The sequence below is a fragment of the Myxocyprinus asiaticus genome, chromosome 28 (genome assembly GCF_019703515.2).
Source record: "Myxocyprinus asiaticus isolate MX2 ecotype Aquarium Trade chromosome 28, UBuf_Myxa_2, whole genome shotgun sequence".
NCBI classification, from domain to species: Eukaryota; Metazoa; Chordata; class Actinopteri; order Cypriniformes; family Catostomidae; genus Myxocyprinus; species Myxocyprinus asiaticus.
In genome coordinates, this window is record NC_059371.1 from 15,210,189 (window position 1) to 15,282,277 (window position 72,089).

The window sequence follows — 72,089 nt, forward strand, 5'->3', positions numbered from 1 at the left end:
TGACTAATATAGGCCTAAATTAAATAAAAATGTAAATATAAAACAATAAATAAATGAGGCTCAAACATCTGTTTCGTAACAAACGTGCATGTTTATTTTAGCACTTCTGTTAGTGAAACAACACAATACAGCCTAAAAAACATTTAAATACATATCAGTAAATAATGGTAACCTAAATAATATAACAAAGAGTTAAATATTAAATAAAAAAAAAAACATTACATTGCAGTCACAACTTCAGTCACAAGCTGGAAAAAAACAGCACACTAAAGTTTAACTTTGTCAACTTTTAAAGATGATAATAATAAAATGGTTCAAGCCTACCTTTTCTACCAAGCTTTTCTGTTCATATTTTGCATATTTTCAACTACATTTTATTTATTTACCTTATATAGTATCTTTATAGTTTATATATTTTATTCTATTTTGTATTATTATATGGGTGTATGTCCTTAGTTCGTTGTTGGTTCTGTTTGTTGTTGCACTGTGGGACGAGGAACTAAGGAAAAACATTTCACTACATTACATCACATATATGTAGTATGTATGTGACGGTGGCGATTTCTCAGGGCCAGCAAAGCCTTCTCTGCTGGCATAACATCCCTAATAAATAAATAATTTTTCATCCTTTCATTCTCATTGACCTTTTTGCCTATGTATTTTCAATTGCTTTCCACTCCTAACTCATCTACAAACGAATAGCAAAAAACACAAAAATGTATCCAATCAGAATTTATTCCTCGATGCTTAAAAGCAAAGTGTGACAACTGTTTCACAAATTGCATGCCCAAAGCCATGCTCCTTTGCCAAAGCAGCGCGTGAGTCTGAGCTCCACCCCTTTAGGCCTTCAGAATTTCCACAGAATCCCTCAACAGTGTAAGTGAACAGGCAGATTGTCTGATTCATCAGCCAATCCGATTGATTTATTTGTTCTTGTGGGTATGGTCTTTAGGATATGTCCCAGTCCAGGCCTTCTAGTTGGCCTTGAGTGACGCAATCACGATTTAAGTGATGTACGTAATTTGAAAGCGAAGAGCGCAAGATCTTGCTGATGAGTCGGCTGTCATCACTGCTGTTATTGCCGTTGAGAAAGAGATCCTTATGGATTTAAAAACCTAAGATGTTCTGCATGATCGTGCGATTGATTAATTAAACAGGAAAGGAGGACCGATTTTCATTTCAAGCAAATTGGTAAGTGCTTTTTGCATTATAGCAATATCAGGATTAAGTGTAAATTAGGCTGCTTGAGCATTCAGTGTTGGATCAAGTTTAGAAAAGTAACCATGTACCCTGACGAAACAACATTTATTGCAAGCAAAATTTAAATCACAAATATTATTAGAGAGCTTTTTCGTGGTATTAGACCTCCTTGATTCTGGCTTTCGTGCATGGACGTGTTTTTAAAATTTCAATTGGTATTATTAGTTGACTGCCACGTAATGTATGATGGGCATATGGTGTCTTATTCATTGTGAAACTGTGTTTTCTTAATGGCATGAATCACACTGAAGGCCTAGACTTAAAATGCACGGGCCGCGGCTGGTATGTGACAAATAATAAACCTTGAATCTTGAGATTTAAAATTCTTTGACAGAAAAACTAACATGTTGACATTGTCCAGTTTAAGAAAGGACCTCATTGGGGTTACGATGTTTCCAGCTGCACTGAATACTTATTCAGACGGTGTGCTTGTAGTGCAAATGGACAGATACTTTTTTGCAACCATGGCCTAGAGAGGGTATCTTGCTTCATTGTTCCGCCACCAAGCAAGCGGGTCATTACTGGTATCAATTGCCTCCTCTTGCAAATAGCACGTTAAGTCCTCGACTGCACGCGCTCTCTTTGGAATGGGAATCGTGGCCTTCACTTTTCTTTTCCTGAGTAGCTGTCTGAGATTCATTGTCTTGACAGCAGGTGCCACGCTTGTTCCTTCGCCTGCATCCAATGACTCCTCGGTTTCAGTGTTTTCTGGCAGATCTTCTGTAATCTGCATGATCTCCTCGATGAGTTCGTCTTTGACATCTTCATCAAAATTATTCCTGTATCTAGGATCCAAAGTAGTTGCTTTCTATTGCATTTTTGTCCTTCTAAAGCTTTGTATTTATTCTCCAAGACAGCGATCATCTTTGCTTTGAGGTTTTTTGTTAAGTCACTGTCTCCTGGCAAAGGGTCCAAGAGATCATTAGTCAGCAGTCTCAGCACAGGTCTAACCGATGACGCAGTGACTCGATTCGATAAAACATCGGTAAATTCTGCAACTGGCTCAAGTACTGTATTTATCGACTCAAGCACTGCAAAGTCCTGCCATGTCAGGTTAAGGTGTTGATGGCGTCAGTCATCCAGCGCTCTTTTAATTGCGTGGGCTTGCTCCAAAATCTCTGTATAATTTTTTTGTTTTCTTCCCCATCATGTGGGACGATCCTGTTGGCAAAGTGAAGGAATAAGAGAATACAAAATTACAAACCATATTTTTGTTGTTGTTGTTGTTGTTGTTGTTGTTGTTGTTGTTGTTGTTGTTGTTTTACATGCTTGTATGGAGCTTAGTCGGTTTGGCTATACAAATATACAAATATTTGCCATGCCATAAAACAAATGAAAAATGACATTTTTTCAAGCATCATAAATGAATTTCTTTCTTTCTTAAATAAATTTCTTTTCCCCTTTTCCTTTCTTTTCTTTTTCTGTCAAAATGTCTGTCAGCATTTAGAATTCCATCACTGTTTTCATAAAAAGCGGGTTTGCTTTAGAATCAAAACAAACGCTTATAATGTAAAAACTATAAATAAGCCTTTTCTTTTAGAAAGCAAAGAGGTAAAATTGATAAAATATTATGAAACAAATGTGTGTGTGTGTGTGTGTATATATGTATGTATGTATGTATGTGTGTGTGTGTATATATATATATATATATTTTTTTTTTTGTTTTTGTTTTTTTATTTTTTATTTTTTTTTTTTTGTTCTTTACTGATAAAGTTGTTTAATTGGAATGTAAACAAGTGTTTAAATAAATTTAAAGGTTTTCAAATATATGAAGGTCTACTTTGGACATATTTTAAATATAGCCTAAAAGTAAATAAAATACTGTATAAAATAATATATAAATATAAAATATAAACTTTCGTTATTTTTCAGGCATTTTCAATCACTTTTTGAAAAAAAACAAAACAAAAAAAAAAAACTACGCTATAATGGGGTCAGTGTCAAATTCAAGATTATCACTCGGCCGATGTATACATTTTTGCCTATTTAGCCCACCTCTAACTGGAATTGACAATAGAAACAAGCTTCCCATAATTTTTTCAACTCACCTGTATCAAACTGTGCATTAGTGGGATTAAGGACAACTGTTGGTCAATGCAGTCACCAGATTTTGGCACAACCCCATGGCCCTGGCTGTGCTCTACTTTTCGGCTGACATTGCATTTGTGATGGCCAGGTTAAGATTGTGGCCGAAACAGTTCAGCCATGGCCAGCCTTACTTCTTAACAGCGGCCACAATATTAGACCCGTTATCTGTGGTGATGCAGGCAAGCTTTTTCATTTAATCCCACTCCTTGAATGCACAGCGGAGAGATTCCAATAAATTATCAGCAGTGTGGCTTTCTGGTGTGAAAACAGGCTCCAGGCACCTGCTCTTAAGCTTCCAGTCTTTATTTATGAAATGCACAGTCAGACTCATATATGGAGTCATGTTAATGCTGGGCCACATGTCAGTTGTGGCAGAAAATAAATCAATTTCTTGCAGTTCTGCGATGATGTTCTGCTGAACTATTTTTTGCTTGGCAATTCATACTGTTTATCATACTATTCATTCATACTATTTCTCTGAAGGCAGGTTTCTCCAAAGTGGGGAGTGGCGCGTTCTCAACCACCAAAAATGTGTGTCACTTTTTTTGTTAGCATCTTCCATTTATCGCTGTCATTTTTGTATTTGGCCAGTTTGGTGAAGGCCTCTGCAACACCAACCTGACCAGCTGGGCGTTTACATGCACAGGCACTTAAAGACATCAGTTGAGCAAACGGAGCTGGGTGACATGCCTGGAGATGGCTCTTGAGATTTGAAGTGTTTGCCCATTTAATACTTTTTTCCCACAATGCCGAAATATGGCTTCATCCAAATGTATTGGTTCACCTCTCTCATTCAGCACAATTCCAAAATGTTCCCAGATCGGTGATGTAACATTTGGTTTCCCTCCAACGCTGAACCCAAAATTAATTTGCTGAATGCAGAATGAACTGTATTTTGCTGCGCTCAACCCACCAAGGTAACGGACAACACCATGTACGTCATTTGATTATGATTATGTAATTTGTGTATTAACATAAAACCTTATAAATAAAAAAAATTCCCGCTATATGGTAGGCTACAAATACAAATGACTATTGCAACTGTTATTATTATTATTACACTTATATACAAAATGCTGTACTTTTATACATGTCATAGTTTCCACTCAAGCAGAAACATTCACGTGGCATGTGACATGCACACTACCGCCGGTGGCACTCCACCACTGCAGTGGAGCGGTTGTCATGGCGACCGTCACAGCCCTAATCTCTTCTATACAACAGGAGTGGATCCATAACAAAATTAGTCCATACAACATATTCACTGAAAATCATGCCTCAACTCCATTTGTGTACCACAGAAGAATGAAAGTTAAAATGGTTTCAATTTTAAATTTTTGTGAATTTGTATTCTTTCAAGAGACTCTCCTCAAAAGTCATGTTTAGAGCTTAATTGTCTCTTTTTTTACACTTCTGGGTTTTGAAACTTTTTTTTTATTTTTTTTACTAACTCTAGGGTAATATATTGCAAAGTATAATGCTAAACATACACTTAATAATAAGAAAAAAAGAAAAAAAAAGAAAAAAAAGTTTGCATTATTTACGCTGCTGAATAAGGTCTGTGAAGAGGGTCCATGGCCGGTGAGGGATTGCATACTTCAAAACCCTCATCGGTTGGTTTTGTTATTGTACAGTATATACTATAGCCATTATTAGCATATATGTAGCATTATTGTGAACAACGCTGTTTCGATCCACAAAACTGAACCTACAGTATGCTCCAACAGAAGAGGCAGCAGCTGACGTTGTTGAGCAAGAAGAGTTCAGGAGAGGATATATTAATATTGGATGTTACCTTTTGGTGAGCTCTGACAGCTTCTTATTTGTTCATCGTAGATAGACACACATCCCCCCTAGACAGGACGTGTCTCCCCAACAGCAAGTCGATGTGATTGATTTGTGAGGGTACAGAGGATGGGGAATAATCGAATTTGCTGACCGGGTTCCCCTGTACGCATCTTTGAGTGTTTGACGTGTGGAGACAGGATGCAGCAGGAGCTGAAAAGCAGGTGACGGGTAAAATCAAAGGCCAGCAACCCCAGTGTTTGGAACAGAACTTGACAGAGTGTCACAAAATCCATTGCAGCAATGTGACCCAATCACAGACACTACATGTGACATGACAGTCAACAGCAGAACTTCTCCTTTGAAGCCTTGTAACATAAAAATGAAAAAGATACAGATACTGTACAGCTCCTGGTCATAACGCTAGTCAGTCTGCTCAACCATACAATTACAGTGACAATTTAAATTTGTTTGGTAGTTTGTAGATGACTGGCAACCAACGCACCTAAGACTAAATCTCCTCGTGTCAAATGGCGCACACAGGACATATCATAGTGATAAATGTGTGGTTATTTACTATTATCCTTAATACATTTTAAATGTGCAGCTCTTTTCATTATAGCCTACTAAACTTTACAATTATAGCCTAATTTATAGCCTAACTTTAAGAATAATAATTAAAAAAGAAAGAAAGAAAGAAAGAAAGAAAAAAAAAAAAAAGAAAATAAGAAATTAGAATGGGCTGTGTTTGCGGGAAATGTGATCGTATATTGCCCTCTTCTGCCTGTTGGACGCAGTTACCGAAGCAAGTGTCCGGTGTCTCTTGTGTCATGTGTTTAGCTGTGAAGGTGATTTTACGTCGACTGCAGAAGCATTACAAAGTTCCCTTACAAAACATGTACCATGCTAATCATGGTTCAAAATAGCCTAGTTGCAATTAGGCCTTTTAGGTAATGTGCTAGTACACAATTACAATGGGCTCTCATTTTGAAAGCCTTTCAAAACATTTCTCATTGGCTTTTCAAGCAACATTTAATTTTTGACGTTAGTGCCTATAATGCCAAGGTTTTAAAAGTTGTATTGAGGTAATAATAATATTTGTGGGCTTGAGTCTCAGAATTCAGCTTTTTGTCGTAACACGGTTGAAATAAGTTATTTAAATATATATATATAATAATCGACTGATGGCATATTCTTGGTGTTTTTTTATCTACAGTATCTATGTGGACGACTAAAACTGGATGCCTATTCGAATGCATCCAGAGTCTAATATAACCTGAGCTCTTGAATTCGCTTGTGGGCGCGCACTCACCCATGAAGTTTAAGCCACGCATGAACGCGCATAGAGCCACCAGTAACTTTTCCATACCGCCAGGTGGCATGCGGTAAGACACTCCAGCGTTGAAACTTGGACTTTTAAGCAAAAAGCAATACTAAATCTGTCTGTCTGCACGTCTGTCTTTACGTCTTTTAACATTTTTGTTACACCAATGTCTCGTATGTAACGGTGTAGAATAGGCCTACATGTTTGTTATATGCAAATATAAAATGTGTTCCCTCAGCCTTTTTCTGTTGCTTCTGTTCTCTGGTAATCTGACAAAGAACATTAGGCATAGTTTATTTATTTATTTATTTGTGTGGTTTTGACAAATACATGTAAAAAAGCCTCATCTGTGTGCAATCAAGGTTGAGATTTCCACTTCCATTCATTTTTATTCAATTAAATGTTTATACAATTAACATTGTGGAGCTGCAGAAATGCTATAGGTATTTTATTGTGAACTGAAATATGTGAGGATTCCCAGGAGACTTTATTTAGATTTAAGTAGTATTGTTTGTTTGTTTAAAAAACAAACAAAAAAAAAAAACATTGTATTTAACATTCATTGTAACATTGCATATGTAAGGTACAATGGGGCTAAAGGCTCCGTGGGGTAAAAGGCTCCTTTAATTTTATTTCCTCCCATCAAAAACTAAATAGCATCAAAAACTACAACAGTACTTTCTTGAACACCTGTTTGACACTATGAACTGCAATTGTTTCCTGTTCCATGAGATCATTGCATGTAATGTCTAATGGTTGATTTTGAGGCATGATCTAATTTTTTAATATCTTTTAAAATGTTGTACATTTATGTTGCTGAAGAATATCCTGAACATTATCATATTAATTTTGAAACAAAATACTTGTCATTTTCAATTTTGTTCAAGGTGATATACACTATATGGCCAAAATATGTGGACACCCCCTTCTAATTAAATAATTTGGTTACTCTGTTAATACCAGTGAAGATAAATCATAATTCTACTCCAAACAATGGCATTCTAGGGCATTCGGTGCTTCCAACTTTATGGCAACAGTTTGGGGAGAGCCCTTTTCTATTCCAGCATGAAATTGCCCCTGTGCACAAAGCAAAGTCCATAAAGAAATGGTTTACTGTGTCTGATGTGGAAAAAATTGACTGGCCTGCACAAAGCCCAGACCTGAACCCCACTGAACACCTTTGGGGTGAATTGGAACGCCAACTGAAAGCCAGGCCCCGTCGTCCAACATCAGTGCCGGACCTCAGTGATGCACTTATGTCTGAATGGGAGCAAATCCCTGCAGCCATGTCACTACATACAGTATAGTGGAAAGCCTTCCCAGAAGAGTGGAACTTGTTATTGCATCATAGGGGGAAATTGCTGCCTATGGTTTTGAAATTGAAGGTTCATCAAGCACATATGGTGTCCACAAACTTTTGACCACATAGTGTGTGTGTGTGTGTGTGTGTGTGTGTGTGTGTGTGTGTGTGTGTGTATATATACACACAAAACTGTCCAATAAGTGAAAGGATAGTATTTGGGGTAGATAGATTTGTTATGAACATTTTTGAAAGTGGACATTGACTGATCCAATCACAATGGAGATTCATTTGTTTATTAAATACTTAAGATGTAATGAAATGTCAAATGTGATTGAAATGAACAAGAAATAATGCATCCTTTTCAGAAGTGGTTATTTTGTGTTCCAGTATGTGTTCCAGTAAGTGTGCAAGAGCTAAACAAATGAAACATTTTCACAAGGTACTCTATGTTGTTTTCAGAACACTGAAAACAGCATTAAAAGATAGAAGGGCAATATGTCATGCCTAATAACTTGATCAGGATTCAGGATTATCTATGGTAACAGGCCATATCTTTACTTTTACTTATCAAGATAAATGATATAATGTACAGAGAGAGCAGTATTTATTAATTTCAAATCATATAATATATGTGCAAGACACTTTAAAATCTAAAGTGTGCTCTCTAACCACATGTCATAAACTTGAACTTCTCTGTGATGTAGCCTAGCTACATATTTATTTATTTATTTATTTTATGTGTAGACAAGTGTAAAACCTAAACATTTACATAAACCTTAAAACCTTCTGCCTCCCATCTGAAATTCTACACTGGGGGAAAATGTCCTATATGATGCTTACAGTAAAAAAAAAAAAAAAAGGGCATGATGTAATCCAATGACCCTACCACAACCTGCAATATGTTAAATGAAAGACAACTGATTTATTCCATTTTATTTACAACATTTACAACAATTTAAAAAGCCATGGAACATAGCACGTTTCACTCAGTTATCTGCATAAATGGATGCACAAATTTGCATCCTAGCAAGTAAAGCTTTTTTTTTTTTTTTTTTTTTTTTTCACAGCAGTGTTTCAAAGTATTTTAGACCAACATATCTTGCAAAACACAATTTTTTTTATTTATTTTTAATTTTTTCTATTTTTAAACATTGTATTTATTCATTTAAAGGAAAGGGAGCGCACGTTTAAACCACTGTCTCAACTTTGCTATCAACATTATGCATGACTTAAGTGATGACGTTTCATGTGACAAAAGCAGGCCTATACAAATATAAACACAAGAATCCCTGCTGTTTGAGAAACACATGAGAAACGCACTTTTTGTAATTCGCTCACTTCTAGGGACCTGTCGCCAGACATAGTGTCACAACACATATTTCAGAGAGAACACGCGTGTGCGCTCGAGTAGCACAAGAGGGAGACAAATGCCCACATTGAAATTTAGAAACAGCAGAAAACTTTCTCATACTGTGAATACGTGCCGAAACAGGTGCATCTGAAGTACTATAGTAGCGGACACAAAGGATGTCACAAAAACTAGTGAGCTGGCTTGGTGTCTAATGCCTATATGGGGTGCTCACTAGTTTGTGAGACCCTCCCAGTATTACGTTTGGATCAAAACTGCACCCTTTGCATTTTATTCATCCCATAAAAGTTTATTACATTCACGCAGGTCTACATTCTAACATCTTCTTGAAAGCTTTTCTGAAGCTGTCGTCCAGGAAGGCGTAAAGAAACGGGTTTAAACAGGAGTTGGCGTAACTCAGACTGGTGATAAAATACGAGATCCCGATGAGAAGCGGCGTGGTCCGCAGGTCTGTGGTCAGAGCTACAATGGTGCTAAGGTGGAAAGGTGTCCAACAGAACAGGCACACGGCCAGCACGATAAACACCATGATAGTCACTTTCTTCTTTGCTTTGTCCAGTGCTTTGGCGTTGGTGTTCAGACGCATATTTCTTAGTTTGTACAGCATCATGCTGTAAAGGATGCAAATAGTAGAAACTGGAATGGCAAAGCCCAGTATGAGGGTATAAATCCGGCTCGCTTTGAACCACACACTTTCAGGACTGGGGAAACTCAGAACGCAGCTTTTCCTCTCGGAGTCGTCGGGACTGATGTATACTCCTGCGAACACTGTGAAGGGCATGACGATAAGGATAACAAGCAGCCACACGCACAAACTGACTATCTTCGCTGCCCTGTACGTTCGGTACGGCATGCGCTTGGAGTGCACCGTCGATACAACCACCAGGTACCGGTCCACGCTCATAACCGTCAGAAAGTAGATGCTTGAGAAGATGTTGTAGTGGTCGATGCTTAAAATAATTTTGCAAAGTACTTCACCGAACGGCCAGTAGTGCAAAAGATGCTCCGCTATGTTGATGGGCAACACTAAAGTGAAGAGGTCATCTGCGATTGCCAAGTTGAGAATGAACATGTTGGTCACCGTCTTCATTTTGGGCGCTTTGAGGATCACATAGATGACCGCTGTGTTGCCCGTCAGACCTACTGCACATATCACGGAGTAAATCACTGGGAGAACCACATACAAGTCTGCGTAAAAGAAGTAGTCAGCCGGCGGCGTACAGTTCAGATCGCTCCGATTGGGAGAGTTGTTATAATATAAGTCCATACTGTAGTTGCATGTCGGATTTGGGTTGAGGGGGTTCGAGATGTTCTCCATATTGTGACAGCTGAGCCTCCGGGGATGAGTGTTTTACTTTATAAATCTGCGCTCTCACAATCGCAGATCTCTCCACGAATCTAAGGTGGTCGATGTTTCTCATCTGTGTCTTTGCGCATCCCGAGATCTGAGGATGATACAAAAGATTCTCCAGCAAACAAACTAAAAGCTAAATGCACGATGTCATAAAACCCACAGAATATATTATACGCAGAAATGATCTCCAAAGCTTAGAGCAACAGTTTGATTCATTTTAACTCTTTATTATTATTATTATTATTATTATTATTAATTCCAATTAATTTAAAACACGTTGCAGAATATGTAATCTAATTATAAAGACCAAAAACAATATAATCTTCCCAATATAACTGCGCACACGCCAGAACAAATGTGTAGGTTTAAAAAATGCAAACGTTTTTGTTGTTGTTGTTGTTGTTTTTAAAGCAATGCCATATGTTTCAAATCATTTGAAATTGTTGCTCATTGGCTTGTAGTGAAAAGGTGCGAGTTCCTACCGTGTATTATCTCTCCGTGCGCGCTCTATACCCGCTCTGCGCCAAGAAGCGCAGCTCGCGCTTTTCCCAGCAAATTAAAAGAACCAAGTACGACCGGTGACGTCACAGCGCTCTACACATCTGCCTCCTCGCGTGTTAGGGTTTCTGAAAGTCACTTATCCTTAATGTTTTTTTTTTTTTTTTTTTTTTTTTATAGAATAAGCAAATATTAAAAGGATGATAGGCTTATATGATCAATGAGCCATGCATACAGTAACACAGAGAAAAGCTTAATACACAGACTAGTGTGTGCTATAATATAGTAGCCAATGTATCATATAATTGTGCATGGAAAGTAAATGCATTAGATCCTAATTCTGCATCACCCATTGTTATTCTCCATTCATGCATGCTTTTATACTTTATTGGACTATTGAAAATCAATAGACTGGGCTAATTTAAATCAACAAGACAATGTAATAATGTACATTATCTCCTTTACTGTATATTGTAATTCATCACCATTCTTACAAACATGCTCCAAACTCCTTTAATATTATACTACAGTTGTCAGTGTTGCATTTTGATGGCACTTTGTGATTTAGATGGCTGCTACTTATCTCGACTTATTTGGTGTGTTGCTATTGGTATTTGAGGATTTGTCTTATTAATTCTTTGTTAACCGATTAGTTATTGGCACAACGTATTAATTTTCATCAAAATCAATTTGGTAAAAAGGCATTTGCCCAAAAATAAGTCTCATCTTCTTTTGTCACATCCCCTCCCCTCTTATCTTCCATTAAGATACTAGTCAGATGAGCAGTAGGCAGAATACTTATCCCACCAGGTGTCAGCACTCTGGTCATGTGCAATAGTTAGATGTCCTTATAAAAAGACTTGTGCTCTCTTAGTGTAGTTATTCATGAAACAAAGTGCATATCATAAGTAGCAAAATATGGGGTCCAGTGATTGGCTGATTTTCTAATATGACTAGGTATCATAAGGGTGAATGATTGGCCTATTGTTCAGCATCAGAGAAAGTGATTGGCTGATTGTGCAGTAATTATAAGAGTGAGTAATTATTCAGCATGAAACAATCGGGCTTATGATTGAGTCACAGCCTGTAAATTTTGACTGGCAATCTGAAATTGTGTCAGAAGTTGGTTAAAATTTAAAGAAACTGCACACCTTTGAAACACACTTCAATAAATGCTACCTGTAGCTTCCTATCCATGACCATATTTTAAGAAAGGCAATGTGAGTGAACAAATTTGTTTAGGCATTCCATATTCAATAGAAACAATGTAAAAGGTGAATGTAAAAAACCTGAAGGTAATACAGTCCCTAATAAAAGACCATGTTTGCCATGTGCTCTATTTCAAGTCCTCTATCTTAAGCCACATGATATCTGTTAAATCTCCCACATGCCACATCCAAATTTACCACTTTGACCATACACACGAAACCAAGAAAGTTTTAGCTCAATTTCTTCTCCATTGAGCAGATCTTTTGGTGTACTGTATGTTTATGAAAACCGAAGTTGTTCTCATGTGTACCATAAGCTTGCTGCGGCAGATTTAAATACACCAAATCTGAGAGCTGTCATATGGCATCGCAGGACTTGGAATATTGTGCACAAACTGTATTGATTAATTTTCTGGTAGTTTTTTGTTTTGGAGCATGACAGCACCAGTTCCTATTTATTTCATTTACTTGAACGGAAAACCACAAAAATTATGAATTATTATCAGTTCAACATGAGATCAGGTGTACACCCTTAAAATGTTAATTAAATTAAAATTATACGTTAAAGCAAAATAAGAAAACACATTTGTCTGTTCTTGATGCTTATCTTTTAGACTTTCTTTAGAAATAAAATATATTGTATGCTGGAATTCATTATTGTGGAGCAAAATAATGGAAAGGGAAACTTTGACCTATTGATCCATTGTTTTCCTTTACATCACAATGCCAATTCAAGCTGCTGCAGAACTTAAGGCTGACTAATTGTATTAAGTGTACTAAAAATAACTAGTCACTTACTCTATGTATACAGAGTATCTTCTGTCTATCTCTCTCTGTTTTTTTCTCATCCTTTGATTTCCCATTATGGGAAGAATGGGATCAAATCCTGCCAGTCACAATGACAGCATAAGGCATTTTCCACAGATATGGTACACTGCATTAGAGGAACAAGTAAGTAACATATTTTGTTGTGTGGATTATTACATATGTTAGATAAATGTTTATCTAACGTAAAAATAAACTAGCTTAGAAAGCATCTAGCTTTAAACACATCAAATATCAGTTTGCATGCTATTCTGTTACAAAATGATTTTCAACCATTACACAAATTGTAAATGTGGAAGGGGGGCATGGTTGAGCGCTGATTTGTGGATGGAGAGCGAGACCGGAAAATGAGAGCAGTAAGGAGTAACACCTGTGGGCAATTTGACTAACAGCTGTTCTGTGTTGCAATGAGAGGGAACAGAGAGATAAATGGGAGTTGAGAGCCACAGTGGAGGAGAGGAGTGACACACGCTTGCTGTGTATGTGTGTGTATAACGTTTATGCTGACACTGAAAAGTGACTTGTACAATAAAGATGAGAGAAGGTGGAAATTTGTCTGGCTTCCGCTTCCTCATTTCAGAGAAAGTCAAAGAACCTGTTACAGTGGTGCCTAAACCCAGGACATTTGAGGAAGAAGCTCCATCATGGAGTCCTCACCATTCGCCGAAGTCATCAAGACTTTTGCCGGCATCCACCAGAACCAACATCAAGCCCTCCTGGACTTACATGCGGAGCAGGAGCAGCGTTTCCAGGTCCTGCTCCAAGCCCAGGTGGAGGACCGACAGGTATTGTGGAGCTTGATGTCCCAGGGAAGTACTCCAGCCCCGCCTCACATCACACTTGCAAAGATGGAGCCACAAGTTGATCCAGAGGCTTTCATCGTGCTCTTCGAGCAGGCGGCTGAAGCCTGGGGCTGTCCTAACACCCAGTGGGCAGCCAGATTGCTGCCCTTGCTGTCTGGGGAAGCCCAGCTCGTGGCCCAACAAAATCCAGTTGCTAACGTTATGGAGTACGTGGACCTAAAGCGGGCCATCTTGCAACGGGTCGGCCGTAACCCTGAACAACACCGGCAGCGCTTATGTACGCTGCCGTACAGTGAATGCGGCCGCCGGTTTTCCAATGCCAGGCGATGGAGGTAGGGGCATTTATCCAGGTCCCTGATGTGCCACAGGCTGCCCCCGATAGAGCAGGGACGTACAGGATACCAGTAAGTATTCAAGGGGGTACAGACCAAGCCTTGGTGGATTCAGAATGTAATCAAACCCGATACACCAATGCTTGGTTCAAGGTGAGGTTTTGGATGCAGCATGGAGGATGAGGTGTGTGCACGGGGATGTTCAAAATTACCCTGTTGTGATGGTCATTATTTAATTTTGGGGACAAAAGCATATTGTCAAGGCTGAGGTTAGTCCCCGCCTCTCCCATACACTAATTTTGGGTATGAATTGGCTGGCATTCACAACTTTACTGAGGGGAATATGTGTGGATGGGTCCTGCAACAAATTGTGTTGGTGTGTGGTGTGTGATTCGCTGGCTGGGGAGGCGGTGCCAGGGCCATCTACTTCAGCTCTATGTCAGGAGGACGTAAGGGAGGGGGAAGCCTCAGCTTCCCCAGCCCTTAGAGGATTCACTGCAGGGGATGTCCCTCTGAAGCAGATGTGAGAAGAGACACTTAGTCATGCCTTCAACCAAGTGAGAGTGATCGATGGTCAACACCTCCAGCCAGACATTGCACACTCATACCCGTATTTTCCGATTTTCAATGGCTCATTATAATCCGATGGCAGGACACTTAGGGCAGGAAAAAACACTGAACTGTCTAATGGCCCGATTCTATTGGCCGGCATTCACGGGGATGTTCACATGTGGTGTACGGCATGCCGTGAACGTCAGCTGGTGAATCCACCAGCCACCCACTTCCATTGATCAAGGTTCCATTCGAAAGAATTGATATGGACCTTGTCGGGCCATTAGAGTGGACGGCAAGCGGGCAGTGCTTTGTGTTGGTTCTGGTGGACTATGCAACACGATATCAAGAAGCAGTGCATCTGTGCAAAATTTCAGCACAAAGTGTTGCGGAGGCACTCTTCAGAATTATCTCCCGAGTGGGGATACTGAAAGAAATCTTCACTGATCAGGGCACTACATTCATGTCATGCACACTATGCAAGCTGTACAAATCATTGGAGATTAAATCTATTCAGACCAGCGTTTACCACTCCCAAACAGTTGGCTTGGTCAAACTATTTAATCACACCCTAAAGAATATGGTTCGTAAGTTCATGCATGAAGACGCTCGAAATTGGTACAAGTGGCTCTAGCCCCTATTAGTTGCAGAGCGAGAGGTCCTGCAAGCCTTCACGGAGTTCTCCCCATTTGAATTATTGGATGGGCATCCACCATGTGGTGTGCTCGACGTCCTATGGGAAAATTGGGAGTTGGTACCTTCAAACAGCAAAAACGAAATTCAATACGTTCTTAACCTGAGAGCAAAACTCCACACACTGGGGCATTTAACACAGGAGAATTTGATCCAGGTTCAAGAACATCAAAACCAGCTGTATAATAAGGGTACTCGACTACAGGAATTTACATCGGGAGATAAAGTCCTTGTATTGCTCCCTATAACGAGCTCTAAATTACTGGCCAAGTGGCAAGGACCCTTTGAGTTCACATGGTGAGTTGGGGAAATGAATTATGAGGTGAAACTAATGGATAGAGGTGGAGCACATCATATTAACCACTTCAACCTCTTAAAACCTTGGAGCGAGGCAGTGCCCGTGACTTTGGCAACAGTGGTTCCAGAGAGGGAGGAGCTCGGACTGGAGGTAAACTTAAAAGCCACCGATCGAGTCACCCCAGTCACTTGTGGAGACCACCTCTCACCATCCCAATTCACGGAGGTTGCCAGGTTGCAAGGAGAATTCTCTGACGTGTTCTTGTCTCTTCCCGGTCGTATGAATCTCATAGGGCTCCATATCAAAATGACCTCAGGGATAATGGTACGTAGTCGTCCATACCGATTACCCGAGCACAAAAAGAAGTGGTTCAGGAAGAATTAAAGGCCATGCTGGATATTGGGGTAATAGAAGAATCCCACAGTGACAGGGCCAGCCCGGTGGTTCTAGGTTGTAAGAGTTATGGCTCGGTCTGGTTCTGTGTGGATTATAGAAAAGTCAGTGCGGTGTCTAAATTTGACATGTATCCAATGCCTCGTATTGATGAACTGCTAGATCAGTTAGGCACGGCTCGCTTTTATTCAACACTGGATTGACAAAGGGATATTGGCAGATCCCCTTGACTCACATGTCCCGTGAAAAAACATCATTTTCCACTCCATTCAGCTTACACCAATTTGTGACCCTTCCGTTTGGTTTGTTTGGGGCCCCAGCTATGTTTCAGTGGCTCATGGACAGAATCCTCCGCCCACACGCTGCGTATGCCACTGCCTATCTGGATGACAGCATCATTTACAGTAATGATTGGCAGAGACACATGCAGCCACCCGTAGGACTGTCCTGAGATCACTGCATCAGGCGGAGCTCATGGCAAACCCGAAGAAGTGTGCAACTGGGAGGGTGGAAGTATGGTATCTGGGCTTCCACTTGGGACATGGGCAGGTACATCCCCAAATTGATAAGACCACAGTGATTACGACTTGCCCAAGGTCTAAGACCAAAAAGGATGTGAGATGGTTCCTGGGACTGGCTGGCTATTACCATAGGTTTGTGTCTAACTATTCAACTGTCACCAGCACGCTGACTGATCTTACTAAAAAGGGAGTGCCAGATCTGGTCCAGTTGATGGAGCTGTGCCAACAGGCTTTTACTCAGGTGAAAGCTGCACTTTGTGATGGACCACTTCTACACTCTCCTGACTTCTCTCTCCCTTTTGTTTTACAGACCAACGCATCGGACAGGGGGTTGGGAGCCGTGTTGTCCCAGGTAGTCAAGGGGGAGGAGCATCCGGTGCTGTACATCAGCCGGAAGCTCTCGGTGAGAGAGTCGAGGTACAGTCTGGCCATCAACTTGGCAGTCCTTACCATTCGGAATTACCATATTACCAGTGGCTCCATCGCATGAAGGATACCAATGCGTGGATCACCCGTTGGTATCTGGCTCTTCAGCCATTTAAGTTCGAGGTGGTCCACAGACCAAGGGCAAAGATGGCTGTCACGGATTTTCTCTCTTGAAATGGGGGGGAGCGGGCAGGCCAGATGGCTATGTGGAAGTGGGGGCGTGGTCGAGCACCGATTTGCAAATGGAGATTGAGACCGGGAATGAAAGCGGTAAGGAGTTACACCTGTGGGCAATTTGACTAACAGCTGTTCTGTGTTGCACTGAGAGGCGACAGAGAGATAAAGGGGAGCTGAAAGCCACAGAGAAGGAGAGGAGTGACATACGCTTGCTGTGTATGTGTGTGCTGTGTATGTATTACGTTTATGGTGACACTGAAAAGTGACTTGTACAATAAAGACGAGAGAAGGTGAAAATTAATCTGGCTTCCACTTCCTCATTTCAGAGAGAGCCAAAGAACCTGTTACAGTAAAATTCATTACATTTGTGACACCTAGGAAGTAACATCATTCTGACCCTTTTCTATAGTATGACCAACACAGATACATGACAACTCATCTGAGACAGCACTAATAATTTGTATGAGATATTAAAAATTGTAAGATATCAGACGACTTGACTAATATGAAAAGTTATAAGTTATTTTCCTATTAAAGTCATGGTGAAGTTTAGGGTTTGGGTAAGGTGTTACACTTTATAGTTAGGTTTACAGTAGGTTTGGGGTTCAATTGAGGAAAAATCATAATGATATTGTTTTTTCTCTGTGGGAGTAAAAGTTGTAAGTTTTTGTATAAGCCAACTCAATACACAATTTCACCATTTCATATTATTATTATGATTTTTCATGAGACTGGGTTGACATGACAAGAAGAAAAGTAGTGGGGGGGGGGGGGGTGGCAACCAATAATCCTCAGCAGTCCGAACTGTCCTTTGTAGTCTTCTGATGTCTGATTTTGTAGCTGAACCAAACCAGACAGTTATTGAAGTGCAGAGGACAGAATCAATGACTGCTGAGTAGAGCTGTATCAGCAGCACTTGTGGTAGGTTGAACTTCCTCAACTGGCGAAGCAAGTACAACCTCTGCTGGGCCTTTTTCACAATGGAGTCAGTGTGGGTCTCCCACTTCAGGTCCTGTGAGATGGTAGTGCCCAGGAACCTGAATGACTCAACTGCTGCTACAGTGCTGTTTAGAATGGTGAGGGGGGTCAGTGTTGGGGTGTTCCTCTTAAAGTCCACAATCATCTCCACCATTTTGAGCATGTTCAGCTCAAGGTTGTTTTGACTGCACCGGACAGCCAGCTGTTCAACCTCCCTTCTGTATGCAGACTCATTGTCATCTCGGATGAGGCCGATGACAGTGGTGTCATCTGCAAACGTCAGGAGCTTGACAGAGAGGTCCTTGGTGATGCAGTCATTGGTGTAGAGGCAGAAGAGTAGTGGGGAGAGCACACATCCCTGGGGGGCACAGTGCTGATTGTACAGGTGCTGGAAGTGAGTTTCCCTTGTCTCACAAGCTACTGCCTGTCCGTCAGAAAACTGGTAATCCACTGACAGACAGACATGGGAACAGAGAGTTGGTGTAATTTATTCTGGAGTATAGCTGGGATGATGGTGTTGAAAGCTGAACTGAAGTCCACAAAAAGGGTCCTTGCATATGTCCCTGGTCTGTCCAGATGTTACAGGATATGATGCTGTTGACTGCATCATCCACAGACCTGTTTGCTCGATAAGCAAATTGAAGGGGATCTAGAAAGAGTCCAGTGATGTTCTTCAGGTGGGCCAACACCAGTCTCTCAAATGACTTCATGACCACAGATGTCAGGGCGACAGGTCTGTAGTCATTAAGTCCTGTGATTTTTGGTTTCTTTGGGACCGGAATAATGATTGAGCATTTGAAGCAGCATGGAACTTCACACTGCTCCAGTGATCTATTGAAGATCTGTGTGAAGATGGGGGCCAGCTGGTTAGCACAGGATCGAAGACACACTGGTGAGACACCATCTGGGCCTTTAGCTTTCCTCATCTTTTGTTTCCGAAATACGCGACTCACATCATCTTCACAGATCTTAAGTGCAGGTTGAGTAGCAGGAGGGGGGAGGAGTGGGGTTGCAGGAGGTGTTGGTGTTTGTGTGAAGTGAAGGTCAGAGTGGGTGTGGGGTGTGAGAATGGGCCTTTAAAATCTGCAGTAGAACACATTCAGATCATCAGCCAGTTATTGGTCCACCACAGGTGTTGGGCCTCATGTATTCAGATAGAAAACAAAGGCAGGCCTAACACAGTCATAAAACCTGACTGAGGCCCACACACTCCGTCATAAATCTTACTGATAAAAACCGTGCCAAAATCAAACAAAGGGAGTCCAAAACAGACTACAAATCCCATGAAGCCTTGCTCACGAAAGGATCGAACTCTCAACTCCTATTGGCTGAGGCACAAAACAGAACGGCCCTCAACCATGACATCATCGGTAGTAGAAATAACTCTGAGACCCTTCCGGGCATTGCTTCCAGCAACTTTGCTTGCCATGTGTAGATGCAGCTTATTGCTGCTCTCAGGTGTAGCCTCGTGGCACAAGGAAGTAACGTACGACTTGAAACTGTGGCCCTACAATCTCCATTTCACTGGAAAAGTTGAGATTACTCTGTGTTCCACCGAAAACTCTAACGGATCCAAAGCAGATCGCCGAGCAATCCGCATCTTTATCAGTTTGCCTGCAGAAGTGAAGAGAAAAAAAAGATTTCTCTTCCCTCTTCAATCAAGTCGACGTCGCTGATTTCTCCGCCAGACCACTGAGAATCAGCAGCCGTACCACCTGCCAACAGAGTGAGGAAACGGCCTCCCATCATCACCCGAGCCTCGAGGAAATGAGTCGGAGTCAAACGGTGGATGAACACACATTCTACCTGCATCCTCATGCTAAGTAAGAGGTTTACGTCTGGGCAGAGATAGAATATTATAGTGTGTTATTCTTGTGTATCAAGGTTATTGCTTGTACAGTTTACGGACCACCGAGTCCACTCATTGCTGCTAATAATACTCAAGGTATTATTGTAATGTGCTGTTATCACAAATTAGATCTGCTGTGTTGTAGTCCAACCATATTGGACTGTTGTGTATTTCCGCCATCGCGGGTGAGACCGGCACACTGAGTTTATCCATTAAAGAACCAAAGACCGCGGGACGGTTTATGAGCCGTCAACCGCGTCTCTGAGTGATAAACTAACAGTTACTTTGTCTCCCATGATCGCGAAACCAGCTTTGGTGCCACCACTTTATTCTCTCTCTCTCTCTCGTACTAACCACGCACACACACGCGACCCCTCACAAACATTCTCGCACACACTTTTGGCTAGTAGATATCTTCGTGATAAAGCTAAGCTTTGTCCCAAAGTTATCGTACAAGTGGAGACACGCGGTAAACGGGCAGACGCCATTGACTGGCTTCTCTCCGCCCACATTCGCGGCCATATTCTCTGTCCAGAATTCTCACGTGACGTACTCTCCACGAGAGTGGGAGGGGAAGTTTCATATTTTTTAATTGGAGATGTGGAATTATGGCAAAAAGAAATCTTAATTTACTGGATTATTTTGGACAGGGCCCAATGTCTGAAACCAAACAGGCCAGAGTAATTATAGATACCACTGATAGCAAAGGTGCAAGTTCATCAGCTAATGATGTTAACACAGAGCAAGAAACAACCTGCGAGGAACAGAGCAAGTCGACAACTGTGGAGAGCTCTGGCGGGTTGGGGGAAGAGGGATTTTCTCAAATGAACTTAATTTGCAATGCCAACCGAGCATCTCTCCACACCTCCACAATTTCATCGATTCTATTTCTCTGCCTTGTTGGACTCCAACTATCTCAGTTTAACCCCATTCCATACATGAGGTCATGGATTTCGAAAGGACACAGGACTGCAAAAGACATCAGAAGCAAAGTACGAAATAGAGAGACAGAGGGGAAAGCAATGTCTGTATTATGGTCCATTTTAAACAACTAAAAGGAAAGGTAAGAGCCGCATTATCTTAATATACTGTGGTATTGCTTTTGTTGATTACATTGTTTATTCTGTTTTTGGTTTGTTTGTCATGTGCACGCTGTTATAAAAGCAACTGATGCAAGCTGTTAATCACTTGAGTTGGTCCGCTAATGTGATTGCTCAAATGTTCCGTTACTTCTCCCTCCCCTAATCACTTGCCGGATTGGTCACCCCGCTATGTTCCGGGATATCGCAATTTACAAATTAAGCACTGTGTATATATATATACACTGTGTATATATATATATATATATATATATATATACTGCCGGCCAAGTTTGGAATAATATACAGATTTTGCTGTTTTGGAAGGAAATTGGTACTTTAATTCACCAAAGTGGCATTCAACTGATCACAAAGTATAGTCAGGACACTACTGATGTAAAAAAAACAGCACCATCACTTTTTGAAATAAGTTATTTTTGATCAATTCTAGACAGGCCCCATTTCCAGTAGCCATCAATCCAACACCTTATCCTTGAATAATCATGCTAAATTGCTAATCTGGTAATAGAAAATCACTTGCCATTATATCAAATACAGTTGAAAGCTATTTGGTACGTAAATTAAGCTTAACATTGTCTTTGTGTTTGTTTTTGAGTTGCCACAGTATACAATAGACTGGCATCTTTTAAGGTACAATATTAGGTCAAAAATGGCAAAAAAAAAAGAAACAGCTTTCTCTAGAAACTTATCAGTCAATCATTGTTTTGAGGAATGAAGTCTATACAATGCTTGAAATTGCCAAAAAACTGAAGATTTCATACAAAGGTGTACACTACAGTTTTCAAAGACAAAGGACAACTGGCTCTAACAAGGACAGAAAGAGATGTGGAAGGCCAGATGTACAACTAAACAAAGGGATAAGTACATCAGAGTCTCTAGTTTGAGTAATAGATGCCTCACATGTCCTCAGCTGACAGCTTCATTGAATTCTACCTGCTCAGCACTAGTTTAATGTACATCAGTAAAGAAGAATCAGAGGTGCAGGCCTTATGGGAATAATTGCAAAGAAAAAGCCACTTTTGAAACAGAAAAACATAAAGAAATTGTTAGAGTGGGCAAAGAAACACAGACATTGGACAACAGATAATTGGTAAAGAGTGTTATGGATCTTCACCCCACTGAGCTTTTGTGGGATCAGCTAGACTGTAAGGTGCATGAGAAGTGCCCGACAAGACAACCACATCTATGGCAAGTGTTACAGGAAGCGTGGGGTGAAATGTCACCTGAGTTTCTGGACAAATTGACAGCTAGAATGCCAAGGATCTGCAAAGCTGTCATTGCTGCATGTGGATGATTTTTTTGTGAGAACACGTTGAAGTAGATTAAGAAATTCTGAATAGTTTTTTATTTTTTTTTTTCAAATTGTAATAGTCATTTTTCACATTATTATTGTCCTGACTATGCATTGTTATCAGTTGAATGCCACTTTGGTGAATAAAAGTACCAATTTCTTTCCATAAGAGCAAAATCTGTACATTATTACAAACTTTTGGCTGCCAGTGTATATATATATATATATATATGTTTGATGTTATTTAGGATTTGGTTTACAGGGAGTTGTAAGTAGAATTTTGAACCTTTGAAACAATAACCATCTTAAGACAAATGCTTTTGTGAAACATCTTGTGTGCCTAAGACTTTTGCACAGTACTGTGTGTGTGTGTGTATATATATATATATATATATATATATATATATACACACAGTACTGTGCAAAAGTCTTAGGCACATAAGATGTTTCACAAAAGCATTTGTCTTAAGATGGTTATTTATATCTTCAGCTTTAGTGTGTCAATAGGAAATATAAATGTTAGACTCCCAAACATTACTTTTGAAAATAGAAAATATTAGAATAGAAGAACAGGGAGCCCTTCAACAGATGTCATGGCCCCCACCAAGCCCCCCAATGAACATCATGTCTCATGCCTTATGCCCCGACTGCCGGCGGGTCATCCCCGCCTTCCTCAACCTGGGAGGAGACAGGAGGGGAAAAACAACAAAATAAAATGGCGAGGGAAAGGCCAACACGGAGCGACAGAGAGAGAGAGAGAGGAGAGAGAGAAAAAGAAACTCACCGGTTCTCTGATGCGCCGTCGCGTGGTCCTCGATCACTACTCCACCCTCTCAGACGGACTACAGCCGCTCCTCCCTGGGCGGACCGGAGTCAGACCTCCGACCCCCAGCGGACAGAACGCCCCTCCGCGTTCCCGGTGTCCCGTGGGGACACTCCTCCGCCCCTGGCAGCGGCCCTACCACTCCAGGCTGTCGGGGAGTCACTTCCCTCCTCCCCCCCGCGGACGGTGGTCTTCTCTCGACCCCTCCGCGTTCCTGGGGGACGGCAGGGCACTCCGCCACCCCCGGCAGTGGCTCCCTCGCTCCAGGCGGTCGGGGAGTCCCGTCCCCACTCGCGTCGCGGACGGAGGCCGTTTCCCACGTCCGGGTTGTCGGGCTACTCCGTCCCCCGTCGGACGGCAGCGGCGCTCCCCTGGGTGGACGGCAGTGTCGAGGACTCTGCGACGGGAATCCCTCCTCCTTCCCGGGTTTCGGCACCAGTGTAAGGGGGTACAGTGGAAAGGAGGAGGCGAGAACCGGCTTGACAACTTAAATAATAATTTAATAAACAACTTAAACAAACACACAACCAAAACCACACAGTACAGCTGCCTGCAATTCTCTCTCTCTCGAACCGTCGTCCCCGGCCGCCTTTATCCCTCGCGCACCCCATCATGGTTGATTGGGGACCGGGTGTGTCTCATTCCAGCCCGGCCCCGCCCTCCTCGGCTCTACACAAGCATAATAATATAATTAAAGTTTCATTCCATTCAAACATTTACCAAACATAAGAAATTCAAATTGCATACCTGATAGGTTTAGAATGACACACAATGTTTTCTGTGTGGGTCTTCTGGCTACAGAGACATGGTAGAGAAAACTACACAGAGCAATTGTGTGGGATATCTGAATACAGACTCCCTGAGCTCCTCTGCCATCCTTCCTAAAGTACCAAACGATTCTATTGTTATTTCAGATGTGTATGTTTGATTTTATTTAGGATTTGGTTTACAGGGAGTTGTAAGTAGACCTTTGAAACTTGTGATTGAGTAGGTTGTTTGATGTTTACAAAGAATGCACCTAATCTGCATACAGCATCTGGTCCCTGTGAGAGACTTGGGAGGGCCATGTCCTGGATAGAATACAGTATTTTACTAAGTTCTTAAATCTTACTTGTGATTTGACTTGCTGAAAGGGAATGAGACTGTTTTACCAGTTGCACTGAGACCTCTTGAATGATACCAAAGATGTATGATCAAAAACCTTTTTACATTACAGTACATATTAAGTTAAATTTAGTTTTTAGATGGCCTGAGGTGAGGGGGAGAAGGAGAGGGAGGAAGACCAGATGGAAATGAAATTTGGGGTGTGTGAGTTTTTCCTCAGGGGGTGTTATTTCAGTGCAGCTGTCCCTTTTGTGTGTGAGTTTTATGACAATGCTATCTCACAAGTTCTTAACTTTCCCGGAAGTGATGCAGACAATTTTGTGTCAGTCTTACAGTTCCCCGCTTGGCTCCCCAGGGACAGTTCCAGAAACGTTTTTTTTTTATTTTTATTTTTTTATCTTAGTCGTTGAAGCGTGTGCAGATGCAGTGGGCTGAGGGCCACGTTGGTTGGTGTTTGTAAGGATCTGATGAGGCATCTGAAATAGCAACACTGGAACAGTGTGAAGGTGAACATCCCCAGAATACCCAGTCCCACCATGTGTATGCATACAGTGCTGAGTGTGTAGAGGAACTGGAGAGGATCTGTGCAGTCTTTGTGCTAAGTCCATTGTGCCTGCCACAGCTTGTGCGCTGTGCTCATAGAATGTGTCATCCCACCATGGGGAAATTTCAGTGTCCAGGGGTATCCTCCCTAGGATGTTGATCTGACCCATAGAAAAATCCTCTGTTACCTCCAGGCAAAAGGAGTGATTGGCAGGACAGGTCAGTCCTCCATACGACAAGGAACTCATCTCACTGATGACACACCACTGAGTATGGGACACCTGGATTGCATCAGAATGACCATGTAATGACTGAACGTTTATAAGCTTAGTGTCATTGGAAAAAAAGGTTGTAATGTGTTACATGTGTGTAGGTTCTACTTAGATCAGTGTTACTATCAGAAATAATTAATAATTATTTCTTTAGTTATTAATTAATATTTAAATTAAATAATAGAATCTAACTTGTTAAAACCTCACACGGCGCACCATTAAATTGAGTGCGCCACGTTCAGGAGCAGGTTATTATCAAAGATAATTATTAATTATTAAAATCAATAGAACATTGATGAGAATCAATGTTAGCTTTTTTAATCCTTTAAATCAACAATTATCAAAGATAATCATTAATTATTAACATCGATGAAACATTGATTAAAATTAACACTAGCTTATTGATCCTTCAAATTCAACAATTATCAAAGATAATTATCAATTATCAAAAATCAATAGAATATTAATAAGGATTAATATTGCCGGGGCACCACCCTGGAATCAGGGACTAATAACCAGATAGTATAACAGTCTCAATATTAGATTGTTCTCTTAGGAAAATCGACATCCGAAAAATATCAACCTCGAAAAGAAACAATGAAGGCTTGAATCCGAGCACTGACATCCCCTGTCAGCATTTGACACAGGTGTATGCAAAACAAACCAAAACACTTTGTAACACTACTTAGTGGAAAGAAAGAGGCGAGAAGCAGATTTCCTTGTTCAGGTAGAAGTTTTAATCTTGCACTCTGACGCTTACAGTTCCACACTCATCGGTTTTACAGGCAAACATTTACTTAAACACTTCCAGTTCAATAAACTAATCATACAACAGAATGTCACATCGTGGCCTTTCTTGCGCCAGTCTCTCTCTCACCACGTCTACTGGCGGTGTGGCTCTTTTATGCCGCTCTCCCCATGCTCACTGACATTAGAGACATAATTTAGCTCAGGTATAAATGCCCTTACCACTTTCTCTCTCTCCGGAGAGATGCTTGACCATGCCCCCGCTGCCACATATCCCCACTGCCGACTCAGGCGGGGAGGCATCCGACCTGCCTACCACTCCCCCCCATTCCTGGAAAGGAAGTCGGTGACAGCCATCTGCGCTCCAGGTCTGTGGACCACCTTGAACTTAAACGGCTGAAGAGCCAGATACCAATGGGTGATCCGCGCGTTGGTATCTTTCATGCGGTGGAGCCACTGGAGCGGGGCGTGATCGGAACAGAGGGTGAAGGCCCACCCCAACAGGTAGTATCGGAGAGTGAGGACCGCCAACTTGATGGTGAGACACTCCTTTTCCACTGTGCTGTACTTAGTTTCCCTCAATGAGAGCTTACAGCTAATGTACAGCACCAGGCGCTCCTCCCCCTCCACCACCTGTGAGAGTACGGCCCCCAGCCCCCTGTCTGAAGCATCTGTCTGTAAAACAAAAGGGAGAGAGAAGTCAGAATGAATGTAAAAGCGGCCCCCCGCAAAGTGCGGCTTTAACTTGCGTGAACGCCCGCTGACACTGCTCCGTCCACTGGACCAGGTCTGGAGCTCCCTTTTTAGTGAGATCAGTCAGCGGGCTGGTGACGTTGAATAATTAGGCACGAACCATCTATAATAGCCAGCCAGCCCCAGGAACTGTCTCACCCCCTTTTTGGTCTTGGGCCTTGGGCAGGTCGCAATCGCCGCTGTCTTGTCAATTTGGGGACGCACCTGCCCGTGGCCCAAGTGGAACCCCAGATACCATACCTCCACCCGCCCAATTGCGCACTTCTTTGGGTTTGCTGTGAGTCCCGATCGGTGCAGCGATCTCAGAACCGCCCTCAGATGTTGCATGTGCCGCTGCCAATCATTGCTGTAAATGATGATGTCATCTAAATAGGCAGCAGCGTAAGCTGAATGCAGTCTGAGGATTCGGTCCATGAGACGCTGAAATGTAGCCGGGGCCCCAAACAAACCGAACGGAAGTGTCACAAACTGGTGTAATCCAAACGGTGTGGAGAAGGAGGTTTTTTCACGGAAAATTGGTGTCAAGGGGATCTGCCAATAACCCTTCATCAAATCCAATGTTGATTAAATCAAGCAGTGCCCAACCGATCGAGCAACTCATCAACGCGAGGCATTGGATACGCATCAAATTTAGACACCGCGTTGACTTTCCTATAATCCACACAGAACCGTACAGACCCGTCGCTCTTAGGCACTAGAACAACTGGGCTGGACCAATCGCTGTGGGATTCTTCTATTAACCCCATATTGAGCATTGCATCCAATTCTTCCCAAATGATTTTCTTCTTGTGTTCGGGTAATTGGTGGGGCGGCTACATACCACGACCCCCGGCTCGGTCTCAATATGGTGTTGAATGAGGTTTGTACGCCCTGGTACAGGGGTGAACACATCCGCAAACTCCTGTTGCAACCTAGCAACCTCCACGAGTTGACTCGGTGAGAGGTGGTCTCCGCAAGTGACCGGGGTGAAATGTTTATGTTTTGAACTCACCTCCGGTCCGAGCTCTGCCTTCTCGGGAACTACCGTAGCCAACGTCACAGGGACCGCCTCCCTCCACAATTTCAGGAGATTAAGGTGGTATATTTGACATGCGCCCCCTCTATCGGTTCGTTTAACCTCATAATCGAGATCTCCCACTCGTCGTGTGACCTCAAAGGGTCCTTGCCACTTGGCAAGTAATTTAGAGCTCAATATGGGAAGCAATACAAGCACTTTATTTACAACACTGCGTGCTGAGATGTTGCAAAGAGGCACTGCTTCCGGATACCGCATTGCATAGTCCACTAGGACCAATACAAAGCGATGTCCGTGTGCTGACCGTTCTAATGGCCCGACGAGGTCCATTCCAATTCTCTCAAAGGGGACCTCGATCAACGGAAGAGGGCATAATGGTGCTTTTGAGGTGGCTGGTGGGTTAACCAGCTGGCATTCGCGGCATACCGCACACCACCTGCGGACATCGCCGCCAATGCCCGGCCAATAGAAGTGGGCTATTAGACGGTTCAGTGTTTTCCTTTCTCCTAAATGACCCGCCATGGGATTATCATGAGCCGCCTGGAATACCATATCCCGACGGCTCTGTGGAATCAAAAGTTGGGTTGTATCCTCTTTAATCTGAGTGTCCTGTGTCACTCTATACAACCGCTCATTTATAATCACAAAATAGGGGTATGAAAGGGCAATGTCAGGCTGAAGTTGTTGAACATCAATGATTCTCACTTGGTCAAAGGCGTGTTTGAGGGTTTCATCTCACGACTGCTCCAAAGGGAAATCCCCCTCAGGGAATTCCCTGAGAAGGGGAGGGGCTGCAGCCTCTCCCCCTCTCTCGTCATTATGATGTGGAGCTGTCGAGGACGGCCCCGGCTCCGCCTCCCCTGCCAGAGCATCGCACATTGCTCATCTCCCTAATTTCATACAGGACCCATCCGCACAAATTCCCTTTAATAAAACTCTAAAGTCAGGCCAATCAGTCCCCAAAATCAGCGGATGGGTGAAGCGGAAACTAACCGCGGTCTCCACCCTATGCTTTTTCCCCCAGAATTTAATCGTCAGGGTCACCACCGGATACTTGTGAATATCCCCGTGCACACATTTCACCCTTGCCGTTTTAGTTGTGCCCAAAGACTCGGGTTGAACCAAGCGTTGGTGGATAGTGGTTTGATTACACCTGGTGTCCACCAATGCTTGGTGAGTACCCACCTTGACACTTATTCGGTATGCTCCGTCCTGGTCGGGGGCAGCCTGCGGGAGGTCAGAGACCCGCACCACCGTCCCCAGCTCCATCAGAGGGCACTGATCCCGGAAGTGGTCCGGGTCCCCGCACCTCCAGCAGGCTGGCCCAGGTGCTACGCCCACACTTGTGTCGGCGGGCCCCCCCCCCCCGAGGGGGAGAGCAGCCGGGCGTCACGGTAGGGGAAGGTGTCGCCTCCCACGCCCGTGGAACTGGTCTCGGTGTCTGAAGTCCTCCTTGTCTGCGTGGGGCAGGAATGGGTCCTGGGGAGAGAGTAGAACAAGAGGAGAGAGAGGAGGGGAATGAGACAGGGGGAGGAGAGAGAGAGTAGGAGGGCTCTTCCGCCCTCGGGATCGCCACCATGTGGTCATTCGCAAGCCGGACGGCTTCCTCCAGCGACGCCGGGCGGTGGCACTGGACCCACTCCGCCATCCCTTTTGGCAGTCGATGTGTTAATTGCTCCAGTACCACCTGGTTGATGATCCCGTTGATGCCACATTCCCCCGCTAGCAACCATCTTCAGCAGGCGTCGCGGAGCCTTTGGGCGTAGGCAAATGGGTGGTCGGAGCTCTCCAGCTTCAGGCTCCGGAAGAGTTGATGACTTTCTTCTGGACTCCGACCAACCCGTTGCAGGATGGCTTTCTTTAAGTCTCCGTAAGCCAGGAGGCTCTTCGCTGGCAGTTGTTGAGCCGCGAGCTGTGCTTCTCCAGACAGTAGCGGAATGAGTCGGGCCGCCCACTGGCTGAGCGGCCAGCCCCAGATCTCGGCAGTGCGTTCGAACAGGTCCAGGAACGCCTCTGGGTCATCCGCCGTCCCCATCTTCTGTAACGCAGGTGGGGGTAACGGCGTGTGGGTGTCTGGGGTCGTGGCTGGGGATTCCTCCTGGCTGAGGAGGCTCCAGATCGCCTGTCAGTCCTCTGCTTGAGCGCGCATGAGCTCCACAAACCGGCGGTCTTGATCTTGCCGGAGCTCAAGCAGGGTTTGTTGGTGGTTCCGATGTAAGCCAGCGAGGGCTTGGAGGATCTCAGCCAACTGGGAGGACTCTACAGGGCAACTTCCGTCCATCTTCAAATCTTTTTCCGGGTTTCGGCACCAGTGTAACACTACTTAGTGGAAAGGAGGAGGCGAGAAGCAGATTTCCTGGTTCAGGTAGGAGTTTTAATTTTGCATTCTGACGCTTACAGTTCCACACTCGTCGGTTTTACAGGCAAACATTTACTTAAACACTTCCAGTTCAATACACTAATCATACAACAGAATGTCACGTCGTGGCCTTTCTTGCACCAGTCTCTCTCTCACCACGTCTACTGGCGGTGTGGCTCTTTTATGCCGCTCTCCCCGTCCTCACTGAAATTAGAGACAGGTGTTAGACATAATTTAACTCAGGTGTAAGCGCCCTTACCACTTTCTCTCTCTCCGGAGAGATGCTTGACCAAGCCCCCGCTGCCACACACTTCTCTTTGAAATATAACAGTTTATTTATGCAGTAATATAAATTAATAATCAATACAATGCAGTCAATAAACTTCCGACTTACAACTACAAACTAAACAGTGACATGATTAGATATGGCAACCAAAATAAGCCTAAAACACATGAGAGGAAGGTGTGTGTGAATGTGTGTGTGTGTGTGTGTGTGTGTGTGTGTGTCCCGCAGTCTTTGGTTCTTTAATGGATAAACTCAGTGTGCTGGTCTCACCCGCGATGGTGGAAATACACAACAGTCCAATGTGGTTGGACTACAATGCAGCAGATCTCATTCGTGATAACAGTACATTACAGTAATATCTTGAGTATTATTAGCAGCAATGAGCGGACTCGGCGGTCCGTAAACTGTACAAGCAATAACCTTGATACACAAGAATAACACACTATAATATTCTATCTCTGCCCAGACGTAAATCTCTTACTTGAATCGCATGAGGATGCAGGTAGAATGTGTGTTCATCCGTCGTTTGACTCCGACTCATTTCCTCGAGGCTCGGGTGAAGACGGGAGGCCATTTCCTCACACTGTTGGCAGGCGGAACGGCTGCTGATTCTCGGCGGGCTGGCGGAGAAATCAGCGACGTCGACTTGATTGAAGAGAGAAGAGAAATCTTTTTTTCTCTTCACTTCTTCAGGCAAACGGATGAAGATGCGGATTGCTCGGCGATCTCCTTCGGATCTGTTAGAGTGTTTGGTGGAACAAAGAGTAATATCAACTCATCCAGTGAGATGGAGATTGTATGGCCACAGTTTCAAGTCAGATGTTACTTCCTTGTGCCACGAGGCTACACCTGAGAGCAGCGATGAGCTGCGTCTACACACGGTGAGCAAAGTTGCTGGAAGCAATTCCCGGAAGGATCTCAGAGATATTTCTACTCCCGATGATGTCATGGTTGAGGGGCGTTCTGTTGTGTGCCTCATCCAATAGGAGTTGAGAATTCGATCCTTTCGTGAGCAAGGCTTCATGGGATTTGTAGTCTGTTTTGGACTCCCTTTGTTTGATTTTGGCATGGTTTTTATCAGTAAGATTTATGACTGTGTGTGGGCCTCAGTCAGGTTTCACGACTGTGTTATGCCTGCCTTTGTCTTCTATCTGAATACATGAGGCCCAACATTCCCCCCTTTGGTCTGAAGAGTTGGTTGTTGTCCAGCATCTTTAGAGCAACTGAAGGGCTGAACAGTTCTTGTCGGTTCACATTAACCTGTGGGTTATGCCATCCATGTATTCCTGATAGGAATGAAAACAGTTGCACAGTCCATACAGTTCATTAGAGTTCACAGAGGCTTTATCGTCTGGACAGAGATTGAGGCACATCTGGGCATAGAACTTCTAGCTAAATCTAAAACTACATTCATCACACATAAACATTTCAAGTTATTGGTAGGCACAGCATTAACCGTAACACAATCCTTTGTTGTTCTTTGGTCATAACACAAAATCAAAGTAGGACCTGACAATGGTTACTAGGACCAAAATGTTAGAGGAAAGGAAAGGAGGGTTAAAGGTTAAAAGGCTTACCCTTGGAAATGATTAGGGTTAACCTGTGGGATGGGCTCAGACTGGTGTGTAAAATGTGGCTGTACGAGAAGGAGGGAGTCCAGTCTGGCCTGTAGGTGTTGAATGTACCTGTACATGGCGTGTGCAATAATTGCGATGATCCAACCACTGAGGAGGAGCCAGAGGGCAACCAAACTGATAGGGTATTCTTGGTAAGATGACAATCTGCTTATGTGACTAGGAAATATATATTGGTCAAGACAGTCAGTTTGAGACTAAACTTCACTAATTTCATCCCTTCAGCCTGAAGCTGCTGTTGAAGGGTGTCATCAGTGGTGAGGTTGTGACCTCTAAATGCATCCATGATCTCAATTTCTGCATCATGTTTGTCGATGTTGAGATGATGGAGGACAATATTGTCAATGTGCACGGTGGCTCCTTGGGGAACCATTAAGAACACTGTTTGGTTTGGTAGCCTTAGTTTAGTGGCTGTATCATGGTGGCTGCATGACATTGGGACTTCGGTGGTAGGTGTGTTAACGAGCTTAGTGATGCTTACGTTGCAGGTCTCTGTCTATAACGGTTTGCCAGGGGAGAGCTTTGCTCTAGCCACCTCTGCGAAGGTGTTGGAACCTATTAGACTTATTTCGGAACCAGTGTCGTGTAGTGCGTGGGAGCTGATGCACCCATGTGTCAGGCATTGCCCTTACGGTACAGATCGCCCAAGAAGGTCAGAAAAGGAGGGTGTGACGTGTTAGGAGTGACTATTTTGGGGAGCAACTTGGACCCTGTTCACCTTTCCCCAACCTACAAATTAAACTTTGGCATTAACGGGAGGGGGTACATCGTCTAGTCATACTGACGGAGTTTCAGTGCTGTGTTCCTTTGAGAAGTTCGGTGGACCTGGTGAACGATGGAGCACATCAAGCTTTGTTACTAATTCAGTCAAGCATCTCCTTATATCCTCCATTTCCTTTCTCAAATCTTGTTCTCTGAGGGGGTTTGAAACCTTGTCTGCCCACTCACCTTCTTGTTTGGGTTTTCATTTGAACCGTGCCTTTCCTTTCGGCCTGCGAACATTTTGTCATTTAGGCCTGCCGTGACCCCGGGGGTTGTTTCAGTTTTTCCCGTGACGAAGCATAAGGCAAGTCAACCAGGCAGTGCTCAATTTCTCTGAGATAATTGTCGATGTTTGAATCTCGATTACTTGGGTCAAAGTGCTCTATGTCCCCTGCGAGGGACTCGAGTTGTCGAGCGCACAAGCCTTGGTGTCGGTATGACCACGGGTCGTCCGAGTCATCCGAAACACCATAGTCACTCGGATCGCTATAGCGATGAGGACGACTTCCTCCCCTTCGTGGTGGAGAAGGAGTCCAGTCGACACATGGGGGTGGACTCTGGATTGCGTACAGCTCCCTGGCTAATGGGATCTTCGAGCCGCTTACACTACTCTGGGCTTGGAAGTAATTTTCCCCCCTCCATGGTGTGGAATCAGTCGGTTTGAAACGCATGGTGGCATGACTGAAAACTGACTGAGGGGGGCAACTATAAGGAGGGGCACCTGCATCCAACCAGCGGGCCGCTGGAGGAGCTTTAAAGGTGTCTCGGAGGACGAAGTCAGAGACTGTACCACTAGGGGCAGCTCAGCTCCTAGCATGTGTCCCTGGGTTTCTCAGGGGCACATTTCTATGCATAGCGCTAAAGAGGGGGCCCTCTTCTATGTCAGATGTTGTGCTGTGCGTTTCAGCTGCACTTACCTGATCTGACTCTACTCTTAACTGGGCAGCTTGAAGCTGCCTGCGCAGGGTTTCATTTTTCTCCTGCATCTGGGCATTATCTTCCTGTGCCTGGACTTTCTCAGCTTGGGTGCACCTAACTTCTTGGTGCAGGCTGAGATTTTCCCTCTGCTCTTCAGCTGGGTGAGTTGTGCCTGGTGCTCAGCAGTTTGCTGTTGGGTTTTGCGGTGATGAAGAAGGAACATTTGGCCCACTAGGTCCGGGATTGTGCTCTTTGGCTTCCCGAATAGGTTGTTGACATAATCAACTAGTTCCTGCAATGCTTCATCACAACGACTAATATTGTAGCCATTAAGGTTATCTCTCTCCTCTACGGAGAGACGGAGTACAGCAGCGACCACATCTTGCAGTGCTGGGTTGTCGGACCTCTGTGGAGCTTCAGCTCTGGCCAAGTGGGGTGATTGGTGACTCATTTTACTGCGGGCAATAAAAATTATTGTGACACAGTGGCTCTGATGGCTTGTTGTGTTACAGTTTCTATAATGCAGACACGAACGCACAGGTGAGAGGCTTCGACCTGTGGCTTACGGGCTACTGTTATATAATGTGCAAATTTCACTGCATTCTCTCTTTGGTGGACGTCAATGAGGTGACTTGGCACCTCTCTGTAACATCTAGGTGAAAGCGTTAGGAGTTAAATAACAACAACAGCAGGCTTTAAACAGACTATCGTAAACTTACCAACCCCTAATTCATTCTTAAGAGCACTTTCACACCACACTGGCTTATGCTTGGCAAGTTGTGAAAAGTCAATTGTCAAACAGAACCAAACTCTGAAGTAATGATTCAAGTTATTACTTTGGATTTTTATGCATACACACAGTGACAAACTGGCACGTAGGATTCCTCACACAGGGCACCAATTATTATGTAGGTTCTACTGGTTGTTTAGATCAGTGTTACTATCAGAAATAATTGATAATTATTTAGTTAGTTATTAATTAATATTCAAATGAAATAATAGAATCTAACTCATTAAAACATCGTTAGATAATTAATTATTAACATCGATGAAACATTGATTAAAATTATCACTAGCTTATTGATCCTTCAAATTCAATAATTATCAAAGATAATTATCAATTATCAAAAATCAATAGAATATTAATAAGGATTATTATCACCGGTGCACCACCCTGGAATCAGGGACTAATAACCAGATAGTATAACAGTCTCAATATTAGATTGTTCTCTTAGGAAAATTAACATCCGAAGAATATCGACCTTTGAAAAGAAACAATGAAGTCTTGAATCTGAGCACTGACATCCCCTGTCAGCATATGACACAGGTGTATGCAAAACAAACCAAAACACTTCTCTTTGAAATATAACAAAGTTTATTTATGCAGTAATATCAATTAATAATCAATACAATGCAGTCAATAAACTTACAACTTACAACTACAAACTAAACAGTGTCATGATTAGATATAGTAACCAAAATAAGCCTATAACACATGAGAGGAAGGTGTGTGTGTGTGAATGTGTGTGTGTGTGTGTGTGTGTGTGTGTGTGTGTGTAAGGAGTGATGCGCACAAAATGGCGGACTTGACTCCGTGGAGAGTACGTCACGCGAAATTTCCGGCCAGAGAATATGGCCGCGAATGTGGGCAGATGGCGTCTGCCTGATTACCGTGTGTCTCCGCTTGTACGATAACTTAGGGACAAAGCTGAGCTTTATCACAAAGTTATCTACTAGCCAAAAGTGTGTGCGAGAATGTTTGTGAGGGGTCGTGTGTGTGTGGTTAGTACGAGAGAGAGAGAGAATAAAGTGGCGGCACCAAAGCCGGTTTTGCGATCGTGGAAGAGAAAACAGCTGTTATTTTATCACTCAGAGGTGGATGGCTTGTAAACCGTCCCACGGTCTTTGGTTCTTTAATGGATAAACTCAGTGTGCCGGTCTCACCCACGATGGCAGAAATACACAACAGTCCAATGTGGTTGGACTACATGTGCAAATAACATAGTTATGTGTTTCATGACAACATGTGCGACTGGTAAACAAAGTCTCAGTACCTTTCACCGTCATGTAACCAGTAAGGTGATTCCATTTGACTATCTGATCTTTCACTACCATGCCAATAGGCCATATAGTAGTTGAATTTGGAAAAACTGAATGGATTAAAGGATAGGTGGCAAGGAATCCAAGGCAACCAGAACATTCATCACCAGTATACATCATTAATATATAGTTATAATAATAATTCTATGATTATAGAATCACAGTTAAATAAACACTATATTGCCAAAAGTATTCGCTCACCCATCCAAATAATTGAATTCAGGTGTTCCAGTCACTTCCATGGCCACAGGTGTATAAAATGAAGCACCTAGGCATGCAGGTGCTTCTACAAACATTTGTGAAAGAATGTGCTGCTCTCAGGAGCTCAGTGAATTCCAGTGTGGTACTGTGATAGGATGCCACCTGTGCAACAAGTCCAGTCGTGAAATTTCCTCGCTACTAAATATTCCGCAGTCAACTGTCAGTGGATTTATAACAAAGTGGAAGCGATTGGGAATGACAGCAACTCAGCCACGAAGTGGTAGGCCACGTAAAATGACAGAGCGGGGTCAGCGGATGATGAGGCGCATAGTGCGCAGAGGTCGGCAACTTTCTGCAGAGTCAATCGCTACAGACCTCCAAAGTTCATGTGGCCTTCAGATTAGCTCAAGAACAGTGCGTAGAGAGCTTCATGGAATGGGTTTCCATGGCCGAGCAGCTGCATCCAAGCCATACATCACCAAGTGCAATGCAAAGCGTCGGATGCAGTGGTGTAAAGCACGCCACCACTGGACTCTAGAGCAGTGGAGATGCGTTCTCTGGAGTGACGAATCAAGCTTCTCCATCTGGCAATCTGATGGACGAGTCTGGGTTTGGCGGTTGCCAGGAGAACGGTACTTGTCTGACTGCACTGTGTCAACTGTGAAGTTTGGTGGAGGGGGGATTATGGTGTGGGGTTGTTTTCAGGAGCTGGGCTTGGCCCCTTAGTTCCAGTGAAAGGAACTCTGAATGCTTCAGCATACCAAGAGATTTTGGACAATTCCATGCTCCCAACTTTGTGGGAACAGTTTGGGGATGGCCCCTTCCTGTTCCAACATGACTGCACACCAGTGCACAAAGCAAGGTCCATAAAGACATGGATGAGCGAGTTTGGTGTGGAAGAACTTGACTGGCCTGCACAGAGTCCTGACCTCAACCCGATAGAGCACCTTTGGGATGAATTAGAGCGAAGACTGCGAGCCAGGCCTTCTCGTCCAACATCAGTGACTGACCTCACAAATGCGCTTCTGGAAGAATGGTCAAATATTCCCATAAACACACTCCTAAACCTTGTGGAAAGCCTTCCCAGAAGAGTTGAAGCTGTTATAGCTGCAAAGGGTGGGCCGACGTCATATTAAACCCTATGGATTAAGAATGGGATGTCACTTAATTTAATATGCGTCTAAGGGCAGATGAGCGAATACTTTTGGCAATATAGTGTATAATAATCAGTTGCTAATTCAAAATTATCCAATGTGTGTGATTTGCTGGCTAAGTCACAATCGATGATACATGTAATTAAATCATTGATGTGTGACTGTAGCCATGCACATGTCCCATGTACATTACAGTGTTTCAAATAAGTTGTCGGGAAGTTGTAAATAGTGCATGTCATGTGCGCCATAATTATGACTGTTTTATGGAAACAGGTTTGTAATGTTGTATATGTGAGAGGCTGTATGTATGTGAGAGGTAGGCCAGATCTTCAGTGGATTAGTACTTTCAGAATCTAGGCCATTATTTTGTTCCATGATGTGTAGTGGTTGAGCCTGGCTATTTTTACTGTCTGTACCAGGTCAAAATGTCATGAGAGTGTAGTGATGGAAGTGTGTGCTCTGTATGTTGATGTCTGGGAGATGGGTGGAACCTGTTCTAGAACAATTGGTGTTGCACAATTTGGTTCCGGTGCTAAACCGGGAGGCCATATAGCTATTTTTGTTTGTGTAGTGCTGTGAGGTGTAAATAGCCCCTTTAGATTGCCTTCACACCCATCTCCCACAAGGCCATTCCATTGTCCTGGCTTGATGCCGGGGGATCAGAAACCTTTTGGCATCTGTCCCTCACGAGATTGCAACCTGAAATGGGAACAACCACAGAGAGAAAACAGTTAATGTTGAACCTTTAAATAATTTGCATTTAGACATGTGGTACTTTCTTTATTTTCAAACTGTACAGACAGCTTTGGTCTCATACTGTATGGTTTGTGCCATTAGGGGGAAGATGTATTTTGCTTTACAAAAACATGTACCATTACAATGTCTAATGCAAATTTAGTTTCAGAGATCAAATTAGACTGAGCATCTTTGGTGAGATCTGAATTACTGCTGATATTTTAGTACAGTTTGAAGTGTGTAGCACCTTAAGCTTTTCTCGCAGTTGAGCCTGCACAGTCTGCTGTTGTGAGCAAAATAGGCCCCAGTTCTGCTGGGGAACTTTCTGAATTCATGGGTATCTTAATCAACCTTCCACTCATTATCTCAAATGAGCTGATGCCCATAGTTTTATTTTTTTATTTTTATTTTTTATTGCTCTCAACACAGCATTGTGGTCAAAGAAATTAGTTCACCTCTTTTGGTGATGTGTTTAGCATTTTGTAAGGGTGCTATTCACACGTTTGATCATCTATGATCTATGATATCTGTGGTCTGTCAGGGTTGTGAAATTTCTGCCTGATGTTTAGCATTTTACACACACATTTTTCATTGTCTACACAGTAAAATGGTTCCCCTGATCAGATTTAATTTGAATTGGTGCTTCTCAGCAAGAGATGATTTGGTTCGTTATCACGTGCCACTGTCTTTACAGCATTGATGCACAGCAAAAAACGACCCTATACCCTCCCTCTTGGCACTGATAAACGAACTGATGAAATTCAATCGCAAGAATTTTTCAGGGCCTGTAAGGTTGTTCGGTTGGCAGTGTCATTACAAATATACATGTCTAGTATACATCTGCATGCCATGAATAACATTTCCCCGTCTGTGGCCATGCTTGGCCATTATAATATAATGCATATTATAATGTGATTATAATAGAATTATATTATATTAAAAATAGTATAAATTAAAATAATTGTATTACTGGTCTCTGGAGGTTTTCTGGAATGAGATACTGTATTTGTCATCTCGCTGTTCTTTTGAGAATACATGCCTTTGATTTGGCCCTGTATCAGATGCACAAATCATTTCTAGAACCCCCTTTATTGAACACATTTCACCTGTTCTTCAACATTTGCTTTGGCTTCCGGTTAAGTATCGAATTGATTTCAAAATCTCGCTTCTTACCTACAAGGCCTTAATTAATCGTACTCCTTCATACCTCTCTGATCTTTTTCATATCTGTTCACCTACTCGTACCCTCTCTGATCTTTTTCATATCTATACACCTACTCGTACCCTCAGATCTTACTTGTCAACTCTTCTTGTTATACCACGTATTCGTCTGAACGCTATGGGGTCTAGAGCCTTTAGTTATACTGCCCCTCACTTATGGGGCTCAGACTCGGACTCAAGATGGCGGTGAGTATGGCTGCTGTGTTGCGAGCTCCGAAACGACATTGTAGTTTTTTGTTTGTTTTGTTTACAATTCTTATGTTTTTTGTCTTGGATGTTGTCTGCCTTATTGTCTACGACAGACAGACACTTTTGGACATTGGTTCTGCAATTACACACTGTAAACCGGACTTCAAATTCCTCAATGTCGACCTGCTGTTTACAAACACACCAGCGGAGCCCTTTGTCTGGGCTGCCAAGTGTTCAGTCTCTGGACAACAAGCTCTGCGAGCTGAGAGCGCGGATCTGTTTCCAACAAGAGACGAGGGACTGCTGCATTATCTGCCTTACAGAAACTTGGATGTCTGCAGAGATTCCAGACTCAGCCATCGAACCCGCGGGGTTCTCCGTGCACTGAGCGGACAGAGCGAAAGACCTCTCAGGTAAAAGCAGAGGTGGTGGTGTATGTTTTATGATCAACAAATCCTGGTGTGATCAGAGGAACGTACATTCTGTCAAGTCTTTCTGCTCTCCTGATCTGGAATTTCTCATGCTTCTGTGTCGACCATTCTGGCTACCGAGGGAACTCACAGCGGTCATTATCACAGCTGTGTACATCCCACCACAAGCTCACACAGACCGGGCACTCAAGGAACTGTATTGGATTATAAGCAAGCAGGAAACCGCGCACCCTGAGGCCGCGTTCATTGTGACCGGGGACTTTAACAAAGCCAATCTCAAATCAATTGCACCAAAATACCACCAACACATCAGTTTTAACACACGAGGGGACCGGGTTTTGGACCATTGCTACTCTCCCTTCCGGGATGGCTACAAATCCCTCCCCCGCCCACCATTTGACAAATCAGACCACTCTTCCATTCTTCTTCTGCTCGCTTACAGGCAGAAACTGAAACAGGAAGCACCCACCCTCAGAACGATCCAGTGTTGGTCGGACCACTCAGACTCTGTGCTACAAGACTGTTTTGATCACGCGGACTGGGAGATGTTCTGGTCCGCCTCTGATGACGACATCGAGGTTTACGCTGATTGCATAACGTGTTTCATCAGAAAGTGCATAGAGGATGTTGTTCCATCCAAAACAATACGGATCTACCTGAACCAGAAACCTTGGATTAATAGCGATATTTGCGCTGCACTTAATGCATGGATCTCCGCTTTTAATTCCGGGAACGCAAAAGAGCATTAGCAAGCCAGTTATGCCCTCCGAAAAACTATCAGAGCAGCAAAACGCCAGTACAGGAACAAGATTGAAGGACAGTTTAACTCCACCAACTCTAGAAGCATGTGGCAGGGAATTAATATCATCACGGACTTTAAAGGGAATAAAAACTCTGCCGTGAATACCGCTGCTTCTCTCCCGGATGAGCAAAATACTTTTTATATACGGTTCGAGGGAAATAACACAGCCCTCGCAGACAGAGCTCTCGCGGCCGAAGCTACAGAGGTTAGTTCACTCTCCGTCTCTGTAGCGGATATAACCCGATCCTTCCGATGGGTGAATATCCGTAAAGCCGTGGGTCCAGACAGCATTGAGTGTCGTGAAAGGCGCCTATAAATAAAATGTATTATTATTATGATTATTATTTTGTGATTATAATATGAAATTGAATGCAATTTATTTTCATTTTCCTGAGTTAAGATGTCACTAGGTGTATTCTTATGCAAATCTATTTGAATATGAAAAGGGAGCGGGGCAGAGTCAGAGGTGATGCAAGGTGCAAAGAGTGTTCTTGAATTTTAAAGGCCTAATTAAGTTCTTCAGTCTTTTTAAAGTTACTGAAGGTTAATGCTAATTGTGTAAAACTACTGAGAGTTTGGTAATTGAGTAAAATTACTGGTAGTCACATGGAATTTTATACTCTGTATGGTTTAACTGCAGCAATATGGTAAATAGCACAGTGTGCCATATCAGAGACAAACATATCCTACATAGTAACACATTCAGCTTGAAACTGATGAACAATTTCAAGAGAAACATAATTACAGTTATTTCAAATTTACACAAGACGAAACACTTCTTGTAACACTTACAGCAGAAACAGTCGTGTTTTCAGAATTAAACTGCATTTGCCTATGTGTACATGCAGTATCACAAACAACTATCATCAAGTGTGTTCTATGATAACAACAGTGTTTAGCACAGTTGCAGATTTAAAAACAGGTTGTTATAATGCTCTTTACTGATTTATAAACTAGTGACATTTCTTTTGTTACTATTTTTTTTTTTTTCATCACATCACCCTGTTTTTCCCAGCCTTGCATTTCATATGCAAACACATCTACTTGCAATGTATATATCTCAATCACTACTTTTTAGTTGTTTACAGTTGCTACCCACTCATTCTTTTGAAATGTTGTGAGTTCGTTGCAGCAAAGTAAATAAACAATAGCGACGGTGTTCATTGATTTTAGAATTAAAGTTCCAATTGCAATCCTCCCTTGAATACCAGAATACAATTTTGGATGATGTTATCTCCAGTTTATATTTGATCTCTTGTCGCATGGGCGAACAAAGAGATCATTAATTTGCAGAGCAAGAGATTTCGTTTCTCATATACTGCCGCTACTACTTCCCTGATACACATGTAGTTTTGTCTAATATTTTTAGCCCAACTGGATTTTTATGGTCTCCGGTCTAATAGTGGGTATTCCGACCCTTTCTACAAAATGTGTCTGTATGGGTTGCATCTGTGCTTTCCCTCAACACTTCTAATGGACTTACTACAGCAGCTGGAGACAGGAAAGGAGAAGCTCAAACCTCATGTCCTGTGTGGAATGGAACTGAATGTCGCACTGAAAAGACATCACTCGCTCACTGGAGATCATGGAGGATGGTCACCACTTTGTAGGGTCCACCTACTGGTCCAATGGCGGTATCCAGTGGCATGGCTGAAGGTCTCCTGCGTGTTCTGTCTTATCGTGTGCATTCAATAATACTTAACTTATTATTTGATATGAGCTCCATGTTTTATTAATCTTATCATTAATCATTTTCTTTATTTCATCTGACTCCAATTATGAAAAAACCTTGTTGATGTATCTATGATCTGAATTTAAGTTTTGTATCTTATTATTTTTAGTAATTCTCTCTTCTAGACTGCATTGGTTATTTCAATGTTATCTGGATCCTGTGCCGGCCGGACGCAGGTACTTTAACTACAAATTCATCAGTTTCAGATATTAGTATGTTTTAGACTAAGTCCTTATAGGTCCTCGGCTTTATCCGTTTAGTCTTATTTGGCTAAGTTCAATATAGATTCTTGACTCACTGTTTAGCCGCAGTCAATTAAGTTCTGTTTTACAGATTCTCGGTCCTACTCTTAGTATTCCCATTGAATTCTACTTGGCTAAGTTCTATTATAGATTCTCAGTTTGCCATTTAGCCTTTTAGTACATACTTAACTAATGGGTTACTTCAGAAGTAGCTTAGTTAATCAAACTCTGACCATAGATTTGTAGTTAATAAGAAATATACTAGAAAACAGTCCTTCAGAATGTATCATAATAACAATTTATTTGACCAGGTAATAGTAATACATTCAAACAATACAATTAAAATAATAAATCAAACTCAAAGCTATCAGTGAACCAAGCATAATAATATAATTAAAGTTGCATTCCATTCATAAGAAATTCAAATTGCATACCTGGTAGATTAAAAACGACACACAATGTTTTCTGTGTGGGTCTTCTGACTACAGAGACGTGGTAGAGGAAACTACACAGAAATTGTGTGGGATATCTGAATACAGACTCCCCGAGCTCCTCTGCCATCCTACTTTAAGTACCAAATGATTCTATTGTTATTTCAAATGTGTATGTTTGATGTTATTTAGGATTTGGTTTACAATTTAGGGAGTTGGAAGTAGACCTTTGAAACTTGTGATTGAGTAGGTCATTTGATGTTTACAAAGAATGCACCTAATCTGCATACAGCATCTGGTCCCTATGAGAGACTTGGGAGGGGCATGTCCTGGATAGAATACAGTATTTTACTAAGTTCTTAAATCTTACTTGTGATTTGACTTGCTGAAAGGGAATGAGACCATTTTACCAGTTGCACTGAGACCTCTTGAATGATACCAAACATGTATGATCAAAAAACTTTTTTCATTAATGTACATATTAAGTTAACTTTAGTTTTTAGATGGCCTGAGGTAAGGGGGAGAAGGAGAGGGAGGAAGACCAGATGGACATGAGATTTGGGGTGTGTGAGTTTTTCCTCAGGGAGTGTTATTTCGGTGCAGCTGTCCCTTTTGTGTGCGAGTTTTATGACGATGTTATCTCACAAGTTCTTAACTTTCCTGGAAGTGATGCAGACAATTTATAGCAGAACTGTGACGAATTCTCCAAGAAGCTTGGAACATCCTATCTGCCAACAACCAAGAAAAACTGTGTCCAGGTGTACCTAGGAGAATTGGTGCTGTTTTAAAAGCAAAGGTGGTCACACCGAATATTGATTTAGCTTTTTTTATGTTTACTGGACTTTGTATGACATTAAGTGATAAATAAAAACTATTTTTGTCATTATTTTTGAAGACATCCTCACTATGCAACATTTTTCACAAGTGCCTAAAACTTTTGTTCAGTATTATGTGTGTGTGTATATATATATATATATATATATATATATATATATATATATATATATATATATATATATATACAACAGTTAGTTATGTCCTCAAATCTGATTGGACGAGAGACGTTCCATGAGCACTGATGGTCTCTCACCATCAGCATTCGGATGCTTCACTGTGTGTATCACTCCGCCATTCTAAACTAAAGTGTAAGAGCAGTCCATATGTGTTAAGAGCTACTGTATGTGTCTCTTTACATGTATTTTTATTTTATTTTTTAGTTTTTTGGCATTACATATTGTAGCCATCAGGTGGTGGCAAAAGATCATTTTTGTTTGTAATATGAGCCAATTAGGTGATGTGAAGTGAATCCGCGACAACTAGTGTTTACATGCAACAGCACTCCATGATTGCTTGTATTACTACTAGCTTTATAAGCTTTAAGCGGCTTTAATCCTCTGGGGTCTGAGGGTGTTTTGGGCCCTGGGTAAGTTTGGACATGCCTTGACATTTGTGCTTTTTTCAGTTGCTTAAAAACATATTAATGGCTAAAGTCTGATAACACTGTATTCAGCACAAACTGGGCTACAATAATATGTGAACAACATGTATGTACATGTTTGTATTTCTGAGAAAATAATGTTTATGCATGGTTTTTGAAAAAATAAAAATTGTAAGTCACTGAAATAAGGCCATATATCACGTACTATACATTTGTTCACAAGACTTTTAAGAACTGGATCTTGTAGCCTAGAGTTTTTGCTACAAAAATGATGTGAAACCATCCTGATCACTCATTCATACAAAACAATATATCATTTAACTTTTGTAAGACACTTTTAGTGTTAGAAAGGCCATATGTGAGGAGGCGGGGATGATCATGAATATTGATGTGATTCACACCTGAGGAGACAAAGATACCCTCCCCTAAGAGAGAATGAATGTGAGGAGACTTAATGATTGAATGTATTATCTGACTATACATTTTCTTTACATAAAGACTTAACTTAAAAACTTTAGACCTACACTACCATTTAAAAGTTGATAGATCTGTAAGATTTTTAATGTTTTTAAAAGAAGTCTCTTCTGCTCACCAAGGCTGCATTTATTTGATCCAAAATACATAAAAACAGTGATATTGTGAAATATTTGTACAATTTAAAATAACTTTTCTATTTCAATATATTGTAAAATGTATTGTATATAAATGTAAATGTATATAAAAAAAATTTATAACTGTGATGTAAAGCTGAATTTTCAGCATCATTACTGCAGTCTTCAGTGTCACATGATCCTTCAGAAATCATTCTAATATGCTGATTTTCTAATATGGGCATATTTACAGCACATTTTACACATTTACACCTGAACAGATATTTGCAAGCACAAACTTAGTTGATGATAATGAGGCAGCATAAACACTAGTTAAAATATAATCTAAACATTCATATTATTTTTATATCATATTACATATCATATTCATATCATACAGCATACAATTTAAATACCTGCTTTAGCTGAAACAACATTTAAATGTTACTAAAACTTGCCTATTAGGACATATTTCAAATTTCAATACTCTGAATACTGACTGGCAAGTCTGGAAATAGTCCAGCTAGTAAAATATGTACATGTTTATATAAAATAGCATGTCAATTAATATGTAAGTAAAACTAAATGACTTACTCATCCGGAATTGTATCCTCGGCTGGATCAAATCGCTCTTCAAAATGTAAACATTCATCGTCGGAGTCCCGCTCTTCTTCGGAGGAAAATGTGAACTCTTCATCACTATCCAGGACCATCTGTAGAGCTTCCTCACCTGTGTAGCATGCCATCTTCCAAACGCGCAGGAAAGTGAATGAATCTGATGATGAAACTTGATGTTTTTTAAGGCATTGTTGGGGGCGTTTACCATTTGCATTGATGCCTCAGAACATTACCGTATGAATAGCGCGCTCTGCTGGTGGGTGTGATCTCATTAGGGATAATGAGCTGAGCCAGGAGAAATTTACATCACTTTGTTTCATACAGATTACACTGCAGGAGAATATTTGTTTTAAATTTGAATAGTTTTATTTAAAAGTAGACATTTTAAGCTTTCTTTAGACATATGTTTCATGTTTGTGTGATAAATATTTGTGGAGTTTCACTTCATTTTTGTGACGTGTTTCAGAAAGATGCTCGCGGAGACAGAGACGGCTGAAAGCGCACCCTGTATATTTTCTTTATTTTACAAAAGCACAAGGTTTTGTTGTTATTGTGAGTGTACACAAATAAAAGTAGACCCTTTATAGTTTCTAATGATGTCTTACACTTATCTGTATGCCCAAAAATGACGGAGTATTTAAGTTGTTTCCACTGTTATGCGGAACAATTCCAGCGGAAAATCGACCCCAGAGGGTTAAACAAACAACTTCAGCATTAAGGCTCATCACAGCTGAGAGACAAAACAGACTGATTAATTACACAACTCAAGGCGCTTGCCTCTTACTGGACTTTCCACATTGGAGAGGACGTGCTGTTTAAAATGGCAGAGGAGATTGCGGTTTCTATAGTGAAAGGCTTTTGTGCACCGGCTACCGCAAAATAGGGAGAAATATCCCCGCTTGGATGGCTACTTTTCCACTGAGAAAGCTGATCTTCAGAAAGCGGACAGCATCTCTGCTTGGGAGTGGCAACAGGTGATCGCACACGCTCCATCTCTCTCTCTCTCTCTCTCTCGCTCACACACACACCCACACATCCATCCTTGTTTTTACAATAACTTGTTAGAAAGAGCACAAGCCGTGATACTGTTTCTGAAGTGACATTTTTGCATTACTAACGAAGGCTTAGACGCATCATTTGGTTTGAACCAGCAATGGCAGGTTCTGATCTGTCGTGTATGAAAGTAGTTTCATGCGTTTTTATGACCGTACTCAGTTTTTCCTAATTTTTTTAAATTGACTTGTTCACTGAACTGTTGTATATAAGAAATATCACACGAGCAATCATGCTATATGGCCCTAAATCAGCAATGCTGTGATTACCTATGGTACTTGGCCTGTGGCCGAATCACAGCAGTGCTGATGTAGGGCCATATCGCACTCTTGCTTGTGTGATATTGCTTAATTATTTATACTACAAACCAACATTTGGATGATATGAATGATAGCTTAATGTACCTGCAACCCTGATACTCATTTTTGGTGTACTTTTTTATTGTTTTATTGAATTATTTTATATGTGATTTTCTTTATTATACATTTTATATATTTAATTTGAATGTTTTTGCACTTCCTTTCACTGATCAATTTTCTAAGGGTTTCAGGCCATGTTTTGTATCCTATTTGTGAAAAGTGACACAAAGTAAGTTACTGGTGACGCTGAGCTGAGGTGAGTTGAGTACAGGGGCTTTTATCAGACAAGAGAAAAACACTAATATGAAATGGAAACGTGAATCCAAAGCTGAGCATTTTCGGTTGTTCATTTTCTCTGCAGTATCTCTTAAGAGACGTAACATGTTAATTAGTAAGGTGGAATAGCTGATAACCTGAAAGAACCCCTGCTGTCAGTTCAATTTCATCCTTTTTTTAATTATAACCCTTGTATTTCTCATTTCTACTCCATGCATGATTAAAGGAAAAGCACCCTTTGCCTGTGCACCAGAGTCTCTGATCTGTGTCTCCCAATGATGAGTTTCATGAGCTTAAGTAAATAAGACTGTTTCAGAGGAGACTTGTGTCTGATTGGCCCTCTTTACGACAGTCAAAGAAAATTGATTTATGATATGCTCAGGTGTCAAAGAGCTAATTATACCTGTGCATGCTGAGAGAGGAGGATGCCAGGTTTAACAGAGATTTAAGACCTATGGGCATCATAAAGGAGTAAATGGCTGATAGTAACAGTATTGACAAAAAAAAAAAAGTTTTGAGGCTTTGTTTTATTATTATTTATTTATTTATTTTATGAGCCATAAGCTTTTCATGGGTTATTTGCCCACTGATTTTTTTCTCTCCTTTTTCTCCCCAATTTGGAATGCCCAATTCCCAGTGCTCTCTAAGTCCTCATGGTGGCGTAGTGACTCGCCTCAATCTGGGTGGCAGAGGACGAGTCTCAGTTGCCTCCGTGTCTGAAACCATCAGTCCACGCATCTTATGACATGGCTTGTTGAGCACGTTACCGCAGAGACATAGCACATGTGGAGGCTTCGCGCCATTCTCCACGGCATCCACGCACAACTCACCATGTGCCCCATCGAGAGTGAACCACAATATAGTGACCACGAGGAGGTTACCCCATGTGACCTATCAAACGGGCCAATTTGGTTGCTTAGGAGACCTGGCTGGAGTCACTCAGCACGCCCTGGATTCGAACTCGTGACTCCAGGGGTGGTAGTCAGCATCTTTACTCGCTGAGCTACCCAGGCCCCTGCCCACTGATTGTTAAATGAAATTTAAAATTACAAATATACTTACAGTATGTATCAATTTGAGCAAAACAATCTTATGGAATTAATGGCAACTTGGAAATACATCTATAGTGTAGAGATCCGTTATCAAAATAGTAACTACTGAAAACCTTGGTATCACTATCTTGGAATGTACTATTCTTAGTTTTGTCCACTGTGGAGGTGAGGGTGTGGTCGAGTGCCCATCTGGGGAGAGAAAAAGTTGTAATGACATCCACCTGAGATGAATTGTGACCTAATTACTGTTTCCATTTACACAGTGAGAGGCGGAGAGATAAAAGACGGCCCAGTCCACCGAAAGAGGGAGAGAGCCCAGCTGAGAAGCTGCATGTGTGTTGGCCGCTGCCGTTGTTTTTTTATATTGAAGCACCTTGAGTTTGTGTGGATGTGAAGCTGTCCCGTTGCGCTGTAAAGTGAATGAATTTTTGAGTTCATTAAAAGGACATTCCTGTGTGGGAATTGCCATCTTCCGCTTCCACCTTTTGATCCAAAGTACATTACACTGTTACACTGGTGCCAAAACCCAGGATAAGGAGAAAGGGTATGCTGCCATGGAGGTGTCTTCGCCACTGGAGAAAGTGTTCCAATCCCTCAGCAGCATCCACTAGGCTCAACACCATGCCCTCATGGATCCGCAGGCAGAGCAGCAACAGCGCTTTGAGGCACTCCTTCGAGGCCAAGAAGAGGACAGATGGGCGTTGCAGAGCTTGGTACCAAGTGAGAGTCATTGACGGTCAGCACCTTCAGCTGCGCATTGCACTCACATATTCGTATTTTTCAATTATAAATGATCGGTTGTATCGAGTGACGCAGGACGCTCAGACCAAAGAAGATACAACTCAGTTGTTAGTAGCAAGGAGACTTCGGGAAATGTTGTTCTAGGCATCTCATCATAGTCTGATGGCAGGTCACTTGGGACAGGGGAAAACACTAAGCTATCTCATGGCCCGTTTCTGTTGGCCGGGCATTCGTGTGGATGTTAGCCGGTGGTGTGTTACATGATGTGAATGTCAGCTGGTGAATCCACCGGCCACTCCAAAAGTGCCATTGCGCCCTCTTCCGTTGATTGAGGTTCCCTTTGACAGAGTTGGCATGGACCTCGTCGGGCCATTAGAACGGTCAGCACGTGGGAATCGCTTTGTGTTTTGGTGGACTACACAACGCGATACCCAGAAGCAGTGCCTCTTCACAACATCTCAGCACATAGTGTTGCGGAGGCACTCTTCAGAATCATCTTCCGAGTGGGGATTCCGAAAGAAATCCTCACTCATCAGGGCACTACTTTCACGTCATGTACATTACATGAGCTGTATGAATTATTGGGTATTAAATATATTCGGACAAGCGTGTACCAACCATAAACGAACGGCTTGTTCGAACGATTTAATAAGAACTTAAAAAATATGATTCGTAAGTTCGTGCACGAAGATGCCTCGGAATTGGGATAAGTGGCTCGAATCTCTGTTATTTGCAGTGCGAGAGGTCCTGCAAGCCCCCACGGGGTTTTCCCCATTTGAATTGTTATATGGGCGTAAGCCCCGTGGCGTCTTAGACGTCATGAAGGAAAATTGGGAGGAGGGACCTTCACAGAGCAAAAACGAAATTCAATACGTTCTTGACCTGAGAGCAAAACTCCTCACACTGGGGCAACTATCACAGGATAATTTGTTACAGGTGCAAGAACGTCAGTCCCAGTTGTATAACAGAGGAGCTCGGCTATGGGAGTTTGCACAGGGAGATAAAATACTTGTATTACTACCCACATCGAGCTCTAAATTACTTTAAAAAAGGGCCCTTTGAGGTCACACGGCGAGTTGGGGAAGTCGATTATGAGGTAGTTTGTATGGAGGCAGGGCTCATCAAATTTACCACCTCAGCCTACTAAAACCATGGAGAGAGGCAATCTCCGTATCCTTGGTGACGGTAGTTCCGGAGAGGGAGGAGCTTGGTCCGGAGGTGAGTCTAAAAGCCAATCAATTCACCCCGGTCCCTTGTGGAGACCACCTCTCGCCGTCACAATGTACGGAGGTTGCCAGGTTGCAAAATAATTTCTCTGATGTGTTCTCACCTCTCCCCAACCACACTAATCTCATCAAACAGCACATCGAGACAACCCCAGGGGTAGTGGTATGTAGTCGTCCCTACCGCTTACCCAAACACAAAAAAAATTAAAGGCCATGCTCGATATGGGCGTAATAGAAGAATCTCACAGCGATTGGGCCAGCCTGGTGATTCTGGTGCCTAAGAGCGATGGCTCGGTCCAGATCTGTGTGGATTATAGAAAGATCAATTGTGGTGTCGAAATTTGATGCTTATCCAATGCCTTGTATTGATGAACTGCTTGATCGATTGATGAAGTGTTTTATTCAACACTGGATTTTACAAAGGGATATTGGCAGATCCCCTTGACACCAATGTCCCCTGAGAAAACGGCCTTCTCCACACCATTTGGCTTACACCAATTTGTGACCCTTCCATTCAGTTTGTTTGGGGCCCCAGCTACGTTTCAGGGTCTTATGTACTGAGTCCTCAGTCCGCACACTGCGTATGCCGCTGCTTATTTGGATGATATCACTGTTTACAGTAATGATTGGCAACGGCATATGCAGCAACTGCGGGCGGTTCTGAGGTCGCTGTGTCGAGTGGGGCTCACAGCCTTCCCGAAGAAGTGTGCAATTGGGCGGGTGGAGGTACGGTATCTGGGGTTCCACTTGGGTCATGGGCAGGTGTGACCCCAAATTGATAAAACTGCAGTGATCGCAACCTGCCAGAGACCCAAGACCAAAAAGGAGGTGAGACAGTTTCTGGGGCTGGCCGGCTACTATCGAAGGTTTGTGCCTAATTTTTCAGACGTCACCAGCCTGCTGACTGATCTTACTAAAAAGGGAGCCCCAGACCTGCTCCAGTGGATGGAGTCATGCCAACAAGCTTTCACGCAGGTAAAAGCTACACTTTGTGGTGGGACGCTTCTGCATTCCCCTGATTTCTCTCTCCCTTTTGTTTTACAAGCTGTATGTGTGTTAGCCGCTGCTGTTGTTCTTTTAGATTGAAGCACCTTGAGTTTGTGTGCATGTGAAGCTGTACCATTGCACTGTAAAGTGAACAAGTTTTTGAGTTCAGTAAAAGGACATTCCTGTGTGGGATTCGCCGTCTTCTGCTTCCTCCTTTTGATCCAAATTATGAACTTGCTACATCCACATTAACACTACTTGCTCAGATACCTTTAAACTGCTAGATACAATAAATGTCTGCTTAAGATCATGATGACAGCATGGGTCAAGTGCCATTAACATTGTTAAATGGCATTGAAATTTCTTTGAATTTCTATAGTGAAAATAGTCAGGTTGTCAAACCTGTTTTGAGTGCTTAAAGGAATAGTCGACCCAAAAATTTAAATTTGCTGATAATTTACTCACCCTCGGGTTATCCAAGATGTATATGACCTTCTTTCTTCATCAGAACAGGATTTGCAGAAATCCTGAAAGCTTCTTAAAAATGTTCTTAGTAATTTACAATAGTAAGCATAACTGCTGCAACTGTTGTGACGGTGTTTTCGGGGAAAACATGGTAACCACGGTTATTTTTGTATAATAATGGCAATACAAGAGTGCTGCAACAATCGCTAATACCCAGCAAAGAAATGTGGATATGATTAGTCTAAATATACCAGATTAGATTAGATGAGTGGGAGTACTTGAAACAGCTAATCTGGAGGATGTGTCTCTGAAGACTTCATTTAAACTGTCAAATCAAATGCTCTGATATGATTAGGAGTTTGCTCCATCATTTATAGGTAGCAGGGAGCCAAGTTGTTTTGGCAGCTACTGTACTGACAGCCAAAGTAAGTCCTTTGTCGCAATACCTATATATTTAGACTTCAATACACAATATACTTTATCATATCTGACTGTAAACATCACTCCAGTTCTTAAGTATTGTGATTTTCCAACCTTAAAAATAAAGACTGGTTGGTGTGTTAGTGGGAGACATTTCTAAAAATTTCAGTTTTATTCCTGTGGCATACCCATCTAATGGTTCTCTCAAGTCTGTGCTTTGCATGTGTGACGCTCCTGTTCTACCCGCTCCGTACGGGACTTGAACCAGTGTCTCTGGCATGGGAGGCGGGTGCGCTAACAAGGAGGCTGAAGGCTACAGCCTCTAGCATCAGTCGCTAGTGCTCCTCTTGAGGTCAGGAGAGTGAGGTTTATACATATTGCATAGCTATCTATCAGCTGGCTCCCGTTACACTCACCCCCCTAAACCTCACCACCACCCGGGTCACGGCATCATTGTGACACTCCTGTTCTACCCACTCCGTACAGGACTCAAACCAGCGTCTCCGGCATGGGAGGCGGGTGCGCTAACAAGGAGGCTAAAGGCTACAGCCAGTCGCTAGTGCACCTCTTGAGGTCAGGAGAGTGAGATTTATACACGTTGCACAGCTATCTATCAGCTGGCTCCTGTTAAACATGCTTATGTATATGCTTATGTTCAGCTTAAATATGAGTCGCTTATACTGTATTTATATACACTACCGGTCAAAAGTTTTTAAACACTTGACTAAACTCTTTTGATCTGAAAGCGTATGCTTAAATGTTTTAAATTAGTTTTGTAGACAAAAATATAATTGTGCCACCATATTAATTAATTTCATTATAAAACTAAAATTGTATATATATATATATATATATATATATATATATATATATAAGTTTTTGAAATTGGTGACTTGGACCAAATAATAAAGAAAAGCAACCAATTAGTGCCCAACATAGATGGGCCTTCAATACTGTTTAAAAAACATCCCAGGGTGATACCTCAAGAAGTTGGTTGAGAAAATGTCAAGAGTACATGTCTGCAAATTTTAGGCAAAGGGTGACTACTTTGAATATGCTAAAATATAACACAGTTTTGGTTTATTTTGGATTTTGTTTAGTCACAACATAATTCCCATAGTTCCATTTATGTTATTCCATAGTTTTGATGACTTTACTATTATTATAAAATGAGAAAAATAAATAAATAAATAATAATAATAATAATAATAATAATAATAATAATAATATATATATATATATATATATATATATATATATATATATATATATATATATATATAATAAAGAATAAGTTTTTCAAAACTTTTGACCGGTAGTGTATATGCCAAAACCCTATCCCTAAATCTTCAGAGAAACCCAGAGCATTTTACAAGCATTTTTCATTATACTGATTTTTTTATTTTCTTCTCATCAGGAGTCACTAAGACAAGAAATTCATCAGGAAATGCAACATTGTCTCTCTCTTCCCTGAGCAATCTCTTTAAATTCACAGAATAATTGCAATAGTAATATTGCCTTGTTTACTTGTTAGTAATTGGTTGTTAATGTCATGCAGGGCTATTGTCGGGTTCTAAAGAGCTTTTTTTTTTTTTAATAAATAAATAAAACAATTTCCTGTGATCAAGTGCCACTCAAAACACTGAGTGACCAAAATGGGATTGGGACCAAGTTTTGGACCAAACTGATCTATTAGAGATAGTCTATAATGAAATGCACTAATATTGTCTATTTAATCCACATCTTTTGTGTCCCCTATTGTACTGTATTAAGTTTCATATATCATATATCATTGGGGTTGTAAAGTGGTTGGTTCTTTACATGCGAATTGTTGTAAAACTATTTTACAGTATAATTACACACTTTGACATGAAATTTCTTCACTTGAACATTAATGAGAGAGCAAATGAGCCATGAGTGCAAGAATTAGATCTTATTGATAAGGAGCTCTTTACTCAGCAAACAAAAACCTCATCAGATTTTTTATTGCACATAAAGTGTGCAAGGCCATCATCCTCAGCTGCATAAACGATTGTCCAGCATATTGTGTTTGTATAGTGTTAGGTGTATCATTAAAATGCATGCCTGTGAGACCCTCGATGTGGCCAGCTGAATAAGGCTGATATTTATTGTGCCAAAGAAAGATATATTACAGAAACCTGTCAATATTGCTCAGATTCAAGGCCATTCACTCCTCCTACAGTTAAAGGTTAAGCGTTTGGCCATTGATGTGTTGAAGGTGGAAATATACAAAACAAAGACTGGCATGATGGAATTAATAAAAAAATAAATACCATTTCATCTCTTGCTGGATTTAAAGCTGAATGCAGCTTGGGTTACATTGCATATGCCCTTTATGCATATCCAGACTGAGAATGTCCATCCCCCAATACCACCTGCAGCTGACTGGCATGTAGCAAATCATGGTTAATGGCTGAGACATAACTTTAGCATATTGGCTATTTTTCTAAAGGGATGAGCCCTTTGATACGTCCCTTCCAAACTTCCTGCTTCATTAAGAAATAGGCTGTGTCAACACAGGAAAGAAAACTGCACTCGCCATGTGATGCCATGACGTCTTAAACAGTGTCCTTATTAGGGAAAAATAATTTGTTAATTTGCATTCATAGTCAAGAATAATTTTGCATCCTTTTTAAACAAAAACTTCTAGTTCTTAAAGGAGAAGTGTGTAACTTTTTTGATATCAAAACACATTTTAATAACCCAGTTTATTGTAAATTGAGAATTATAAGTAAGCCATTCTTGGGTTTACCTCCCCCACAAGTATAAACACTGAGCCTCTCAGGCACTATCAAAATATTGATGTTTTCGCACAGCTCCACCCATCCCTTTCTAGTTCAACGTATAGCGTGAGTTTGGGGCTTGTAGTAAACTGTTCAACTAAGAGAATATGAGCATCCATGGCAGATGTGTTACAGAGGAAACAATACTTAGCTTCGCCCAAATTTGAAGACTTGCTAAAAGACACACAGAGAGAGAGAAAATGGAGTAAACCCAGAGTGAACATTTACAAGGTGGAGGACTTTGAGGGAATTTTTGGTGTTCGATAGAGACGACAAATTTGCAGAGTTGCTTCTCGACAGGAAAGCTACACCAGAGACTATTTGGCTACACTCAAGTTAGCTCATTACTGTCAAGCTTCAGATAAATTAGTAAGATATTTGGAATATGCATTGTTATGCTTTCTAGTTACCAAAAGAACCATCCTACCTCATGTGCTGGATCCCCCGCACGCACACCCAGCTGCCGTTCAATCTGGCGATTTTTTTTCGGACAACCCGTTTCCTCTGCCACGCTTTCTGTCCGCTGTGTATATGTTATAGCGGACTTGTTCATTACGACGTTAAACATTTATCACCTTTTATTTAGTGTGGCCTATTTTTCCATAAGAGTGTCAAAAGGGCATGATGAGTCTAAGAGGTGTTGGCAAGGTTTGTTTGAAAACATACTTTATTTTTGTAATTCCGTTTGGTGCCACTAATAGCGCAGAAATTACTTAACTTTTTATTGATTTATAAATTGATTTTAATATATATTGTATTTTATTTATTATTTCTATGTAAATAACTTTGAATTACTGTTCTATATGAAATGTGCTTTATAAATAAACTTGCCTTGCCTTGTGAAGAAAAGTGGAAGCTCCAAAAGTGCATTGCAGAATAGGGAAAGTGTCAGTTTTTGGCTCCAGGTTGTTTGAGGTATATCAGAATCCTGCTGTGATATGGAATTTCGACAAGAGTGCAACCTCTCGTACCACCCTTTCCCTCAGTGCTTGTCATAATATCAGTATTAAAACATTTGCCTGCTCCAGTACTGAACATGCTCCGCTTAAATTATGTCACCATGAGACTCTAAAGACGCTTTGTTCTTTGAAGAGGAACTCTGAATGAGATACTTGGGAAGCACTGTGGTGAGCATAGCTTCAAAAACACCTTTTAGAACCTCACTGTCATGACATTCCTTTGATGTGCCTCAACCTTGAAATGGGGTGTGAGTGTGCCCACCCCTAGGGCTTGTTTTTAACCCTATATCTACCGTTCTCACTTTTATTTCTTTGATCCTCTGCCTTCAAACCATCGATTTCTGTTCATCGCTCATTTATTTGTCTGTTAATTGTATTACTCTCATTTATTCACAGTCACCTCCCCTAATCTAAAACTATATAGTGGTAGAGGTTAATATTATAATATAGCAAGGTTAAATAAAGCTAACCTTTTCTAAAAGTTACAGATAGTTTTATCTTGGTACAACTCAAGTAACTGTTTCATTGAGCAATGTTTATTATATCATATGGAAAGACTATTGTCAAAAAGTAGAACTAGATTTACATTTCCTTAAAGAGCACCTATTATGGTTTTTAAATGTGCCTAATATTGTTTTAAATGTCTCATACAATTGATTTACATGCATCCAAGGTCAAAAAACACTTTAATTTGCTCATAATTTAAATTGCAGCATTACCTTTTTTTCCCAGTGTCAAAAACGACTCGTTCAGTGATCTAAGGATTCATTCTAAACTTCTCCTTTCAGAGAGCCTACTCTGCTCTGATTGGTCAGATGTCCCAGTCTGTTGTGATTGGTCTACTGCTTAGTGTAGTGTTTGAGGGCGGGTCAAAGCTGTTCACGAGCAGCCAATGAAGACAAGAGGTGGGGTTTTTGTTACCAAATTACATAGGGTAGTACAGGAAGTAAGTATGGAATTACTAACGACTCGTTTCAGGTGTTCAGAATTGGTTCTTTCTTTTGGGAGTCAATAACTCCATTTGTCATGCACTTTGATTTTTGAAACTTTGCAGACTTTTTTACATTCACAAACAGCTATATAACACACTACATGAAAAGTAATATTTGAAAAACCATAATAGGTGCTCTTTAAGGAATTACCAGTGTTTATAAGGCAGCAAATGAATAGTGTTAAAGTTTTAGGTAAGTTTAGGTTTTAGGCTTTGTGCAAATGAAATACCGCACCATGCTGTTGTCATGACAATCAGTATGTGTCTTATTTTCTGTCAGCTGTGCTTGCGAATCAACACATAGCCACTATGCAGTGTAAAGGCGATGCCATTATAAATGGTTAAATATATGCAAGGAAGACAAGTCAATCAAAATTCAGTATACAAACAGATAAAAAAAGAAGAAGAAGACCAATCACAATTTAGTATACAATCAAGATGATGCTATCACTTCTGGTTACATTTTGTTTGTTGACCATTCTATCTGTAATGTTTAATGTGTTTGTTCATGTGTTTCATGTCATGTGGTCCCCTTGGCATGTGATTTCATGTTTCCCTCCAGGTTTATGTGTCTTGTTTTCATTGGTTTATTGTTTGATTATCTTGTTATCAGTTCTGTCTGTTCATTGGTTCCCTCATCTTTGTTTTACTGCTTGTCCTTGTATTTAAGCCTCATTTTTGCCATTGTCCATTGTCAGGTATTGTTTGTTTGTGTTATGTTGGGTCAAGTCAAGTCAAGTCAAGTCAAGTCAAGTCAAGTCAAGTCAAGTCATGTCATGTCATGTCATGTCATGTCATGTCATGTCATGTTTATGCCAAATTCATAGTCAAGTCAAGTCATGTCATGTTATGTCAAGTCTAGTTAAGTAGTTCATGTTTTTGTATTTGTTCACATTTGTAGTTAGGGTTTCTGGATATCACATTTGTAAATAAAACTGCACTTGGGTTCATCACATATCATCGTCTCTTCGCCTAAGTTACAGAATACCTGACCGACCAAAATGAACCCAGCAATCCAGCTTCTGCATCTTCACCAGGGGAATCGATCCCTGGAAAATTGTGTGGAGGACTTCTGTGCTCTGGCCTGCCAGGTGGACTTCAATGAAGTCGCCTTCATGGACATTTTCCGGGTGGGATTGAATGAGCCAATCTCTTCCCTGATACCTGGCGGTCGCAGTCCCCTCAAACTGGCTCAGTATATCGACCTTGCCCTGCAGATAATTGGTTCTACGTTCACTGTGGGGGAGGCGGATGCCGAGCCGGAGTCCCACGTCATGGCCGCCAAGCCAGAGTCCCAAGTCATGGCCTCCAAGCCAGAGTTCCTCATCATGGTTGCTGAGCTAGTGCCATCTTTTGCCCCGGATCCTGAGCCTGCTCCATGCCACGTCACAGCCACGCCTGAGCCTGCTCCATGCCACGTCACAGCCATGCCTCAGCATGCTCCATGCCACGTCACAGCCACGCCTCAGTGTGCTCCGTGCCATGTCACAGCCAAGCTTCAGTCAGCTCCGTGCAAGGTCTCAGGCTCACCTCTGGCCAACGAACCAGCGTTGCAGGCTTCGTTCGTTCCAGAGCCATCTCTCACTGGGCTATTTGAGCTGGAATTGGTTCTCACCCTTGTGCCCACCCTTTGTTCTCGAACTTTCGACCCTCTGACCCCACCTAGACCCTCCAAGCCCTGCACTCTTCCCAGCTCCACGGTGATCCTTCAGCCAATCGGCTTCTCTAGGGTCCCTCGTCCCTCCAGCTCCGCCTTGGTCAGTCAGTCACCTTGCTCCGCCTGACCTCTCCTATCCTCCAGCTTTGCTTCGTCACTCCGAGCCTGCGGCTTCACCAAGGACCTCCTTCCCTATGGTTTCACCTTGGTCCTCAGTCCCACCGGCTCTGCCTCTGTCTTCTGATCCCCCAGCTCCATTTCGGTCCTCCGAGCCTACTGCGCTACCTCGGTCCTCTGAACCTCCGGCTCCACCATGTCCCTTCGAGCCGTCGGCTACTCTCCGGGTACCAAGTTCCCTGGTGTCGCCATTCAAGTCTCTCAAGGCTCCGCCCCTCGAGCCTCTCATGGCTCCACCTTCCAGTGCCGTTGCCCTGATCCCATGCTCCATGCCTTGTCTTGCCAAGCCATGCCTCAAGACCCCCCCAGCTCCCTACAGAACTTTGGGATTATGTCATGTTTCATGTGTTTGTTCATGTTTTGGGGCGTTGGAAGCCACCCCTAGTAGGGGGGATATGTAGTGTTTAATGTGTTTGTTCATGTGTTTCATGTCATGTGGTCCCCTTGGCATGTGATTTCATGTTTCCCTCCATGTTTATGTGTCTTGTTTTTATTGGTTTATTGTTTGATTACCTTGTTATCAGTTCCGTCTGTTCATTGGTTCCCTCATCTTTGTTTTACCCCTTGTCCATGTATTTAAGCCTCATGATTGCCATTGTCCATTGTCAGGTATTTTTTGTTTGTGTAATGTTGGGTCAAGTCATGTTTATGCCAAGTTCATAGTCAAGTCATGTTATGTCAAGTCAAGTCTAGTTAAGTAGTTCATGTTTTTATATTTGTTCACATTTGTAGTTAGGGTTTCTGAATAACACATTTGTAAATAAAACTGCACTTGGGTTCATCACACATCATTGTCTCTTCACATACATTACACTGTCAATGTTGGTGAATGGGTGATTTACAAATTTAAGGCTTAATTTTATTTAAAGTATTACATTTCAAAAAGCAAAATATAGGTAAAATATTATGCACACCTTAGACTGAAATTATGGACAGAAAGTTAAAAGACAGTATGTTTTCATTGCTGTAATTCAGTTTGGTCAAAATTAATTGCACACATTTAAGACTTAGGATTATGTATTTAAAAGAACCCCTAACCAAAATGTTTAAATACAGCCTTTGTTGAGGGTAGAAATGTGAAGCTTATAATTTTATAAAAGCACTTACACATTCATTCTTCTGTTAAAACTCTTCTCACATTATTTAAGCTGTAAAGTTGTTTAACCTCCTGAGACCCGAGTGTGACTGCTGTGTGCATTTTCCATTTCCCTTTTTGATTTGTAACTAGTAGCACCTAATAAAAAAATAAAATAAAATAACAATTCTCGACCAAATTGTTTTCTTAATAATTGATGTCTACAACGGGACTAATTTGTAAAATTTTAAATAATACCAAGCTATAGAAAGTCAGATTTTTTTTTTTTCATCAAATTATTTATTATGTTTCCAGAAGTGTTGGTTATTCATGTTTTTGAGATTTTACAGACATTGCAGCCAATTTTCTGTAAAGCTGAATAAATAATTGTAATTCAAAGTAATGGTCAGCATTGTCCAATCAATGCCAACCATGTTGAAATAAAATTTAGCATTATACATTATCAGTGCCCCATGTATGCCAACCATGTTGAGTGGTCCAAATATCATCTGCAGCCTAAAACTGAACTTTTGTCTGGAAGTTTGGAGTTTATGCACTCAGCTGCATAGGAAAGCTATAGGATGCTCCCTTGCTTCCAAATTAGTGAACGACTTAACCTCCAGTGTGCTGTCTGTATGTACTGGTCTCAGAATGGTTTGAAATGCATCTTGTTGTCATCCTAACTCAGTATTGACCTGTTTCATTTGATGACACTGTATGACCGTGACACCATGTTTATGACCAAAATTCCATATACCTTCAATGCGCTGCACTGTGAGATGCGACAGAAGCCTTCTTCAGGAGTTAAAAGAAGCTCTTACAATAGTCCTCATCGTCTGCAGTCATTGTGTTTAACAGTTTTCAATGTAAACATTTCAAAAGGTTTCTTATCAGATATAGTTTTGTTGGTGTTTCTCATTTACACAAACTTCACTGTGATCGGCACCATGTTGTTTTGTCACATGACTTGGCATGTCAAAAGTTTAACCCTTTACTGACAGCCCAGAGAGTCCTGAACTGACATCAGTCGGTTTAAATTAAATTAAATTATGCATAGCATATAGTGAAGACAGAACATAATGTACACGCATGAGGATGTGGGGTTGCACAAGGTTCATGTAATCAACAACTGATCTTTTTACCTAAAAGTAATGATCAAACCAAACAAGTCTGGAATCATTAGTAACTTTCCACATATAATGCACTGAGAGAATGGTACACTGACCACACAAACAAACAGCGAATAAGTCAAAATAACACGCACACAGTGTGTGACCTCACAACCAGTGGACCAGCATCGCCTTAAGGAGAAATTAACACCTTCTAAAAAAGAAACGTCAACATGAACCTAATTTATGACTATCGACATAAGTCTGGTCCAATTTGCTACTTATTATGGCCAAAAACTACTTACTTTTGCTTATTTGGATGGGAATAGTTTTCCAGATAGATGCCTGTAAAGTAATTGTTACTGTGGACATCTGCAATGTTAACTGTCAATTTACATGATAAGAAATGTCTGTAGAAATTATTGAGATTTACATGTTGTCATCATGTCTAAACAGCCCTGTGCATCGAACGTAATATAGTTCCCGCACAGGTCTTCATGGCAATGTATTGTAACTTAACAGTTGTGACAATAATTGTAATAATTATGGTATTTTGGTGGAAACTATAGTTAACATGGTAAATTATTTCATGGGCAAATAGAGGATTACAGTTTACCTTTAAATCCAAACAGATCTATTACAGTATTTATTTAACTGATTACTTTTTGTCACATATTCCCTGTTGTTTGTTTTGACTTTTATGTTGAAATTCTGGTTTAGTTCCCTGTTCCTGTTTCCTGTTAGTTTTGTAGTCCTTTGTAGTTTCTTTTCATGATTGGTTTTCCCCTGATTGTTTCCCCAGGTGTTCCTCGTTCCCTTGTTTTCCCTTATGTATTTAAGCCCTTGTTTTCCCCTGGTTTTTTGTCAGTCTTCATCTGTATTATGCTGTGCTTTGTTCCCTGTGTTCTGTTTCATTATGTTCTGAGTTACCTGGTTTACTTTTGTTTTATTATAAAAAGGCTGCATTTAGATCCTCATTCCTCTCCTGTCTCGTTACACTTTTGCAGCAATTAGGTTAATAAATATTGGCATTATGTGCCATTCATGCATTGGGAGATGCATATGCTTGGCTATAGCTACTTAAGCAATAAGGCATGAGAGGCTATGCTATATTGTGAATATAGTCACGGTTGAAGGGAATTGTTTGGTGCAAAGGGGAGTGCCTGCAACCCCTTCAGCCGTGACTATATTCACAATATGGCACAGCCTTGAGTGCCTTATTGCTTTTAGAAAGTGCTCACCACCTAATAAAAATATTAAGGATACAAATGTTCGTTAAAATGTTATATTTTTTAAAGTAAAATCATTAAATGCCATCCTTTCACCATAAAATATAGTCCCTGGCAGTAAACAGAACGTTGCAACAAGAAGAACTGTCAGCAATGGGTGAGGTGGAGTGATACAAATAGAAGTTACGTAACAGGTGTAATTACACAGAAGGCTCATTAATCCACACATTTTGGACATGCCCTGAGTTAGAGCGCTACTGGCAATCTGTATTTGAGACTTTTTCAACAGTCTTCCAGCACAGGTTAGAGCCAGACCCTCTGGTGGTATTGTTTGGAGTTGCCCCACAGGAGTCATGGCTGTCAGAGCCCATGACTACAGTCCTCGCTTTTACTTCTTTGTTAGCACGCAGAGAAATACTATTAAAGTGGAAGGAATCTGCACCGCCCACTCACACCCAATGGATCGGAGATGTAATATCATGTCTCCACCTTGAAAAGTATACTCTTAAAGAGGCTTGAAATATATTTATTATTTCGAATGTTCCAAATAATGTCTGGTTACTGATCGAGCTTGGGACTGTTAAACTCCAATTGGATGTCAAACAACTAATTTCTATGCACATGTGAATATGCAGTTATATGTATGAATGTACACGTATGTTTTTATTTAAAGGTGCAATATGTAACATTTTTCATGTAATATTCACCTTTTTTTTTGCCAATGTGTGAACGGCTTATAACGCAACTTAAAAAATGAGCTCTTCCCGGACTTCCTAGGTTGCCTATTAAAGCCTGTAGACTGATTTTCATGCGAAGGGAGCGGGTTGCTTTTGCCGGGAAAATCCAAAGGATGTGACGTTTATGCGCGCTCCCGAGAGCCTTGCCTCAGTGCTTCCACTATTTAACAGTGTCAACAGACAATCTGCAACACTAGGTAACATTATCTTAGAGATGGAATCCAGCAAACGGCCAGCTCCAAACACAACACAGACTCCTACACAAACTCAGAGTAAGCCAAAAAAAAAAAAAAAAAAAGAAACTTTAATCTACTGAATCCCGTCTGGCTAAGCGGGAATGTGATTGTGGTCGAGCGAAAACTAGAGTGAACATTGGCAGGGCATTTGATTCCTGGAGGGATCTTCGTTTGGTTTTGAGGATCAAAACTGACCCCGAATTAGCGTTCTTCTTATTGGACAGGTAAGCTTACATAACTGCAAAGCATGTGAAATATAGTGCCATAAGGATTGATCTGTGTAATTTTAGCTAACTTGATCTTGCCTGCTAACGCTGATGTATTGCAAGCTACCTTTCTTCATAACTTTCAAACAATTTCAATGATCTTCTCTTTATACTAAAAGTCAGGTATGCTGATTCACAGTAATTGACATAAACAATGTTAATCTGTAATTATTCAACAAGGTAAACTACAATAACACATGAAATGAATGCTAGACAATGTTCAAGATAATGCAAAAAGACCCATTCATTAGTGTAACGTAACTTGGTTATACAGAAAATATATACATTCTATTATTATAAAACAATAGTGCATTGATATATCAAAATGACAGTTGAGATGGAATCACATCAATACTGAATTGTGTCAACATATTTATAATGTACAGTCTATTTTATGAACAGCTACTGTCATCATCCACCAAATTTAGCTAACAGCTATTGATAAAGCTGGCTGGCTAGCTAACTAATGCCGACATAGGCTATCGTATAAATGCAGTCAATGTATCATGCAAAGAAAATTGATAACTTCAAACTACAGTCTCGCATAGTCAGACCTATATCCACTTTTAGCTCTGTTCCAGCACTGGAGAGTCAAATACAATATACAGTCTCAAAGTTTGTAATAAAACAATCATAACTGTGTAATTTTAATTATGCTATCTTATCTGTCATCATGATGCCGGTGAATCACGTTCAGTCTCTTTGTTTTGGCCAATGCTCGAATCCCTATGGAGTGTGTGTGTGTGCGATCACGAGCAACAGGCTGCAGTTCATTTAATGGCCACAGGTGTCATTAATAACAAGACTTCTGAATCTTACATACTGCACCTATAAGCGTGTACACATATGCTTACATATTATTATTTCTCTATGAACCCCATAATAGTTAGCATGAATGTGATTCTGGTGTAAAGTTGGAGAGGGTTTAGGGATTGTAATTGTAAATGTGATTTGTATTAAAAATGTATAAAAAAATTAAAAAATTAAAAAACAACAACTTTGAAACAAATAGAAGTTCTGTGAAGATTTTACCACACAATGAACTTCAGGTACTAGAAAAAAAAAAAGAAAAAAAAGCCTTCATGTTTAAAACTGACCACAAGAGACTGGGTAATATTTACCCTTGTATTAATTCGCTCAGGATCAGTAAAACCTGGGGTTAGTTTTACTGGTTGATTTACAGAAGGTATCCCACAGTCTGTAAAAAGTCAGAAAAAATTACTGATATGACCGATTCGCACAGGATTAGAATAGCAGAGAAGCTCTGGTAATTATTACATTACCCCACATTCCCATATAAAACTTGTCCCATCCACTTATTATAATTTTGAATGAACAGATATTCTGATTACAAAGTCTACACAAATTTCTGCTAATTTTTACTGTGCTTTCTGTACAGCCGGCTTCTGAACGACACTGCGTTTTTATTATTTTTTTCCACATTGGTGTATTATTGTGATGTATTATATTTCAGATAAGCCTGCACCTAGACCTCATGTAAAAACAAATCAAGCTGTAATTGGTCATTTTTTTATGTCAGACAGACAGACTTCTTGCAGAGTGATCTCAGACAACTCTTGCCATTTTTGTGCACAATATGCATCAGATGGTCAGTGACCAGACTGTGTGCGTGCTGTCTGAGGCTGAGACTAAAATGAACCCCAAGTAATGGCAGGTAAAATACTAATTGATGTATCCCATGCATTTATTATAGAGATAGATCTTTATTGATCGCTAAGGAAGTTCAGGACACAAAAGAAGCATTTAAATCTGACACAATGGAAAACATGAAAGAGGGCCAGGCAATCACAAACACAACAAGAACATTCTTGCGCAATTGATGATGGTGCATGTTGCTGTAAAGAATTTGTTCACATAGATAATTTCAATCTAACAACTACATGATGCCAATGCAGTATAATTTAGCACCGTCAGAGTCAAAATGAAAGAAACTGCATGTCAAATGTGCACAAAATCTATAAGCAAGCACACTCCTTTCATAAAGGCAGCTTGACTTTGCTACAATTAAAGTCTTACTTTCAGAAATACAGCAGGAGAACATTACCTTACATTACCTGCTGCACATCACAGTAACCATTCATGATTAGTACGTAATTCATATGCTGTAATTTTAATAAGAAAATTTGAAATGCATGTTTGTCAAGAGCATCAATATGTTCAGTATTCACATACGACAGCTTTCCTAATTTGTAATAAAAATATTTCTTGGCCAATGCTTTCTGAAAAAGCATCTATATGAATTATTTCCTGATGAAATGAAAGCTACATTGCATTCCAATCAATTAAAGCAAATGGAAACAGCCTGATCATCTTCATAACTGACCAAGATGGAACTAATCATGCATGAAGACATTGTAGGGCCAAACTCTGTTAGTAAAATTGAAAATTCATAATGTTTGACATAAATAAATAACATAAAAATGATAGAAGAAAAAGACTTCTATCTGGAGTCGTTCATCAAGAAATGCAATTTATGATGTTAAATAATATTTTGGACTTGAATAAAACTAGTTCATTTAGATGTGTGACAAGGTTCTTTTAACTCTCTCAAGGAGGAAGCAGGAGACGGGTAACAATTCAACATGTGTTTTTATTTCGCACACAAACTTCGGAATGCTTTCCAGCTTCAACACAATGACCACACACATAAACACACTGCTGCATGCAACTCTCTCTCCCCTCCGGTGGTCTGGATTTCCCTTTAAATCCCTCTTCACTCTCACTGCAAACACAAAACAGCTGTTAGAGGTGATTTCCCACAGGTTTCAATCCTTACCATACTCACTCTCTCTACCACGCCCCCATCACCACACGTGTTTACCACACGAAGCACATTTTTTAGGTTAGCATTTGATTTTTCAGCGACTATTACCTGTCCTGTGACAGATGTTGCCATAGTTACTGCATACTGCCTCTGTAAAGCAGTACAGTGCATTTGCATTTCTGCATTTGGCAGACACTTTTAGCCAAAGCTACTTACAGTACATTCAGGGTATACATTTTATCAGTTGGCATGTTCCCAATGTTTCTTGGTATTGCTAGCACCATGCTCTACCAGTTGAGCTACAGGAACCCCTAACTAGCACCTAAAAATCCGTATGGGTTTGAAAGGACCTGTTCTTTCTCCTGTTTTAAATTATGAAGTGACAGAACAGACAGCTGCCTCAGTGTGGTCAGGTAAAAATAGGCTCTTTCAGCAGAAGGAACCAATGTCTGTGTGACCTTTAACCAAGATGTTGGTGGAGTGGGGGAGGTAATGACAGCAAAGCAGAGCTCAGTCTTGTTAAGGGTGAGCTTGATGTGATGGGTAGCTATCCATGTTGAGGTGTCAGAGAGGACAGATGAGAGACGAAAGAGAGGTATAAGGTGCAGAATTGGCTGTCACTGGCAAAGAAGCAATGGGATATAATGACAGGAGAACCATGTTATTTGTTATGGACTATGTATCGTATGGCACAAGATCAGATAATCACGAGAAACCAGTGGTTGAGGAGCAGACCTTTCCAGCTGACTTGATAGGGACTGCTGTCCAGTTAGAAAACACACCAGGAATACACTGATCCAGAAATGCCCATCTGTGCTTATAAAGTTGGATTGCATGGAAAGGGAACAATGCACAGATTTGAAGTGATTAAGTTATAGCAACCAACATTAAATAATATTGATGTTTTTTTCCTACTACAACAGACACAATTGTATTGTTTTTATTTATATGTTTGTTTGTTTTTGTTTGTTTGTTTGCTTTCCTGAGCTCATCATAAGTGCATGCACAATCATCCGTAAGGTAGAAATGGCTTGACTTTAGTAGGAAAAGATGCTAATGTAAGTTTGGTGCATGCAGGATGTCACGTTTCACTTTTTCGGTCTGCATTTGATTATGTATGCATGTTACTTTCAGTTCATTTATTATGTATATCTGTTTAAATGAATACACATTTTGTATTGACATTTTTTTATCAAGTTCTGGTAAGGGGCAGAAATCCATTAGTTTGATTTACTGTCAAATGCACATTGATGGTTACAGTTTCTGGTCATTATTGGCAATGTACAAGCCAAGTACAAACTAATCTGATTTGGATTGCCATTTTTGTAGAACCAGCTTGAGATGGCACATTATCCTGCTGGAAGTAGCCATTTAAATGGTTATACTGCAGCCATAAAGGGATATACATGATCAGCAACAATACCCAGGTAGGCTGCTGCATGTGTTGCACATTCAGAGATGCTCTTCTCTATTACATTGTTGTGAAACATGGTTATATCAGTCACCTTTGTGTCGTTTTGAACCAGTCTGGCTATTTTCCTCTCATAAACATGGTGTTTTTGCTCACAGATCTGCTGCTCAGTGGGTGATTTTTTTTTTTTTTTTCTTTCTTTTCTCCGTTCCATTCTCTGTAAACTTTTGGCACTGTTGTGTGTGAAAGTCCTTGGAGATCTGTAATTTCTGAGAAAACCCATATTTGACATAGAAAATCATTCCTCTTAGATCACAAAAACACTTACAGCATATCAGATCTTTTCATCAGATCTCTTTCTGATGTTTGCTTTAAATAACTACTAAGCCTCTTGATCATTGATTTTTACGCATTGAGTTGCTGCAACATAATAGGTTAATAAGATATGTGCATTAAAGTCAACATAAAATGACATTCACAACTCATTTTATTTATGCAATGTGATGTGTTGAACTGAATTTTCCACAAGTAAAAAAAAAATAAAAAAATAAGACACAACTTGTTTTTTATCCATTAGGAATTTATTGGAATGTGAAAAGTGGATGTTCCATAACAGAGTTTGCAGTCAATAGAGCGCAACATTCAGGTTCTGGAATAAAAATCTAATATTTTTTTTTCCAAAGGAGTAATTATTAATGATAACTTATAGAACTTTTAAGACAGTCCTACCGTGAGCCATCAATTTGCATTACTTATACACTCAAATTACTTATATATTAGTAAACATCTGAATAGTTTGCAAAAAAAAAAAAAAAATGTAAAATATATTTATTTTCTACTTATAATCAACAACTTTAAATCAATCGTTTTATATTTTTCCATATTTTTTTTTTCCAATTACATAATTCACAATGGGACTGCAGTTCTTCCCTCATTGAAGATGTTAAATACACAGTCCTTGTGAATTTATTGTATTGTATTTTATTTATTTATTTTTTATTGTTTTATTATTATTATTATTATTATTATTATTTTGTCAGATTTTCAAATATATTTTTTTGCTTCAAATCAAAGTTTGTATTGTTGTAATTCACAATGGAAATGGTTGGTTTGGTCCATGGCTTAGAATGCTTTTATCAAGAAACCAGAGGTGGAAAGTAACGAATTACAACTACTCTTGTTACAGTACTTTTTTTTTAAGTACAAATAACTAATAGGACTTTTACTTTTACTTGAGTTGATTAAAAATGAAATATTAAACTTTTGCTACCATTATTTTTCACCACAATTACAAAGTAAAAAAAAAATAAATAAATAAATAAAATAATAATAATTATATTTCTGAATTTTTGTGAAGTTTTTTGTGAAGAAGAAATCGTCACGTTATAAGTGCTAAATCTGTTTATAAACTAAAACGCACTGTGCGCAGCACGACGGGAGCCCTTAGGGCACAGCATCATGAGTACAGCGGCTTGCATAAACTGCCGCTGGTGTCCTCTCTTCTCTAGCTTCTCCAAGACTTTCTGCCCTGTCACTATACAAGAACTGTAATACTGTGATTTTCTGCATATTTAATTTTAGTCTGGAAAGGAGCCGTTCAACCAGGTACGAGTGAACCGTCTGAACACGTTTAACCACTGATCAAACTTCACTTGTTTGTAAGGTAGGCAATGTATTACCTGTGTCAAACATTAACACAATGTAGTTTGACATATATGTGGGGATATCTTGTTTACTTGTGACTATTTTCTAAAACAAACTTTTAAATACCTTAGAAAGATACAATGCCAATAGTGTCGGAAATTAACAACGACTTGGGGGAAAAATGCCACCGAAATTGAAAAAAATATCCCTGAAATGTAAAATATGGGGGCAAAAAATGCCCAGGCAATGAATTCCCATGTTTTATTAATAATATCTGATGTAGTTACAATTACATATATTGTGATCTTCTTTTGACTTTTCACTGAACATAATTTTTTTTACCCACTGTCCGGTTCCTTGCACCATCGCGCGCACAGACGGGCTGTCCGCTTCTATCAATCCGCATCAGTTCGGTATTGTACTCTTGCTTTAAATTCTGTAACCATTCGGCCCTCTTGTTAAAAATAAACTGTCCTAGTGGGTAACACTCTCACTCACGGTGCTGTACTGTACTTCCCTGCCCCGTGCTGCTGTTATCTGTCTGAAAAGCCTCACCCGCTACAGGCCAAAAGTGCGCAAGGGATGGATGTTATATAAAGAAGGTATGAGAAATCACAAAACATAATGTAAGCAAATGCTACAATTTACTTATTACTCAGTATGTTAAATAACCATAATGTTAATTAAGACTTTATTATTATAACTATAATACAATAATAGATATACAGAACAACCACTTTTAGTGTTTGAATCAATTATATCTCTCACTAAACACTGTGTGAAATGTTTATTTTTGCCTTATTTTATTAATTTGGCATGTAGGAGTTGATAACAGTTTGCTTAAAAATCTCATTCCATATCTGGATAATTGCTGCAGTATTGTCATGAACGCCGGTGAAGATTCCTCAGTCGACCACCAGAGGTCTCACTCACCTGAATATTAACATTGAACTACACTTCCCAAGTGCCCACATGCCTGGACTGATTACCCTACACCTGCCTCATATCACTCAGACTATTTAAGCCCGATGTGTGTGTTCATTCATTGCGAAGACTTGTTTGCTCCTGCTACATTTCTGAGCGTTATTACTTACTCTGTTGATCTACCCGTGTTTGACTCTGCTTTGGATTTACCTTGTACGATTCTCTGCTGCCTGGCTATTACTGTGTTTGCCTGGACTATCTCTATTAATGTTTTGATGCCTGCCCTGATCCTTTGCCTGTTTGACTACGTTACTGCCCTGTCTCTAATATTGTTGGTTGCCCTGGTTATTTTACCTACGCCTGTTTGTACTCTGAACTTGTTGTGTTAATAAACCACACATGGATCCAACTCAGCCTGAGTCAGTGTTAAAGAAGACTTCACCAACTACTGATCCAGCGGTCCTCATGCATCTGTCCAGTGAACTCTCTGCCCAAACTAATCTACTGGCATCTCACCAACAACAACTTTGCCGACTCACCACACTAACGGAAGAGTTAGTGAAATCCGTGCGGAGTCTCCATCAGCCCGCACCTGAATCTGCTTCCACAACACCTCAAGTGAGTCAGGTACCAGTCTCAATGCCTCATAGTACAGTGACTGCTAATCCACTTTTAGCCTTTCCAGAAAAATATGATGGCACCCCAATCAAGTGTAAAGGCTTCCTTATGCAATGCTCTATGTTCCTGGCTCAACAGCCCTCATTATACCCGTCTGATGATAGTAAGATCTCTGTGTTCTCTGCTCACAGGTAAGGCACTGGAATGGGCAACAGCTGTCTGGGCCAATCAAGGGCTAAACCACACCACTTTCAATGAATTTGTTCAACATCTGAGAGAGGTTTTCATACATTCTGAGGGAGGAAGGAGTGCTGGTGAGCAACTGCTTGCGCTTCGTCAGAGTAGAAATACTGCAGCTGAATTCGCTTTGTCTTTTCGCACTCTCACTGCACAGACTGAGTGGGTGGAGGACACACTAAAACTGCTGTTTCATCAAGGATTAAACATTGGCAGGCAATCTGAGCTGGCCTGCCGTGATGAAGGCAGAACCCTGGACCAATTCATCGACTTCGCTATTCGTATTGACAATCTCATTCACTCCAGGAGATCAAATCGATTTATCAGTCCTCTCACTCAAACGCATCAACCCAGTGATGTCGCTGAACCCATGCAGGTTGGTCGAACTCATCTCACCACAGAGGAGCGTGAACACCGCATCAGGAACCATCTGTTTATATTGCGGCCAAATGGTCATTTAAGAGCTGACTGTCCGACATGACCCCCTCAAACACACAATCGCAGGGTAAGGGTGTTGATTCCCTCTATCCAAACCACTGCTTGTATTGAAGTGCCAATAAAATTAACATTCCTGTCAGATACCATCATCACTAAAGCCTTGTTAGATTCGGGGGCAGCGGGCAACTTTATTGATGAAAATTTAGCCCGACAGCATAAGATACCACTAATTCCTTGCGACTCTCCTTTGGCAGTGGCAGCGCTAGATGGGCATCCCCTGGGGACCGGCCAGGTTCTGTACACCACCACTGAACTCATTCTGCAAGTTGGAATTTTACACACTGAAACAACATGCCTCTTCATCATCCATTTTCCACACCACCCAGTTATCCTCGGATTACCGTGGCTACAGGACCATAACCTGCAAATTTCATGCCGTGAGAAACAGATTATGCGATGGGATCCCAGCTGCTCAGCCAAGTGTCTCAAACCAATCATCCCTATGTCTGTGAGTACCACTATGGTGACTAACGAGTCCAACATAGCACCACATATACCTTCTGAATATGCTGATTTGTTTGAAGCCTTCAGTAAAACCAAAGCCTCGCAACTACCACCGCATCGATCTAGTGACTGCGCCATTGATCTGTTACATGGTACTTCACCTCCTAGAGGCAGAATCTTTC

At 41.1% G+C, this 72,089-nt stretch overlaps 1 protein-coding gene across 1 annotated transcript; it reads right to left on the reverse strand.

Annotated features, from left to right (window-relative positions):
- Nucleotides 1-6,381: 6,381 nt before the first annotated feature.
- On the reverse strand, nt 6,382-11,044 carry LOC127419115 (neuropeptides B/W receptor type 2-like). The gene is made up of 2 exons (XM_051660252.1): nt 10,966-11,044; nt 6,382-10,574 (listed from the first exon to the last, which is right to left on the reverse strand). The coding sequence occupies exon 2, from the start codon at nt 10,445-10,447 to the stop codon at nt 9,428-9,430; it is 1,020 nt and encodes a 339-aa protein (XP_051516212.1). The 5' UTR covers nt 10,448-10,574; nt 10,966-11,044; the 3' UTR covers nt 6,382-9,427.
- Nucleotides 11,045-72,089: the final 61,045 nt, after the last annotated feature.

Excerpts from the sequence above, each read along its gene's own strand:
- LOC127419115 (XM_051660252.1), bottom strand. The coding sequence starts at position 10,447 with ATGGAGAACATCTCGAACCCCCTCAACCCAAATCCGACATGCAACTAC.